Source organism: Notamacropus eugenii, chromosome 3 (genome assembly GCF_028372415.1).
Source record: "Notamacropus eugenii isolate mMacEug1 chromosome 3, mMacEug1.pri_v2, whole genome shotgun sequence".
In the NCBI taxonomy this organism is placed as follows: Eukaryota; Metazoa; Chordata; class Mammalia; order Diprotodontia; family Macropodidae; genus Notamacropus; species Notamacropus eugenii.
Window position 1 is genome coordinate 336399772 of NC_092874.1, and position 72089 is coordinate 336471860.

General features: G+C 37.8%; 1 protein-coding gene across 2 annotated transcripts; it reads left to right on the forward strand.

Annotated features, from left to right (window-relative positions):
- The first annotated feature begins 3518 nt into the window (after positions 1-3518).
- On the forward strand, positions 3519-59244 carry LVRN (laeverin). Of its 2 annotated transcripts, XM_072597111.1 has the most exons (20): positions 3524-4801; positions 14934-15076; positions 16027-16163; positions 19070-19196; positions 21625-21776; positions 24041-24154; positions 32111-32260; positions 33097-33162; positions 33258-33323; positions 33849-34021; positions 35582-35658; positions 35986-36125; positions 39492-39547; positions 44475-44628; positions 45789-45877; positions 47970-48080; positions 50578-50745; positions 50990-51127; positions 54759-54834; positions 58632-59244. In XM_072597111.1, the coding sequence occupies exons 1-20, from the start codon at positions 3564-3566 to the stop codon at positions 58776-58778; spliced, it is 3522 nt and encodes a 1173-aa protein (XP_072453212.1). In that variant the 5' UTR covers positions 3524-3563; the 3' UTR covers positions 58779-59244. The 2 variants fall into 2 exon arrangements, with proteins under 2 accessions (XP_072453213.1, XP_072453212.1); XM_072597112.1 differs by lacking the exons at positions 47970-48080; positions 50578-50745; positions 50990-51127; positions 54759-54834; positions 58632-59244 and adding an exon at positions 46876-47697 and having other exon boundaries at positions 3519-4801.
- The last annotated feature ends 12845 nt before the right edge of the window (positions 59245-72089 follow it).

A 72089-nucleotide genomic window follows, 5' to 3' on the forward strand; every position in this document is an offset into this window, starting at 1 on the left:
TAAAACAACTTTATATTTAGTTCTGTAGGTAATAGAAAACCTGACCGAAAGAGTTTAAAACAAAGCTCTGAACCTCTTTCAATTCCATAAATGCCTATTTTTTATAAATGTCCGAATATATAAACTTCGATTATATGCTAGTAATTGTATATACATTCTCAAGTTGGCTTGAGTCTTTTACATCGAGATTGCCTGAACAGTTATCAAGAAACATTATAATTTTCCTCCTTGAGAGCTCTTTCTGATAATATCAACGAACAGGTCAGAAACTCTTTGTCTAACCTATAGACAGAAATCCATATCATCTACAGAGATTAGGCAATATGGAAAGAACTTGGTCTGTGAATGTTGAAACCCAAAACTTGTCAATTGTAGGTACCTAGTTGGATTTTCCTATGGATTTGGTATTTATAAGGTTAACTCCATAAGGTTTGCACTGGCTTTTACCCTGTAAACTAATTACTAGTAGGCCAATGTAAATAGGTTTTGTCAGGCATTGCTAAGTTATACTAAGCCCTATTACTGGTGGGCTTGAATAGCATCAAACAGGGAATATCCACAAGTGCCACTGCATGACTTGGAACCTGGAAAGTGGATTTATTAGGAAAAATGTACCCTAGAAACAAGATGCAAATGCTATCCCTTTGGTCTATGACCAGACCAAGATGGAAAATGTGGGAAAGTGGTCTAGATTGTGACCCCTTTTCACTTAGAATTTCCAGGGAAAATGTATTTCTGAAGTAAATGACTTCGATGAACTAAAGAACTAAACCCAAGATGGAACAAGAAACTTGTCCATCTGGTTATTTGTTATTGTTAAGTAATTTTTCAGTCATGTCTGACTCTGTGACGCCAGTTAGGATTTTCTTGGCTGAGATACTATGGTAGTTAGCCATTTCCTTCTCCAGCTCATTTTATAGATGAGGAACTGAGGCAAACAGGGTTAGGTGACTTGCTTAGGGTCATACAACCAGTAAGTGTCCAAAGCTGAACACAGCAAGATGAGTCTTCCTGCTCCATCCACTGCACCACCTAATTGTCCCCAAATGTCTGACTATACACATTTATTGTCCATTATCTTTTAGAGCATCTTAACCTTTTTGAATGGTTAACATCTAGGTTGCTTAAATTGTTTATTCCTTTCCAGATGTGTTGCAGTATAATTGATCTATTAATATTTGTTAGAGATAATATTCTGGATTTTGTATGATTTGTTCTCTACATTTTTGTTTCATCACCACCATAACTCTTTGGATTCTAAGCTTCCTATGTTGCTGACTTACTGTATTATGAACCTATAAATTGGGTAGTCCCGATTTGATGATACTTCTAATGGAGTATCAAAGAAGGGAATGATGGAGGAAGTGGACAAAACCTGCTTGTTGTGAGTTTTGGGGAAAATATTTCCACAGAACCAGCACCCTCAGAAGTAAAAGAATGCTGTGCTGATTTTATCTCAAACTGTAATCCATGCCTCCAAAGCATTTTGATGAGATTAACTACAGACCTCCTACCCTCCTAAAATAGTCTCATGAGATTAACTACAGGGAAACACCCCTACCAGAACAAACCAGATCTTGGTTTACTCCAAGGTTATTCCAAAGTTAAGACATTCTCTCCAAAATTGCCTAACATCCTATCTTGTTTACTCAACCTTCCAAATAAGTGGCTGAGTAGCCTTACTTTCTTGAAAGATTTCCGCTGCCACCTGTCGTAAAACAGTGTAAAATACTGAGAATGCCCCTCTGTATTTTTGCAGAATTGTTAGCCACATGGCAACTGCCCATCCCCTGATGTGAATTCAACTTTCTATCTTCTAGCTTTGCATCTTGATATATTCACTTCATTTATTTTGAGAGGAATTATTGTCCAGGAAGATCTCAGGACCTCGGAGCTGAGGAATTCCTCAACAAGATCAAAGCCGACTGTTTTTTTGACTGGGGAGCTCAGGGAAGAGACCAGATTCCGGCAGGTCTTTATGTGCGAGGCGTTTCTCTTACTTGCTTTTACCAAACAGGGCAGCTTTAAATGTTACCAGGACACCATCTGCCGCCCAAAACTTTTATTCCGCTTTGTCTCATTTCTCCACTTCACTGCCTATATTTCATCCTGTACACACACACACACACACACACACACACACACACACACACTTACTCGTTGTGTGACTTTGGTCAGGTCAATTTCTCAATCCTTCTAGGTAACTCTCTACCAGAAGAAGGTTAGTAGGTACCGGAGAGTTCCCTGTATCAGTGAAATCACAGTTTCCAGTTCACTATCTCTATATATTCCCATAGAACTTTAGGATTTAGTTTTGCGTGGTGACACACTCGACTTTCCGAATTATTAATGGTGAGAAAAAAAAAAGTCTCTTTCAGCTCTAATCCTGAAATACTTGAACGCTACCGAACCTCCTCTTCTAGGAAAAACACCCCCCCTAACGCAGAAAGAAAACAGGCTTCTGAAAGAAGTTGAAGATTGAACTCAGCTGCTGGGCGTGTTTGACTAATATATTTTCTTGGATTTCTCATCTCCGTATATCCCTAGGCTCACTGCATAGAAGACACAGCAGTCCCTAAACACCAGCTTGAAAAAAGTCTGCGGAGGTCCAGGAAAAGGGAGGTTACATCCCTTCCCGCAGGAATGCACGCCCTCTCTTCTGAACCCTAAAAACTAGGGTGGGGGTCATCTCTAGTTGTTCTGATCTATATCTTTGCCAGTGGACCCTGATAGCTCTGGGGCAGAAAGTGAGACTGGCGACTTTGCACAGCCCTCCCTCACTTTAAATCCAAGTCACTTGCATGTCATGGCCTCTTCCGGAAGGACAGACAACAACAAGAAACTGGTGACCAGATGTCTCCCCACCCAACTAGGAGCTGGGAAAAATCTCAGGTCTGGTTAGAGACAACCAGGAAAACCTACGCATCTCAGCACACCTCTGTACTACAGCGTCTGAAGCCAGTGTTGGCTTAAAGAAGATCCATACCCCACACTATAAGATTTCACTCCCCTTGCGCTCCTAGGCGCTCCCTTCCATTACTTCCCCTCCCCTCCCTGCCCCCTCTTTCCCCCAACAACTAAACACCCTCATATTTCTCTTTTCTTTTTAAATTGGGCTAGGACAGAGGAGGTAGAACTCAGCCCCGCCTCCGGTGCTTCTCGCCTGCCTCCTCCTCCCTGGAAGGAGGTCAGAGATGGGAGAGGTAGGCAAGAACTTGGATCCAGCCACTGGGCAAGCAGCTGCTTTCCGCCTGCCCCGTTCCCTTTCGCTAGTCTGAGGGGCTAAATTAGCATTTCATTCCCTCTTCATCTCTTGTACCTTCCTTGGAGGTGGGAAGGGAGAATGGGGGAAATAAAAAGAGAAAGAGAGAGGGAGAGAGGGAGGGAGGGAGAGGGAGGGAGGGGGAGGGGGAGAGAGGGAGAGAGAAGGGTGTGGATTAGAAAGGATGAGTGGGAGGGGCGGGGGGGACCGCCCAGACTGGGGTGGGGCGGTGGGCGTTTAGGGGTTTCCCCAGGTTTTAGGTTCTGCTCGTCTCACCACTCTGGACAATACCGTCAGTGACATGGGGGTCACTGGCTACTCAGTCAACACCACGAGAATCAAGTCCAACTCCGGCTTCTACCTGAGCCGCAAGGTGGTCGTCCTTAATATGGTGGTAATGGGTGCGCTACTGCTGGCGGTGGCGGTGCTTGGTTCCTCCTACGCCCGCTGCAGTCAGACATCTTCGCAGCCGTCGGAGAAGTCCAGGACGGTGACTAGAGCCGCACCGGCTTTCCAGGTGGCGGGCCTCCAACAGCAAGCCGAGGAAGAGAAAAAGGCGAGTAAGATTAGCATCCTCCACGCCCCTGGGACCCGGCCGAGCTCCACGAGACCCTCCTGGTCCTGGGACCACCCGAGCCCGTCCACCGCCGGGCCCCTGGACCACTCGACCCCGTCCACCTCCGCGCCCCTGGACCACCCGAGCCCGTCCACCGCCGGGCCCCTGGACCACTCGACCCCGTCCACCTCCGCGCCCCTGGACCACCCGAGCCCGTCCACCGCCGGGCCCCTGGACCACCCGAGCCCGTCCACCGCCGGGCCCCTGGACCACCCGAGCCCGTCCACCGCCGGGCCCCTGGACCACCCGAGCCCGTCCACCGCCGGGCCCCTGGACCACCCGACCCCGTCCACCGCCGGGCCCCTGGACCACCCGAGCCCGTCCACCGCCGGGCCCCTGGACCACCCGAGCCCGTCCACCGCCGGGCCCCTGGACCACCCGAGCCCGTCCACCGCCGGGCCCCTGGACCACCCGAGCCTGTCCACCGCCGGGCCTCTGGACCACTCGACCCCGTCCACCTTCGAGCCCCAGCTGCAGCCCTCCTCCGAACCCTGGAAGCATCCGCGCCTGCCCTCCGACGTGGTGCCACTGCACTATGACCTGGAGCTCTGGGTTCACCTGCAGCCGAACCAGGTCCAACAGTCCTCGAAGGTTTTCTGCGGGCAGGTCAACATCACTGTGAAATGCGTCTCCCCGACCACCCGGGTGCTGATCCACAGCGTCAGCCTAAACTACAAGGGCGCCAAGGTTCTGGGTCCCTTGCCCGAAGGCCTCGGGGCTGACCGGGAGCAAGGGCCAGTGGGCCAGGTGGCGGTGAACAACTTGTGGAAGTTCCCGGAGATGGAGTACCTGGTGATGGAACTGAAGGAAACTTTGAAGCCCGGCCGCCACTACGTACTGCAGTTGAACTTCTCCGGCTTCGTGAACCAGACCCACAGGGATGGGTTGTTCCGCAATTTGTATTCCGACCAGGGAAGGCTTAGGTAAGCGATAGTATCCTCATCCTCAGAGTTACCGATCCTCATCCTCTTCGCTGCTCCTCCTGGTTCCTTTCTATGTCCACTTTGTTTTTCTCCCTTTTCCAATACCCCTTCCCTACCTATCTTCACTCTCACCATGCAAGATTTTCCCTTCACTTCTGACATCTTAAGTATTCAGTATTCAGGACTACCCCCTCTGGTCCTCTTCGCCAGCCTTTCTTTCCCCATCTCTCCAATCCAAGAGCTGAAGTTCTTTTCTTTCAGAGGAGTCTTCTCATCTCTCCCAATCCCTCTCGAGCAGGATTGCCATTCTCACCTTTGATAAATCTGACTTCATTCCTTCCCATTTTCCAAAAGGATACAGTTTATCTTGTTCCTTCCTCTTCGTTCCCCCTAATTGTCCTTAGTTCAATCCTGGGCAGCAGTTTGTCCTCCCTTTTCGAGGTTCCATCTCAGTTAAATCTGTTCCTTTTTACATCAGTTTCTTTCTGCTCTTCATAGGGCACAGGACTCTCTAAAGCATTGCAGATTTGTCTTAGTTTGTCATACCTAGTCATCTAAGGGCACTCAGTTTCTACTTTCACCCCATAGCTGCACTTTACTTCCCTCTCTAACTTTCTGACCCAACAGGCTTTTTCCTTTAGAAATGGAAAGTAATAGCAAGAGTATGTATTCTGAGTTCGTGTGTGTGCGTGTATAAAATCAACTTTTCTTTGTATTCCATTTGGGAAAGCTCAATTATGGCATCTTCTTAATTTAGACAGGAGGAATTCCTATCCATTTATTTCTTGTTGAGCTTTCTGACTGCATCAATTAATTATACAAAGCACTTGGGGATGCAGTTTATATATGTAAAATGCCAAATAAATATTCCCCCTTTCACACATGCCCTCCAATTCCGTTTCTTCCTGTCTGTTAGGCTTCTATTCTCTAAACTCAAGACATTTCTAATTAAATCTGATCTTTTGTGGGTTCACAAGTCACACCCTTTTGTTTTATAGCAGGTGTGTATTTTCCTTCTATATGGTATTATTGGTATTAAGGTTTTCAAAAAAATTTCTTGTACAAGTTTCTGGATCTGAATGAATTCTTTTTTAAAAAATTAGTCCTTGCATTGCAATGAAGTTCCAAGTCTATCAGAAAAAACTCTGGTATGCTGTGGTCGTTGCTGTGCACAAAGTTTTTCTGGTTCTGCTCCTTTCGCTCAGCATCAGATCATATAAGTCTTTCAAGGATTCTCTGAAGTCTTCCTGTTTCTTATAGCACCTGTTTATTATTTCTTATAGCACCATCATATTCCATTACATCTGAATGAATTCTTGATGAATTTTTGGGCATGAGACTCTCACTAAAATTGTGATTAGCGTGGACTACAGCCTCTTTAGTGCAAAAAAAAAAGCCTTTCTCTTCACACTTAATTTCTATCACTCTTTTTTACTATGCCCTTTTCTTTCATCTATCTGAATCTGAAGTTTTGAGTTAGAAGGGACTTTTGAGATCATCTAATCAAACTTTCTCATTTTACAGGTGAGAAAAACAAGAACCAGAGAAATAAATTAATAAATTCCCTTTCAGAAAGGGAATCTTAAGTTCAGGTTCTCTGACTCCAAATCTAGTATTCATTGCGTTATAACATCTCCTTTCAGAAAAATGACAATCTGAGATTCAACTCCTATACGTAGTTTACATTGTATATGTTTGTCTGCATATTGTCTCTCCACTAAGATCGTAAAATCCTTAAGGGTAGAAACATCTTTTGAAACTTTTTGTGTCCTCAGCGCTTTGCACAGTATCTGGCACAGAAAAGGAGATATTAAGTGTTTGTTGATTGATTGATTTTGAGAGGTGAAGTAATTTCCAATTAGGTGTCTGAGCACAGATTCTATCTTATTTCCAGATTGCAAAGTAAATAGGCAGTCTATTGTACCTGTTTTCTTACTTAGTTTTGTATAGCCTAAAAATATTGTACAACAATGTGAAGAGAAATACTCAGTACTTTTGTACTGAGTACTCAGTACCTTTTAGTTTCAAGGATTCTACATAGTGAGGCTTAAAGTCAGTCACTTCACTTCTTCAAATATTGAGTTTCCTCATTTCTAAGATGAGGAGCTTGGACTAAAGTTCCTTTCTGTTCCAAAATTTATACTTCAGGGAATGTTTGCAAATTAATAGGTCCCCAAGGGAACAAACTTGGAAATCTGAGTACAAATCATATATTAAGAGTAAGATGAGACTTTCAATTACCTCTACTCTCCTTTCATTTTATTGAAGAAGAAGAAAAAAACCTAGAGATTTACTGCAAACTGATTGACTTTGGCAAGTAGTAAAAAGAGTCAGAATCTGAGCCTGTCTTCTGGCTTCAAATCCAGATTTCTTAGTAGCCATCCACCCATTCTTAAAAAGTTCTGCTAAACCTGGAAGTGTTATTAACAACATTATTGTCAAGGATTGCAAAAACTCTAAGCACTGTATATGCACAGTGATCTCAATAACTTCACCTTCTAAATTTGTAGGAAGTGTTCACTTAAGCACTCAATAGTTATCAAAAGTAACTCCCTGAAGTCCGGCTTCTGTCCTTGCCACTCTAAACAACTCCCTCTAAGTTCACTAATAATCTTATTCATTGCTAAATATCATTCTTTTTGAACTCTCAGTAGCATTTGACAATGTCCAACACCTCCTCCTTCTGGGTATTACCTCTTCCCAGTGTTTTTGAGACATTTCCATATAGTAATTCTCTTCCAGTCTGATAGATGTGTTTTTACTTTTTTACAGGCTCACCAACCTCATCCATATCTTGCTCCATATATATGAGTGTATCCCAAGGCTCTATCTTGGCCTCTTTTCTCTTTTCTTTCTGTGTGTTCTTGGTGATTTCATCAGCTTCTCTGAATTCTAGGTATTCTATACGGATGACTCCAAAATCTATAATCTCGCCTTTATCTTTCCGTTTGCTGGACACCTCCAGCTGAATATTCCCTTGGCATCTGTAACTCAACAGGCCAAATGAGAATTCATCTTTCTCTATTAACCTCCCCCCCAGAGAGAGAGAGAGAGAGAGAGAGAGAGAGAGAGAGAGAGAGAGAGAGATCTATAAACCTTTTAACAACCCCATTTCTATCTTTCTTCCAGTCACTCAGGTTAAAGACTTAGGAATCATCTTCAACTCTTCTTCTTCACCACCACTACCCATTCCATCCAATCAATAGCTAAGTCTTTGTGGGTCAGTCTCCTCCCAGATTTATCCTCTTCTCTTTACTCATACTGAACTGACACTGGTTTAAGGAGAAGGCACTTACGTTAGTAGGAACCACACTGACCTTGAAGTGGAAAGTGCTCCATTCAAATGTCACCTGATGCTTATTATTTGTGACATTGGAAGAATCACTTTACTTCCCTGAGCCTCAATTTCCTCTTCTGTAAAATGAGGGGTTTGGACAAAATGGTCTCTGAGGTTGATTCCAGTTCTAATTCTGTGGTCTATGGTCCTATGGTTCTTATCATACACATCTTTACTAGACTACTGCAAGTTTCCTAATTGGCCCCTCCCCTCCCAGATCCATTTTCATAGGCTGCCAAGTTGCAATTCCCAAAGCACAGGTGTGACCATGTCATTCTCTTTCTCAAGGAGATTCAGTGATTACCAATTACCTCTAGGATTAAAATACAGTCTCCTCTGTGAGGAAATTGAGACCCTGTGACTTACTTAAGTAGGACTAGACTCCAGGTCTTCAAACTCTCTGATCCAGTAATCTTTCCAGTTTTGCAAAAGACAGAAGATAAGGGGAGCCTTTCCTGAAAATGTTTCCTAGGAGCCTAAAATGTCAAGGCTAGTTGGGATTACAGTGCCTAGAACAGTGATTGACCATACTGCTACAGTATACCTAGCATGTGGAATGTGAGTGACTTTTCATCTGTGCATGATGTACACAAGGAAAGAGAGACACTGTGGATCTCTTTCATTGTCTGCCACATGGCATTGTTACTTGATAAGGAAGCAGATCAAACCTTAGGTTCCAGGTTCAGTAATTAATATTTATCAAGATCGTGATTAGAAAAGTAATCAATCTCCTGTAACAGTTGCATATGTTCAAATTTGTACTCTTTGAAGTTATAATTATGTCTAATATGGTGATTAACTCCAGCCTGATGAAAATATTTCATATGAATTCAAATAGCATGACTATTTCAGGGAGATTATTTACATTAATTGGGACCTAGTCATATAGGGAGAAATTCAAAATGCTGAAGAATTAATAACGATTAGTAAAATTAATAAGGATTAGCAAGTAGGACTACTCCCTTTCTTTGTATGCTACATGGATGAAAGAGTTTGGAGATGGAAACCTTCAAGCTCCCCAATGAAAGTAACTTACCTTCCTTTATTTTGGAAAATCTGAATTGTAGTTACATCCCTCCCTAGACGAAATAACTCCATTACTTGTAAATGAATGTTTTTACTGTTCAGATATTTTGTCTTAAACTATTTTTAGTATTTATTTTATATTCAAATAAACATAATTTATTTATAAATTGTATTTCTGAATCTAAAAATAATAAAAACAGCTTTATAGTATTTAAACCTAACTACAGGATTTATTGATAACATGCAAGCCCTTATATCCATGGTATACTCAAAGTATGCAAAGATAGATGTATCTGTGAACTCCACCAGCAATCCCGTGCTACTCTGGTTCTTAAAGGCATAGCAGCATATGTGGTAATGTGATCTTATACAGAAATAGAGGCTAGGACCCGTGGGCAACTGCCACCAAGTAGAACGATCATTGGCATCATTTGACTTAGGTAAGGATACACATGGGGATTGGGAAAGTTCCTCTGAAGAATGTGTATGTAGAGGGGGAGGACAATAGTGTGTATCTGTTAGTCATTCTAGCTGTTTCTAGATACCTGTTCCTCCTTTCCTTTGTGGGTAGGGGAGGGCAACTAGGTGATGCAGTGGACTCCTGCATCAGTGCAGGAGTCAGGAGGATCTGAGTTCAAATCTCACCTCAGACACTTGACACTCACTCGCTGTGTGACCTTGGGCAAGTCACCTAACCCCAACTGTCTTATCCTTGGTCATCTCCAGTCATCTTGATGAATATCTGGTCACTGGATTCAGATGGCTCTGGAGGAGAAGTTAGGCTGGTGACCTTGCACAGCCCTCCCTCACTCAAAACAAAGTCAAGTGTAAGTCATGTCATTATTTCTCTGATGGCATGGTCTTTTGGCAACAAAGGATGAACATACAATATGAGTGGAGGCACAGGCTAGGCAGGCTGAATTAATTAACTTCAAATTTTATGAAGTCATTAAGAAGCTATGATCAATCAACTAGCATTATTAAATACCTATTATGTACCAGGCAGTGTGTTAGGTGCTGGGGATACAAAGGGTGAAAAAAATCACAAAAGAGTTTACATTCCAATGAAGGAAAATTTTATATTTATTTGGTGTTTGCACACACATATTGTATTTAAGATATATAGATATATATATATATTTACACAGATATGTACATGTATATGTGTGTGAGGTTCAATTAGCCTCAGTGAAGCTTATTACCATAGAGGGAGAACAGTGGAGCTGATGAACTTTGTTCTGTATTCCAGCCGCAATAGCAAAACTCACCTCCATTATAACATTATAACTAGCTGGCAGCTAGTGTTAGTCTTTGAAAGCCCAAGACATAATCACAGAAAAAGGGACCAGTAAAGAGGCACTAAACAAACTGTAAAAAATATGGCCACACCAGGTGATCCCTTTTTGAGGGACAAACAAGTCTCTTGAGTAAATTAGAAAGGAAGCAATTGATGGAAGCAATGATAAACTATACCCATTGTGAACAAGGCTCCTGGAGCTGGAATTACAGGCAAAGGCAGCCATCTTTAAGAAAGAGGGGTTCTGTATTGAAGTCATAGCTATTTGAACTGATTAGATATGAGGAATATTGGGATATATGTTGTATAGCTCAAACCCTCCTGGCCTACTAAGCCCTAAGTGGTAATCTTATATCACCTTTCCTGCCTTGAGTTATCTCAGAAAATCCCTCTGGACATGAGGAAAGTGTTTTAACTTTGTTTTAGAATAAAATCAGAAAATATATTTTTATCTATAATAAATCATATAATATAAATTTTATCTTTATAAATAGCACTAGCCACAAGCTTTTACTAGTCTAGATATACTTAAAAGAAATGCAGTTGGGAAGAGGCTTTTGAGGGAAGCAGAGAGATAACTCTTAACACTGAAGTGTTTTTCCAGAGCATCTAACTGGGGTCCTGGAGCTTAAAGGAGAAGAGGAGGAGAGAGAAAGGAAGAGAGAGATTCTTTGCTACAACTTCCTAGAGCAGGGGAGTGTTTATACTAAGAAACCCATCTAGGCAAGAATCAGTGAAAGGGGTAGTAGGGCAAGTACAAAAAGGGGTGGTTAAACAATTCTCACAACATTATCCTACTACTATTATGCTAATGATGAAAGACTAAGAAAATAGGGATTCTTTTTGGAAACAAGAAAAATTGAGAAAGTTATGATTATAATCTGAGGTTAGTAAAGGTATAAATAGAGTGAGCATGGATATAGAATCCCTGAATCACTGAATGTCAGAAATGGAAGAAATCTCAGAGATCATATAGTCTAACCCTCTTATTTTAGATATTAGGAAACTGAAGGCAAGAAGTGATGATTCCAAGGTCACATAATCTGTATCAGAGGTTCTTTTGATGTATTTAAGATTTTAGTTTGGCCTACCAATTTGGATGTGCTCTTAGAGGAAGACTGGAAATATTAAGGACAAATTTGGAACCATCGAGATGAAATCAATGAACTCCGCTGAAGTACTTGTCCATAGTCCTATCACCAGACTGTGACCATGGTGGTAATCAATATAGAGCCATTATTTGTGTGATGCTTTGAAGTTGGCAGAATGCTTTACATACATTTGAGCCTCTCAATAATGCTATGAAATAGTTACTGCTAGTATCATTATCACTATTTTTCAGCTGAGGGAATGGAGGGTCACGTGACTTGACCATTAGCTTAATGATAGTAAATGTGTGAGATTGAAAGTGAAGTCATCCTGAGTACTATCCAATATGCCATGTTGCCTCTTAGTAGACTGTATACATTTTGAGTGGTTGAGAAAATTAAGTGGCATGGAGGGGAGTGTGTTGCACTTGGAGTCAAGCTGCCTCAGATATCTATTGTAGCTATATGTAAGGGCAACTAGATGGCAGTGGATAGACTCGACCTGGAATCAGGAAGACTCATTTTCCCAAGTTCAAATCTGGCCTCAGACATTTATTAGCTATGTGACCCTGGGCAAATCATTTAACCCTCCTTGCCTCAGTTTCTCATCTGTAAAATCAGGTGGAGAAGGAAATGGCAAACCACACCACTGTCTTTGCTGAGAAAACCCCAAATGGGGTCGCAAAGGGTCAGACTGAAAAAATGACTGAACAACCAAGCCATATGTAAATTTGACCTTCATTGCCATTGTAAAATGAAAATAATAGAGCCTGTGTCTCAGCATGATTGTCAGGATTAAATGCTATATGTAAAGAACTTTGCAAACCTTTAGAAAAGCTATATAAATATTAGCTGTTATTCTCTGAAACATGATTTGTTCAACAAAGGATCAGGTCCAGAATCTTTTGAAAACAAATGACAAACAAACATGACTCATCATTGGGTGAAACATCTGGCTATATTAAGCATTTTGATTTTGGAGTGTATTGGAATTTTTTTTGACAACTTACTGAAAAGTCTTATTTACTCCTTTGCCAACAATGTTGTTTAGACCTTGCTAGACAAGATCTTTAGGTAACTGAGTTCATAACATATTTGAACTCATACTTTAATTTGTACTCATTTTCATGGGGTGGGAGAATGATCCCTAAGGCTTTCTTGTTATTGGATCAGATGAGCCCTGTGATTCTTTCCAACTCTGACAGTCTATGATTTTATCATTTTCTGGCTTCCATCGCAAGGAGGGGAGACCATAATGAGAGAACTTGACAATGTAGCACTAAACTTATGGGGGAGAGCTCTTTCTGCATTAAGTTATCCAGATTTCATAGGACTGAGATCTAGAAAGGACCTGAGAGACTACTAATTGGAATCTAGGCTGTCTCATTTATAAAGGAGGAAATTGAGGCCTCTCTATGGAAGTGAAATGAGATGCTTAAAAAGTTCCATAGGTAATATGTAGCCAACCCCAAATTCAAATTCAGATTCTAAATCCTATTGATAATTATAGCTCTATATTCACTGTTTTTGTTGTTCAGTCATATGAGTCATGTCCAACTCTTTGTGACCCCATTTGGGGCTTTCTTGACAAAGGTACTGAAATGGTTTGCCATTTCCATCTCCAGCTCATTTTACAGATAAGGAAATTGAGGCAAACAGGGTAAAGTGCCTTGCCCAGGATAACACAGCTATTAAGTATCTGAGGGCTGATTTGAACTCAGATTTTCCCGATTCCAGTCCTGGCACTCTCCATTGCCTATATTCGTCTGCTCAGGTCAGACCTAATGCAGGTTGGTCTGGTGCTTTAAGTTCAGAATTGAAATGAGACACTCATAAACCATCTGTGTGTTCATCCTTCATTGCTGAAGAAGACCATGCCATCAGAGAAATAATGACATGACTTGCACTTGACTTTGTTTTGAGTGAGGGAGGGCTGTGCAGGTCAGCAGCCTCACTTCTCCTCCAGAGTCATCTGAATCCAGTGACCAGATATTCATCAGGATGACTGGAGATGACCCAGGATGAGGCAGTTGGGGTTAAGTGACTTGCCCAAGGTCATACAGCTAGTGAGTGTCAACTGTCTGAGGTGAGATTTGAATTCAGGTCCTCTTGACTCCTGCACTGGTGCTGTATCCACTGCACCACCTAGCTGCCCCTGCAAACCATCTAATTGTTAAGAAAGGGAGGTTTGTTTAGTCATAAAATGGAAGGGATGCTCACTAAGGTATAACACTGATTCATTTGAGCACAGTTTCCCTATCTGCTTTGGCCAGCTGTGACAGTGTATTGGTCAGAAGGCTGAGGGAACTGCTGTGTAGTGGATTTTTGTACTTATGCCACCTGGCAGCTATGTTAGTGGTTCAAGTCTTAGTCTAGTCCACCTAAAACAAGAACTGTGGCTGGTTTTTACAGATTATGTAACTACAAAGGGTGTAACATACTTATTACATGTAACAAATATTACATTCTATGTATTTTATAGTTTGTTTCTTCTTTAGGTTTTGTTTCATCTGGAGCCATCTCCAGTTTTCCTGATCTAGATGTGGCCTCTGGACCCAGATGGCTCTGGAGGAAAGAATGATGCTGGTGACTTTGCACAGCCCTCCCCTGCTTAAATCCAATGCCATGGCATTACCTCTCTGATGTCATGGTCCTTTTCAAGAATGATGGACAAACAACAGGTTTCATTTACAGGAACATTATATAAAATTCAGGATGGTCAGCCTTGAAGTATGTTTGCATAGATGTGTGTCTTGGCATTCCCAACCCTTGACTGCAAAATGACAATAATGTCTTATATTTGAATAGCACTTTAGAATTTATAGGACACTCACACATATTATCCAGTTTCATCCTATTACCCTAAATATTTTTAGTCCCAGTTTTACAAATAAGGGGATTTAGGCTCTAAGAGATTTTTATGGCTTCCCCAAAGATATATGAGTATTAAATGCTGGACACGGGACTAGAATCTGAGGCTTCTAACTCTTAAGCCCGTACTTCCTATTCTGCTAAGGCCACTCCTAAGAAAGATAAATATCTTCTAAATATAGTATCTCTCCAATATATTTGCTTATAATAATGATAATTTTAGCTAATAACAATTAGCTTGATAATATATAATAGTAATGATAGATTATACTGATTTAGAATTTTAAGTTTTACAAAAACCTTTGTATCCATCCTCCCCTTTCATCCTCATAACAACCCTTCAAGATAGGCACATTGGCTATTAATATCCTCATTTATGCATAAGGAAACTGAGGCTCAGAAGGCACAACTTGTCCAGTGTCCCAAGCTAGTAAGTATCTGTTTTAAGCCAAGTCTCTTCTAACTCCAAGATAGCAGAAGATAAATATTTCCTACCAATATGTTTTAATCCAGGGCTCTGATTGCTTCTCAACTGGAACCAACATTTGCCAGGAGAATTTTCCCCTGTTTTGATGAGCCAGCTATGAAGGCAACCTTCAGTATCACAATTGTGCATCATCCTGCTTATGTGGCTCTTTCCAACATGCCAGTCCTAGGTAAGGAATGCTTCTTTATGATTTGGGTTTTTTATTTTGTAAGAACATTTATGATCATTTCCCTGGAGAGTGTACATTTCTAATAATTCACCATGGCCTCATAACCAGTGAGCTACTAAACAAAACTTCAATGAATCCAAAGATGGATTAACAAACACTAGCATAAAGTGATGGGTAAGTAAATGTACATGTATGAAAGTTTTAAAATGATTCAGTTGTGCAACTCAATTGTTGCCTACTTTTTGTAGATATCCATCAGGTGGACCTAGGAAATGTAGGTAACCACATAGTGGGTATCCCTTAGCACAGTCTTCATTGATGCCATATTTATGGTCAGAGTTTAGTTCTAGGTTTACCTAAAACTGGGAAAAGGTATACTGTACTGTCCATATCCCTTTCTGCCATGAAATGGACCTTGGTTTGGGTCTTTCACTAGATTTCCACTAAGACAGAAGCAGCTGAGCCACACCAATGGTGGAGCTGTTCCTTAACTATATCTTTTAGGCACTGACAATATTTCAAACACCATTAGAAAGTGGCTAGTCTAGAAACCAGCAGAGTTGTATGTGTATCTGAAGATCATAGATTGAGAGCAACTATGAACCTTAAAACCTCTAGTTCAACCCCTGTTTGTTTTAATTTTAGTTTCCAGAGACCTGAGAAAGTTAAGTGACTTGCCTAAAGAGGCTCTGACCCAAGCCTTGAATCCAGCGTCAGCACTCATTTCACTGTACCATGTTATTCTAATTTTTAGCTTTTGTTGGTCTATGATTAACATCTGTCAACCCATACTGGTGAAGAGGGAAACTTGATGAACCATTGAGATAGATTGAGAAGTGGTCAGGTAAATATTAGCATGGGCAAGTGAGAAAGGTGAAATTACATCTCATGGCTGATATATATTTTATGATTTGTGTTGTCAGTGTGCTAAAATCAATGACTTTCTTTAGTGATGTCTGAAAGAGATGCAAAGGGAAGCAAATGGACGGTTACCGCCTTTGAAACAACTCCCCTAATGTCAACATATATAACTGCATTCGTTGTGTGTGACTACAGTTATGTCAACGGAACTGAAAGGGGCAAAGAGGTAAATAAGTTTTTCAAGAAATAGTAACAATGCATATTGACTGTAGGTATGTCAAGTCATTCTTGGTGCTCAGGGCAGCCAACATACCCTGAGTGTATTTCTAATACCCTCTTCCCTTGTGTATTTCCTAGTTCTTGTCAGATATAGAATCCAGGGTTGGTCTTCCTCTTTGGTTTGGGAGTGGGCGGAGTGGTAAGGAAAGGATTAAGGGCATTAAAGAGTTGGCTACTCACCTTTTAACTTCAGGTCAGCACTGACAGTAGTAGTATTGCAGTTTCATGATGTGTTATGGTGGAACTATCTCAGAGAATTCAGTCAGACCACTTCTAATCCAAGCATTTATTGAGATTGAGGTGCCAGGCCTAGAGGCCTGTGTGGGCTACCCGAGTCTTCTTACCTCACCTCCGAGGTCTTCGGCTGGCCAAAACCGGATGCTTATATGAGAGAAAGGACGTTCCAGAGTCGAACAAGGGTTGAGCTTTATTTCAGGGTCTAGTTACAAGTGCAGGGTGGTCTTCCTTAGGAGGAAGAGGGAGAGATTTCCTAAGGAGGCTAAGATCTTAAGGGATTGGAAGTAGAAGTACAAGCGGGGAGAGAGGGGGAGGGGAGAGAGGAAAGAAGAGAAGCGGAGCCTACTGTCCTCCTGTCCTCTTGGCTCCTCACGTGCTAAGAGAGCTTTCAGGCTTCCTCAATCCTACTTAACCTTCAGCCACACAGTTTGCATCTAAATACCGTGCTGTTAGATAACAATAGTGTGCCCAGATCCAGGATGACCTCGAGGGCAGGGAGACTCCACCCATCACGTATCTCCAGGGGAGAGGCGGAAATACCCGAGCTAGCCGAGCTAGCTCAGTCTGACCTTCTCGAATCCCTGCTGTTCATGGAGGGCCTCGTAAGACTCTAAGATTTAGAAGTCCCACTTTTACCCGCCCGAGACCGTCCACACGGAATTGAGCTTCCAATCCTCACATTGAGGCCTCTCTTGAAGCAAGCTAAGTTCCAAGAGGAATCAGCAGTTTTAGAGAAAGCAGGAAGGATTTTTATAGGGTAAAGATGCAATTACGTAACAAAAATTATGAATATTAAAAAAGCAGGAGAGGTTTGTTAAGGGATTAGGTAATGGGGAGGGGTCCCTTCTATGGTTCGGTGGTTAAACATTCTTGTCATGCTGCCCTCCAGTTGGCTAGCCATTGTGGTCCTGTCTGGTCAAGTTGGATAGTTAGGTATTGTGGTCCTGTCTTGGGCTAAATGGATGATGTGATCATGTTGAGGTGAGTTCAGAAATGTGTTGAATCTGAGGACAGTGGTTAGCTAGGGTTAGTTAGTTAGATCTGCTGTTCAATGAGACCTATAAGGAGGTTAGAATGTAGGGGCTGAGGGCAGCTTTATTAGGATTCCATCATTTCCCCCCCTCAAAGAGCTGGGGCCCAAATTCACTTGGGAAAAGGGATGAAAGCCTCAACTTCGGTAGCTTCTTTAGGCTGAAAAGGACCCTCAAAGAGTCTTGGGCAGGAGGTTGACTATAATGGAGGATAGTCACATCCAGGGAAAGATGGGTGAGTATGAACTGGAATCCACTGTTTGCTGCCAACTGTAGGTAAATTTGCCTATATTCTGGGAGATACAAATCTGATAAAGAAGTTCAATATGCAGGGCACCAGATAAAAACAAGAAAGACAGATATATCTAGTAACAGGGAGTTGACTAGGCCAAGCACCCATTTAGGGGAGGGGTCCCTGACTCAGTGAAACTGCACATGTGATTACCCACAGTGAGGGGCAGTGGACCTGCTGTTCAATGAGACCTATAAGGAAGTTAGACTACTGAGGCTGGGGGCAGCTTTATTACAATTCCAACATACTAAGGTACTTTTAAAATGTACCATACAAGAATTTTCAAGTGAGCCGCTAGAAATGCAGTTACAAATTTAGGGGCTAGTTAGTCCAAATGAAAAACGAGATCAAGGACTTAAGTTTAATCTCATGCAATGGAATTGTTGGGGAGAAGGAATGGAAGGAGATGTGCTGGTGACCTTTCCCTAGCTTCCAATGAACATAAATTGGTTTACTAAATTTGCTAATTGTCACCTTGGGGTAAAGCAGAGAGCCTGGACTTGCATAATGACATTCAAGATAGTTAAGTGTCAGTGGTTGAGGTGACCTAAAAGAATCAGGAAATGAGTATGGCAATGACAAGCCCAAGACAGCTAGGGATCAGAAGGAGGGTCCCAAGCCAAGGTTTGGCAGACAAGAAACGATGACCTGCCCAGATTGGGGAGGTCTAGCATTAGCTAGAAAGAGAATGGTTAAAAGACCGGGCCACCAAAGACAAACAGTCTGTCACAATTTTGCCTAGAATTAGCCTTTACTCTAGGAATAGATTTTCTTAAGGAGATTAATACAATTATAAGAATAAGACTTTCATAAAATAAGAGGAAGCCTGGTAGAAAGGATAAGTTCAGAGGCAGGAAGAACCTAGGTTCAAGTCCTGACTGATACATGCTTGGCTTTTTTACTGGACAAATTACTGAAGCTGTCAATGCTTTAGGCAGGTTTATAAAGCTTGTATTTCCAAGGAAGATGCCAACGTGAATTGGTAGAAGGAGTTTTCTTGCTCTGGAATTCTCTCTACCAATGAAACCACAGGTCTATTCCTTAATCTCCTTTCTCTGGCATGGAAAGAGAGATCACATACATGTATAGGTGCTCTTGGATTTTATGCATATATTTAAATGCATCTATTTAAGTATTTTGCTATTTTTTTTCCTTAAGAAAGGGAGTAATGATATTCTCTCAAAGCAGTATCACAGAAAACAAGTTGTCATATCAAATCCAAACAGGTCCTTTGTCTTAATTTCTGCTTTTGATGGATCTTTTTTTTGGTTTGGTTTGGTTTGGTTTTTTTAGGTACGGGTTTGGGCTCGGAAAGATGCAGTTGCTCAAGGTGGAGTAGACTTTGCTTTATCTATTGCAGGCCCTATCTTCTCAAGGCTGGAAGATTTACTTAATGTCAGTTATCCTCTTTCAAAAACAGGTGAGCGAATCTTTCTCTTCTAAGTTGTTTTTGGAGTACTGATACACATTGGTCAAAGGCCAAAGAGTAGTACCAAGGAATCTTCTGTGGCTCATTACCACAGTTTCCCATTTATTTCAGTGCTGATCTCCATGGAGCTCCCACCCTCAGAACCTTCAGAAAACCGCTCAATCGTAGGGATCACATATATAATTGTTGGAGGCATCATGGTTTAGTGGAAAGGGCCCTGCAAAGGGAGTCAGAAGCCCGGAATTCCACTCTTGTCTCTCCATGTGGCCTTGGGCAAGTCATTTTATAGATCTGTAGGGGCCTTGACTTTCCTATCTGTAAATTGAAGTTAGATTTTATGATCTCTAAAGTTCATACCGGTTTAAAAACTCTGTGTTCTATGATTGTCAATCAGTAAGTAAACATTTCTTAAACACCTAGCATGTGGGAAGTACTGTTCTAAGTGCTAGAGACACAATGAAAGGCAAAAGGCAATCCCTTCTCTTGAGCTCACAGACTAACGGGGAGATATTGCAAAACAACTAAGTAGAAATAAAATATATACAGGGTAACTTGGAGGTGATTAGTGGAGAGAAGGCATTAGCATTGAGATACCAGGAAAGACTTCCTGTAGAAGGTGGGATTTTTGTTGTGACTTGAAGGAAGCCAAGGAGGCCAGGAGGTAGAGATGAGGAGGCCTAGTAAAACTTCCTACTTTCTATAAATACTCATTTCTTAGACCTTCTCTCACATTCTTAATTGTCAGCCTGACTTATTACATTAGCTTTTCCCTGTCTCATTCTAATAACCTTCTTTCCAACTGTTTTTTCCATGGTGCTCAGGCTAGATGCTAATGTTCCAGTTTTGGGTAGAGCATAGAATTTAAAGCAAGATCTAACCCTTCTTTCGTGGATCAGGATGCTGATGCCTAGAGAAGTGACCTGCCCAGTCACACAAATAGTATTAGAGCCAGATTTGAATCCAGATCTTAAGACTCCAAATTCAGATCTATTTCCTTCTACAGTGTGAAAGTAGAATCATGTGTTTCCATTAATTTCTACAAAAATTTTTATGGAATATTTTCAGGTTGTATGGCACAGGATTAGAAATTACAGGGTCCATTTCTCTGTTCTCATGATTTAAAAGAAAAGTAAAGATGGTAAATATTTCATGTTCCACATAATATTTGAATAAAGCCATAATTAAACATTTTTTTCTTCCACAGGATGTTACACTTTTGAAATTGTGCTTGAAATATAGTTTGTTAAATTCATTGTAATGCATTTCAGAGGCAATTGGGAGACTTTGAATAGGGAAACATTTCCCAAATTAATTGATTTGCATGGTACAATAGGGAACAAATAAGAAAATTGTATCTTGTTATTTTATTAGGTAAAAATAATGAACATTAAACAAACAAAATGATGAACATGAAATTCTTATAATGTATGTGCAAGAACAAAATTTTGTATTTTTTTTGTTAATTTTATTTATTTTCAGTACTCCACAATCACTACCATATAACTTAGATTTCTTTTTCCCTCCCTCCCCGCTACCTTCTCCCTCCTTCCCCGAGACGGCATACAATTTTACATAGCTTCTACACGTACATTCCTATTAAATACATTTTCACCACAGTATAGAAGAATTGAAATGAATGGAAGAAATCATATAACAAACTAAAGCGTAATGCAAAAGAAAATAATCTGCTACATTCTGCAATTGAATTCCATAGTTGTGGAAAGCATTTTGCCTTAAAAAACCGTTGGGAATTTTTTTTTTATTGTTAGTTTTTATTAAATCAAGGGCTCATGCAAGCTCCTTAGAGACAGTAGAGATATGATCACAGATATAGAGAACTTGTAAATGAAACATAAATAAAAATATATAAAGGTAAAGGGGTACTTTCTGACTGATGGTCATGAAACTCCTTTTCTCCCTTTGTGGAGTCTTCTGAAGTTTCTCTTCTGGTCCAAACTCTCGGTCATTCAGTGCTGGGCCAGGCCTCTCAGATGTTGGATCATTTCACATAGCTGCTACTAACAGGGAATTTTTTTTTTTTTTAAGTCCTTGCATTACAGTGAAGTTCCAAGTCTACCAGAAAAAACTCTCGCATACTGTGGTCGTGGCTGTGCACAAAGTTCTCCTGGTTGTGCTCCTTTCGCTCAGCATCAGTTCATATAAGTCCTTCCAGGCCTCTCTGAAGTCTTCCTGTTCATCATTTCTTATAGCACAATAGTATTCCATTACATTCATATACTACAATTTATTCAGCCATTCCCCAATTGATGAGCATCCCCTTGATTTCCAGTTCTTGGCCACCACAAAGAGGGCTGCTATAAATATTTTTGTACATGTGTCCCATTTTTGTGATCCCTAAAATTTTGTATTTTTTTAAGAGGCAATGCTTTAATTTTTCCTTCAATGTAAATCCATTTAGATCTCATCGGGTTTCCTATTTTTAACACACAAGCAATGGAAAATTGGGGACTAATAACTTTTGATGATTTTGTGTTGATACAAGAGGAGGATGACTACCCAGAGAGAAAAACCATCATTTTGTCCACTGTCACACATGAAATTGCCCATCAGGTATGTGATAAAATGCTCCTTTAAAATGTAATCTGAAAGTGTTCTAAAGCTGCTTTACAAAGAAAAAAGTTGCTATGTATGTAACAGTTAAAGATGTTGGAATATAATCAGTGCTTTTATTTGAAAGTGAATAAGGCAATGCCATTGACAGGACCTTATAATCCAATTAAATGTATATTTATTTCTGAACTCCCAACTGACCCCACAAATTTTGGTTAAGGAAATATAACTTAGTAACTTAAGCAAAAAATATGTTTATTCTTTTAAACTCTATTTTTATAAGAAAGTACATTCAGGATGGCTATTGACATGGTGAAAGATGAGGAGAATCTTGTCATGCCTCGTGGTGGTTTTAGAAATTTAGTCGTTTCTCTTTTTTATTTTTTGGTGGTGGGGGGTGTACCAGCTCAGATTTCCACCTACACCTTTGCTCAGAGAGCATTAAGAACAGTCCAATTATGAACTCCTTAAGAGGGTGTAAAAAGTAGTATGTGAATGAAATTCCAGATGACACAACTTTCAATAAGGTGGCAATATGAAGTCTAATCAATATCCCCAAATTGTCACGGATGTGGTTATGGAACCCAGACTGCCAGATATTAGTACATCACATCTGTTTTAGGAATTTGATTGTATGTCACAAGATGAACTGGCAGGTTGGAAAAACTGTTTTATTCTCTCCCTAGTTCTATCATCTGTTGACATTTTCTTTTTGTTAAGTGCAAGAAGAAAATAATTATAGGTAAGCCCCTAATATTGATAATGGATGGCTAGGTGTTGGCAGTGGGTAGAGCACTAGGCCTCGAGTCAGGAAGATCTGAGTTCACATCTGGCCTCAGACACTTACTAGCTGTGTGACCCTGGGCAAGTCACTCAACCCTTATTTACCTCAGTTCCTCATCTGTAAAATGACGACACACTGGAGAAGAAAATGATAAGCCACTCCAGTATCTTTGCCAAGAAAATCCATGGGGTCTCATAGAGTCAGACATGACTGAACAACACGGGTTATACAAGTTTGCATATCAACTTATGTCTCTTGAAACATAATACATACAATAAAATGGCCTGATTTATATCATAAAGTTTGTATGGTTCCCCAACATCAGTTGTATAAAGGGATTCCATTGTACTTAACTTAAAGAATTGCTCTTAAATACAATGGAGCGATATCTTGGTATAGAGAAGAAAAGGCTGACCCAAGAGTGAGCAAGAGCTGGGTTCAATACCTGCTTTTGACACATACTGTCCATGTGACTACGGGCAGGCATTTAACCTCAGTGCCTCAGACAACTCTCTAACTTGTCTGCAAATTATAGATGAGTTGCTGATATTCACCAGTGAAGGAAGTCTCTGTAGCAGAAGATCTCTACATCTAGGAAATCAGATTCGAACAAAGAAAAGTTTAAAAGACAGAGATGGAGGGGAGAGAGAGGGGAGTAGATAACTGAGAAAGGATGTACTTCAAGAATATTTGATTTAAAATTGATCATTTTTAGATAAAAGTAAATGTCATTGGACATGCTTTTAAAAATGTCCAGATCTCAAGGGAGTCTTTTTTTTTTTTTTAAGAAATAATCGCTACAAAGTTGCTCATTGCTGGCATCCTTGTGTAGTTGTTGTGTTTGTCCTTTCTCAATGAGGACCATGACATCAAGATGATGACATGACTTGCGGTTGACTTTGATTTGAGTGAGGGAGGGCTGTGCAAGGTCACCAACCTCACCTTCTTCTCCTGAGCCATCTGGATCTAGTGGCCTGATATTCATCATGACCTGGAGATGGCCCCGAATGCAGTGGGAGACCTTTGCCCTTTCAGGCTAACGTCTTATAGCATTCTCACTTTGAGTGAGATACAGCCATTCAATGAACAGGCTTCTAGTTGATCAAGGGATAGCCCATTTAATAAAAAAAAAAAAAAAAAATCAAACTCGGAGAAGACCCTCAGGGTTCCTGGGTAAAAGAGAAACGATTAGTATTTAAATCTACCTGTGCTAGGTGGATGGGGACTTATTGTCCAGTCTATGAGCTCCAGAGTGAATTGGGATTGAGGCTTTGATCTTTGAGCAAGAGATGCAGGCTGGCATCTTTAAAACACTGAAAACATAAGAGGATTTTAAATTGCAGTTTTAGGTTCTTTGTACATACCAACTAAAGCAAAAATATTTCTTAATGTTATATACATATTGAATGTAAGAAAATACAAAGAGACTTGAATATGAATGACATGTAAAAGTCCTTTTTCTTTGTCTCTGTATCTGAAGTGGTTTGGAAACTTAGTTACCGCGAAGTGGTGGAATGATATTTGGCTCAATGAAGGATTTGCAAGTTATTTTGAATATTATATTTCTAAAGACTTTGATCCTCAAATATTCAAAGTAAGTATTCAATTGAATTTCTGTTTGTTGAAGTTACCAATCTATGTTTATTAAAATCTTGACTTTTTGTCACATCTATATTACTTGAGTATATATGAATAGCCAATAATACTACATAAATTTTGAAATTTACCATATTGATTAAATGAAGAAATTCTCTTGATGATCTAAATCTAATTTGTTCAACATAGCTAACGTTTACATTACATTTTAATGTTTACAAAATGCTTTGCAAATATTATCTCAAATTCTCACAACAACCTGGGGAGGTAGGTGTTATTATTATCTCTTTTACAGAGGGAGAAACTGAGGTAGACAGAGGATAAGGAACTTTCCCAGGGTCACGTAGCTAATAAGTGTCTGAGGTCAAATCTGGCCTGGTAATGTATCCATTGTATTACCTAGCTACTTCAGTCCTACCTCTGACACACACTAGCTGTCACTTAACCTCTCATGGCTTGTAGGGAGCCTCTAAGAGAATAAGTGGTAGAAAAAGCCCCAACCTATAGGGAGAGTTCCACAAAGGAGCTCTCATTCTCAAGTCATAGGTTCATTAAAAAAAAAGAAAAACAAAATATTTTTTATATATCATTGTTGTATCTTAATATGAAATGGTTTTAGTGTATATGATGAAGCCAAATTGATTTATTTGAATTTCACTTGTAGAAAATATTATACTACACTAATATATTGTGAAACAGGATTAATGCCCTAATCTACAGCCTCTTCTCAGTTGTTGTCCTCAACCCTCTTGGACTTTTTTTTTTTTTGCCTCATTCCACTCCTCTTTTGGGCTGGGCCTAATTTAAGCCACTCACTCTCCTGATAGGTTAGCTACAGGAACAAATGAGACACTTATGGGTCATTCAACAATTAACAAAAGATTTACTTATCTGTGGCAGGAAAAGGATATTCATCATGAATAGGCATTGAGGGCACCTCCAGCTGATTCAGCTGAGAGAAGGACCTGGGCTGCCCATTTTCCTCTGGCCAAACACCAGAGAAAGCCCCTGGAGCTCCTCATGGATGTTTTGTATTCTAGTGACCAGGAAATGATGTCAACATCCTGAGCCTTTAGGCACTTGAGTCAACCAAGTTTTGAGGATTTCAGTACCCTTTAAGGAAAAACCAGCCTAACTTGCATGGAGGCAGGAGTTAGGATATTGCTCCTACTGTACCCTCCTTCCTTAGCTTCTTCAGCACTAACCACTCTGAATCTCTTACACTGACTTAAACTCTTTTTCTCTCTCCTTTTCTGGATCCTCTTCTGCCTCCTGCCTTCTTACTGTGGGAGCCTTCCAAGATTCAGTACTCGGCCCTCTGTTCTTTCCCTTTGCTGGATCCTCTTCCTTCTCTTCCTTGAAGATCTTTGGTAAGTTGCCTTGTCTTCTCCAGGTTACATAGTAATCCCGGGGGGAAAGATAATGAGGCCCTCAACTCACATGGTTGCTGTGTGAGTAGTTAAGAAAGGAATAGATATGAGATGTAGAGATAAAAGCAACAAGATTTGACAACAGAATGGGGTGAAAGAGAGTAAACAATCAAAGATATAATGCTTAGGTATGAAAAGTGGGAGACTTGTAAGAATAGTGGTGCCTTGAACTGAAATAAGAAAGCTGTAAAAAGTGGGGGAAGATAAATAAATTCTCTTTGGGATTGTTGAATCTAGAGACCAAGCTTGAAGTGTCCAATAGATAATTATGGTAAGGTGGGACTGGAACTCAAGATAGAAACTGGAGTTTGACATAAGATATGGGAATCATTTGCATAGAGATGATTTTTAGTGTTAGACCCAAATCATATTTTCCCATCCTTATTTGAGCCCACCTTAGCATCATCACAATTTCATCTACCCTAAGCCTATTTTCTGATTGGCAGGTCAGACTGCTCAAAGTTTATTAAAAAGTTCAGAAATTCCCTGCCCCCACATCTCACCCCTTAGAAAATGTGTGTGTTCATAGTACTTTAGTCAAAAAGAAAAAAAAATAGGAATATTCTGATCAGAGGGAAGGATGCTTGTGTTCCCTTTCCCCACCCACCTTAACTTCTATATACATAAGGTGGAACATCTTTACAGTTACTGAGATAAGGTAGACCAAAAAAAACGAACAAGTGTTAGCCTCTGCTCTCATGGTTGGTTATTACTGTGATCAGAGTTCTTGAGTCAAAGTTTTTATTTACAATGTCATTGTTATATGTTCTCCTGGTTCTGTCCACTTCATTCGGCATTATTTCATAGAAATCTCCTCGAGTTTTTCTTAAACTGACCCTTTCTTACAACATAAGAATGTTCCATTTCATTTATATGCCATAATTTGTTCATTTTCCATTTGATGAATATCCCCTTAGAGTCTGTCTCTTTGCTAAACAAAAGTGTTGGCTATAAATATCTTTGTACAGAAGGGACCCAATCTTTTTTTTTTATCTTCATGAGTAGTGGTATTACTGGTCAAAGGATATACACATTTTAGTAACTTTGGGGGCATGGTTCCAAATTTCTGGATTTCAGAATTGTTGGATCAGTCCACAGCTCTAACAACAGAGCATTAATGTGCCTATTTTCCTGCAGCTACTCCACCTTTTTTATCAACTTGACCAATCTGATAGGTGTGAGGCAGAACCTTTAATTTGGATTTCTCGAATTATTAGTGTTTTGGAGTAGTTTTACATGACTATTGATCACTTTTATTTTTTCCTTAGAAAACTGCCTGGTTATAGCCATGTACCATTTATCAGCTGGAGAATGGTTTTTATTCTTGTAAATTTGAAACAGTTTTTTATATATTTTGGGAATGAGACCCTTATCAGAGAAACTTTCTTGAAGAGAGTGCATTAGTGGGTATCCAGATAGTTAAAATTCCTTATCATTCTCCTACCATGCTTCTATGGCATATTTTTTTTTCTAAATTTTCTGTGTCCTGTCTCCTAAATTTTTCATCTATTTCCTCTTTTTGCCTAGGGAGTCTGAGGTATATCCCCCTGAAACCTATTGCTTCTTTTCTACCTGTTAATCCTTACACAAATGCTGTCCTTCATATTTCTCACCCTAAGGGAGAAGATACACTTAATGAGCATGTGATCTTAGTGTATGAAAGGCAGCATAGTAGGGGTTTTGAGTCAGAAGACCTGGTGTCTGAAACCTGCCTGATGACACCCAGCTAGCTTGTGTGATCATAGCACTTCACTTAATCATTCAAAGTCTCGGTTTCTTCCTCTGAAGGAGCATGATAATCTTCACATTTTCTCAAGATTGTTGTGAGGAAAAGTCTTTGCAAATCTTAAAGTACTATGTAAATTGAGCTAATAACAACAACGCACATTAACAATCCACACCTCCTTCTATCTGTCTTGTTCTTTTTATATTATATCCAGATCGAGACTCAAATTACAGTCCTGAGTCCTATCCTACCATATGTATCTTGAGGATATTTTTTGAGATCAGATTGGCATCCTTGTATAAAGATCTGCGGTTCCACATAATTTATTACCTCCCTCCAACTCCCACTCCCCACTTTGTGCATTTCTATGTAGACACCTGAGGTCATAAATTTTATTCACTTCTTTGATATTTTCTCTTATGAATCACTGGTTCATTCATTAGCTCTTTTTTCTATATTGTATCTAGTGATCTCTTTGTCTAGGTCTATATCTATATGCCTTCTATATATACATACATGTAGACGTGAGGCATGAACTTGGATGGGAAAAATTATTTTTTAAGTTTTGCTCTCTAACTGAAACTTAGCATTTCCTTCAATTATTGTATCCATAAACTTCACTAGACTGCTTTAAAGGGGGCCCATGACACAAAAAAGGTTAAGAACTCCTGTTTTAATGATATCATTTCTTCCTGTTCCCTCCCCTTCTTTCCCCTCTCCCCCTGATCACCAGAGGTGGATAGTGAGTTTGACAGGTCTTGGAAGAGTCTATCCCGTCTTGGATATATCACCCAAGTATACTGTTGACATCCTTGTTTATATTACAAATGGTTAATGAATAGTTGCCTCAATATCCCTTAGCATGGATTCATCAATCACTACTAAGCTCCAGTTGAAATATTATTGCATAATCTTTCACTTGATAGTACCTGTGGGTCCACGTCCTGTTTTGTCTAGAGATGATACAAAAGATTCATCTCTTTGCTATGGCTTCCAATGTTCAATGGCATCTTCCCCTTCTTTCTTGTTTCACATACTTTCTGAGAAAGGAATTCCTCCCTGCCTTTTTTCTCCTTTGTTTCCTGCTTGAAATACTTCATCTCTTGTTTCAGGGAATACTTCATTCTTCCTGATAATCTGAAACATAGAGAAGGCATTCTTCTCTCCCTTTTGCCTTCTCCTAGTATAGAGATCATTTCACATACATAACTTTTAGATGCTATTGCCAAAACAGTCAATCAGTAAGGGCTTACTATGTACCAGCATTGTGCTAAGTGCTAGAGTTGCAAAGAAAGACCAAAAATGACTGTCCCTGTTTTCAAGGAGCTCACAGTCTTAATGGGGGCAGGGGAGACAATATGAAAACAACTATGTAAAACAAAATATATATGGAATAAATTAGAGAAAATCATCAGAGGGAAGGCACTAAATAATAAGCTGGTTCGAGAAAGACTTCTCATACAAGTTGGGATTTTAGCTGGGACTTGAAGGAAGCCAGGCATACTCTTTGCCAGTCACAGCCCTCTATATTTTCCAGAAGTAAGTTCCATGGTTCTCTCTCTTTCTTTCTTTCTTTCTTTCTTTCTTTCTTTCTTTCTTTCTTTCTTTCTTTCTTTCTTTCTTTCTTTCTTTCTTTCTTTCTTTCTTTCTTTCTTTCTTTCTTTCTTTCTTTCTCTCTCTCTCTCTCTTTCTCTCTTTCTTTCTTTTTCTTTCTTCCTTTATTTAACTTTTAACATTCATTTTCACAAAATTTTGGGTTCCAAATTTTCTCCCCTTTTGTCCCCTCCCCCCACCCCCAAACACCGAGCGTTCTAATTGCCCCTGTCTGCCAGTCTGCCCTCCCTCCCTCCCCACCCCTTCCCTTTGGAAGGCAAGCAATTCAATATAGGCCAAATCTGTGTAGTTTTGCAAATGACTTCCATAATAGTAATGTTGTGTAAGAACTAATTATATTTCCCTCCATCCTATCCTGTCCCCCATTACTTCTGTTCTCTCTTTTGATCCTGTCCCTCCCCATGAGTGTTGACCTCAAATTGCTCCCTCCTCCCCATGTTCTCCCTTCCATCATCCCCCCCACCCTGCTTATCCCCTTATCCCCCACTTTCCTGTATTGTAAAATAGGTTTTCATACCAAAATGAGTGTGCGTTTTATTCCTTCCTTTAGTGGAATGTGATGAGAGTAAACTTCATGTTTTTCTCTCACCTCCCCTCTTTATCCCTCCACTAATGAGTCTTTTGCTTGCCTCTTTTATGAGAGATAATTTGCCCCATTCCATTTCTCCCTTTCTCCTCCCAATATATTTCTCTCTCAGTGCTTGATTTCGTTTTTTTAAGATATGATCCCATCCTCTTCAATTCACTCTGTGCACTCTGTCTCTATGTGTGTGTGCATGTGCGTGTGCATGTGTGTATGTGTAATCCCACCCAGTACCCAGATACTGAATAGTTTCAAGAGTTACAAATATTGTCTTTCCATGTAGGAATGTAAACAGCTCAACTTTAGTAAAGTCCCTTATGACTTCTCTTTGCTATTTACTTTTTCATGCTTCTCTTCATTCTTGTGTTTGAAAGTCAAATTTTCTTTTCAGCTCTGGTCTTTTCATCAAGAATGCTTGAAAGTCCTCTATTTCATTGAAAGACCAATTTTTCCCCTGAAGTATTATACTCAGTTTTGCTGGGTAGGTGATTCTTGGTTTTAGTCCTAGTTCCTTTGACTTCTGGAATATCCTATTCCATGCCCTTTGATCCCTTAATGTGGAAGCTGCTAGATCTTGTGTTATCCTGATTGTATTTCCACAATACTTGAATTGTTTCTTTCTAGCTGCTTGCAATATTTTCTCCTTGACCTGGGAACTCTGGAATTTGGCCACAATGTTCCTAGGAGTTTCTCTTTTTGGATCTCTTTCAGGAGGTGTTCTGTGGATTCCTTGAATATTTATTTTGCCCTCTGGTTCTAGAATCTCAGGGCAGTTTTCCTTGATAATTTCATGAAAGATGATGTCTAGGCTCTTTTTTTGATCATGGCTTTCAGGTAGGCCCATAATTTTTAAATTGTCTCTCCTGGATCTATTTTCCAGATCAGTTGTTTTTCCAGTGAGATATTTCACATGATCTTCCATTTTTTCATTCTTTTGGTTTTGTTTTGTGATTTCTTGGTTTCTTATAAAGTCATTAGCCTCCATCTGTTCCATTCTAATTTTGAAAGAACTATTTTCTTCAGTGAGCTTTTGAATCTCCTTTTCCATTTGGCTAATTCTGCTTTTGAAAGCATTCTTCTCCTCATTGGCTTCTTGAACCTCCTTTGCCAGTTGAGTTAGCCTATTTTTCAAGGTGCTATTTTCTTCAGCATTTTTGGGGGTCTCCTTTAGCAGGGTGTTTACTTGTTTTTCATGCTTTGCTTGCATGTCACTCAATTCTCTTCCCAGTTTTTCCTTCACCTCTCTAACTTGATTTTCAAAATCCTTTTTGAGCTCTTCCATGGCCTGAGCCCATTGGGTGGGCTGGGATACAGAAGCCTTGACTTCTGCGTTTTTTTCCTGATGGTAAGCATTGTTCTTCCTCATCAGAAAGGAAGGGAGGAAATACCTGTTCACCAAGAAAGTAACCCTCTATAGTCTTGGTTTTTTCCCCTTTTCTGGGCATTTTCCCCGCCAGTGACTTGACTTCTGAGTGTCCTCTCCACCCCCACCTCGCCTCCAGATCCTCCCAGCCAGCACTTGGGGTCTGAGATTCAAATGCTGCTTCCCAGCCTCAGGGCTTTGGGCGGGGGCAGGGCTGCTGTTCAGTGTGAGATTAAGTTCAGGTGCTCAGGTCAGGGCAGGGCTGCCTCACGGGCTCTGTTCCCTCAGGGGATTTATGCAGAGACCTTCAACAATGTATCCAGGGTCCTGCCTGCTTGGGAAGCCCTGGTCTGCTCCTACCTCCGCTGCTGCCTCCCGAGGGGGCCTGAGTTATGGGGGCACCCCACTCCCCTCTCGACCTGCCAAACAGACCCTCTCACCGACCCTTGTCACCTGTGGGTGGAGGGACCCGCACGGCTGCTGGAGATTCTGTCCCTGAAGCCTGCTCGGATCTGCTCCTTTCGGCCCTGCGCCGCTGAGGCTGGGTTGGGCTCTGCTCCAGATCCGGGGCACGAGGGACCTTTTGCGAGAGGTTTTCAGGCTCTCTGGAGCAGAAATCTCGTCCGCTCCGTTCTGTGGCTTCTGCTGCTCCAGAATTCACCGGTGGTTCTTTTTTTTTTACAGGTATTTTATGGGCAGTGGGTTTGGAGGTAGTGTATGTGCGTCTTTCTACTCCGCCATCTTGGCTCCGCCCCCTCCATGGTTCTTACATTACTTTTTTGGCTACCTACTGTGCAAAACTACCTATTTACTAGATATAAGATGTAAAGACGATGAGGTCCATTTGCCTTGTTTCACTTTGCTCATTGTTTCTAGGTATTTCTTGGCCCTGTTGGGGCATCACCCTTAATTTATGTAGGTGATAGATGCATAGAAGACATAAGGACCCATGATAAAATTGAATTACTTAATGAGATCTATGAACCGTTGTTCACTTTGCTACTGCTCTTTAGAACCTTCCTTTTCCTTCCTTTGATGTTGATATTTCTGGCCCATTTAGGAAGAGAGGAGATTATATTTAAGTGGTTTACTAGAATTTATGTCAGAAACATTTATATATAATACTCTTACTTAACATGTGGAGTATTATTCCCCTCCAATGATCTCACTTTAAGGCTATACTTCAGAAACTTTGACTCTCATGTTTCTTGGAACTAACTCGTTTTTTACTTTTCAAGTTTCAGAATGAGTTCTTTTATTATTATTTCATGAAAGATGTTTTCAGTGATGACCATGCAAAGAAACACCGAACTGTATCCACAGAAGTCAAAAATTACACAGCAACAAGAGAAATAAATAACCTTTTTGACCCATATATTTATAAAAAGGTAAATGAAATCATTTATCTCATTTTGTGATGTACCTTTTAAGAAGACCAGTTAAAGGATGGCTTTGATAGTTTATAGAACAAATTGGTTATTGTAAAATTTTCATTACAGAGGATGTACCTCATGTTATGCAATAGATGACCTTGACAAAGTTAGGAACAAACTGATTTTTTTTTGCAAATATAATCAAGAATAAAAACTAGTATTTTATAGTGCTTTAAAAGATAAAAAGCCCTTTATGTGTGATATCTCATTGGATCCTTACAACAACAGTGTGTGAGATAGGTGCTGTCTTTATCCTTTTTTTTACATATTAGGGAAAGGGGTTAAAAGTAGTTAGGGGACTGGTCCATGTGCACACAGCTAATAACTGTTTTAAGCAGCATTTGAACTCATCATCTGAACTCCAAGTTCAATTCTTTGTGCACTGTACCATATAGCCCTCTTACAGAGCACCTACTCAATATGTACCCAGCACTAATTGTAAATTCTAAAGCAGCAAGGAAATGTATGAGGAATCTTTTTGTAAGGTAGAGAATCTCTTTATCATGTAAACAGTTAGCTACTACTTTGCCACTTAAACTTCTTTTGTGCTAGGATTTTTTAAAGTATAGGATACTTGAAGTTTAAACTTCAACTCACGGATAGCTTTAGGTCACTCTCATAGCTTTTTAAAAGATAATATGGACACTATGAGGGAAAATAGGATTCATTTTTAGCATATGCTGAGTATGTTGAATACTCAGGCATTTGATTATATTTACAAAATGACTGTTGTTGGCCATAAGTCCTTAAATTTTATTCAAATAATATGTCCTGATTTTCTTGTGCTTCAGGGAAGTTGTGTAATCCGGATGATGTCAAATTTTCTCGGTGAGAATCTGTTCTTTAGAGGACTTGAAGTAAGTCTGGAAAAACTGAAGTTTCCTGAAGAGTGAATGCTATTTTGGGGGAGTATCTGTTATCATTCATTTAATCATAATTTCTGTTTTTCCAGTCATATTTGAAAACATTTGCATTCTCAAATTCTGATCAAGATGATCTGTGGAATCATATGCAAATGGTAATTTTTCTTTTTTACTTATATAATCTTTAATATGTCCAGTGATTGGAGTGAAATAAAAAAACACATTAATTAAGCTCTTACTATGTGCAATGCTCTATGTACTGGGTGGGGGCATAAAAAGAAAAAAATAGGACAGCCTCTACTCTCTAGGAGCTCATTCTAATGGGAAAGATAACATATGTATGGCTTTAGCTGTAAGTCAGATAGAAAATTCTTATGGTCCTTTGGGTGGTAATTTGGTATGGTGCAGTAACTGAACATCCAAAAGGTGTCTGTGGAGTTTTACTCATACCAGAAGACTATAGGAGAACACTATCAAGATGTATATAAGGAAAGACAGACTACCCAGCATTGACCAAAAAACCCAAGGACTAAATCCAGTTGTAGGATTTCGCAGGGAACCTAACTTGTTGATCTGCGGTGAATGTTGGGTAGGACAGGAAAGAAAGTTCTTAAAGAGGATTCTTTGCTAAAGGTTATTATTACATCATATTTGTGTGATTTTGTGTTTTTAAAAAACAGGTTCTAGACAACCAGACTGAAGTTCTCTTGCCAGCATCGGTAAAAAGCATAATGGAGAAATGGACACACCAGAGTGGATTTCCAATTATAACGTTAGATGTGTCTACTGGCATGGTCAACCAGAAACCATTTTTCCACTCTCATGATAAAAACCAGATGACTCCCTCCCACAAGTATATTAGCTTGACCTTCTTTATTTTATCTTTTTTTGGGATTGAGTTGTGCTCAGATGGATACTTCAGCTGGTGCTAAAGATGAGAAAAGATTACCCTTATTACTCTCTTGGGTTTGGAGCAGTTGTTTGTCGCTCTGTAGGCCATGGACCAGGACCGTCTTCCTGCAGGGCTGAACATGGTCAGCATGGGTATAGGGGGGAGATGTAATTCTTCCCTTGGGGGTCAATGCAAAGTGAAGCTAGAGGCACATCAATCAGCTTAGAACTTTACTGGTATCTCTCCCTCTTCAGACAGCAATAATTCATCACATGGGGGTAGAGGCAGCAGTATAGAGAGATTTAAGAGTGACCATAGTTTACTTTTTCTGAGAGACAAAATATTCTCTTTCAAAGGAGGTGTATAGGAAACTAGTCTTTCTTCCCCTGACCACTAGGAGTAACAATGAGGCTGCAGTAGACAAATGTAAAAGAAGACACAGATGATTGGAATTTGTGAAAGTTCATTACCATTTCTTGAGCTGGTTTTGTTTTTCAGTTCCAATTGTTATAAAACAGTGACACTAATGAATACATTTCAATTAAATTTCATTGGGGATTGTCCCCATTCTCATCAGTGCCCAAGAAAGAGTTGCCTTATGTGCATCCCATGGAATATGAAATAGGCAGATATTATTACCTGTATTGTTTCTTCAAGACCTCTCTGTAAAGGAACAGTAATATCTTAGAGAATAAGTGGAAACCTTAATTATACTCATGCAAATTAGCTGAGTCCCACAGAAAGCTGGAGAGTAAGAATTTTGATAAGAAGGCAAAATCTATAAAATACGATTAGTGTGTGTCTTGTCTTCAGAAGACTGGTATTTATTTGCCATTGGAGAAATTATTCTGTTCATATAAATGAATATGGGAAGGCCTATTAAACATTTTTCAGGCTGATAAATATTTTGAAGCTAGGGTGAGACTGATTTGTTTTTTTCCTAACTAGCTTGCCCTTCCCCCCCCCCTTTTTTTTTTTTTTTTTTTGGTGATGGTGGGGAAATCTAATTCAATTCCATTCTACAAATATCTGGGAGAACCCATTGCAAACAAAGTACTATAAAGGGATACGGTGATGAATAAGATAAATTCCCATCTTCAATTATCTTACAATCTAGTTGTCATGGGTATTTTTGTGTATGTCTGCAGTCAACTGGCATCCTTCACAGAAGCCAGCTAGGTGAATATGTAGCATAAACCCCATTTGGAGATTAACCAGCAAAAATCCTATGTAAATAGCTCTCCTAACAGTGTCCTTGGTGACCTTTTTGCTTATAACTAAGTATGACAAAGTATAAAGTTAAGAGAAGAATGCAGAATGGAATGAGAGGGAAGAAGGAAATACAAATAGAAGGCAGGATGCTTTCTCAGAAAGGTAGGAACATCATGATGGCAAAAAGGAGACAAGGAGAGCAAAAATTTGGTGACCTATCTTCTCTTTTAACATTTCATTTTCTATTGATTTGAAATGTATTTTATTTTATTTGAAAATTAACCAAATATTCATTTTTCCTCCAATAAGTAAAACATGGACTGTTCCCATTACTTGGATGAAAAGTGGAATTGTACAACCATTAGTCTGGTTAGATAACAGCAGCAGTAAGTATCTTTTCCCCACTTTTTTTTTTAAATAGTTCATATATATGTGTGTGTGTGTGTGTGTGTGTGTATAAATGAAATGAAAATAGCATGTAAATCTGTAATGGGAATATAACTTTCATTGAAAAGTACTGTGTATGCAACAACAAAAAAGATAATTGAATGGGGAGTTTTCCATTTTAATCAAGAAGTCATTGAGTTACCACCTGTACTCTCTTTGCTTTGGTACATCTGTGATTCAAAACTGACAATGTGTAAATGTTAGTATGTACATTAAATACTGTTGAGAAAGTATGTTTAAAAACAATATTAAAAAATCTTTTGCAGAAATATTTCCTGAAATGCAACTGTCAGATTCAGAACATGACTGGTTGACTTTAAATTTGAATACAACTGGATATTATATGGTTAATTATGATCAATTGGGTTGGAAGAAAATAAGCTTATTGCTTGAAAAAGAACCAAAGGTAAGAAAACAACTTTACATTTGTACAACTTTTTGTACAACCTTTACATTTGTACATTTTAATTATTTACATAAACAATGTATTGTGTTCTTTTACCTGTTGGAGGCTAGGTAGGAGTTCTTACCCTGGGGTCTGTAAACTTAAAAAAAATTCCGATAACTATATTCATTAATTTTTTTCCTTTGAAATTCTATGTATTTTATTTTTGCAATTTAAAACATTATTCTAAGAGGGAATCTATCAACTTCACCAGGCTGCCAGTGGCATAATGCCATGACACAGTTGGGAACTCCTACTATATAGGAATATATCTACCGGGGATATTGTTGGGAGAGTAGAATTTGTTTTGGTCCCCTGACAGTTGATTTCCTCTTGACCTTGTGAAATGGTGCTTGCATTTTTTTCCTTCAAAATTTATTGACATTTTAGTTGTTTTTGGATATGATTTCAGTAGTTTGGAATGAGGCAGCTAGGTGGAGCTAGGAAGACCAAAAAGTTCAGATTCAGCCTCAGATACTAGCCAGTCACTGAACCTTTGATTTCCTCAGTTTCCTTATCTGTAAAATGGAGATTATAATAGCACCTACCTCCCAGGGTTGAATAAAGTAAGAGAATATTTGTAAAACTACAAAGTTTTGTAAATTTCTAGAAATAAATGCAAACCTTACAGCGCTACATAAAATTGTAAGTATTATTCTTTGTATTTAGTCAGGATCAGACTCCTAAAGGCTAACAAAGGAGCTTTATTACTCTAACTCTTCAAAGTTAGTATGATAGAATTTCCTGATGGGGAGGGATAATGTGACAATTATTTGAACAGATGTAGGACATGGATTTACACTTAGCCTCTAGCATGATCTAAGTGCCCCCCGTTTGGTGATGGTTCATGATATAATAGACCCACACCATGGTTTTGTTTCTACACAAAAACAATGGAGATGAGAGATTCTTTTCTCACCTGCCTCATTTCCTGAGACTTATTCCACCCCTCTACCCCCACAAAGATAATAATTGCTACTCACAGTGCTTTCCCCATTTAAAAACCCTTGTGAGGGAGATAATGTGCCTATCATTTTATGTGGCAGAACACCTCAAGTGTGAACCCAAGTTTCTTGCCTCTATAGCTGATCTTTTCACTTGACTCTGTTATATAGAAGTATTCCAAGAGCTCCATTTCAGAAAACAAAACAAGCTTCTTTTTTCTAAAATACTCTCATATTAAATCTTTTAAAAAATCTATTTATTTTGAGTTTACAACCAAATTCAAAATTCCTTCTCCAGTTCATTGAAAAATATTAATTTTTTTTACTGAATTTGAAAAAGAAAGCATATAAAAACCTCGTTAGTTTTCCAAGCACTCATCAAAATTGTCAAACATGTATTAATTTGTAAAAACATTCTTCTCCATAAAAAACTGGTCATTACGTTACTGGCTTCTCCCCTTCAATCGTCAGTTTATTCGTTAAAGAACTTCAGTGAAATAATTTATTTGAAAAACACAATTGGTTGAATAAATAAGATGGAGAGAAATCTGCTTAAGGGTTTCCATAATTCTTCTAAATATTGAATGTAAGAGGTAGCATAGTGGTTGGATCATTGTGCCTGGAGTTAGGAAGACCTGAGTTCAAATCTGGCCTCAGACAACTTACTAGTTTTGTGACCCTGGTCAAGTCACTTAAGCCAAGTTTCCTTGTCTGTAAAATGAACTGGAGAAGGAAATAGCAAAGCACTCTAGTATCTTTTCCAAGAGAACCCTAAATGGGCTCATGAAGAGTCAGATATGACTCAAACAGACTAAACAATAACAGATTGAATATAAGAAAAGTATGAAAAGTCTTTAAGCTGTAGTAGATCATCTAACCAGAAAAACCAAGAGTTATTTGCTATCCTTTCCAAGTTAGTTCAACTCATCAAATATTTACCTGATTATTCACAATTTAACCTAGCACTGCCCTGAGGCTTAGGAAGAAACAGACAAGAAAGAAGCAAGGCTTCTCTCCCGGAGACTGCAATTGTATACAAGATAAAACGAAGGAAAATGTTTATTACAAATGCAAATAAAGTACAATGAGGACTTTGGAGAGAGAAACTTAAAAGGATATTATGAAGGGAAACCCGTTAGTATCGTGCTAGGTTATTTGGAGAAAACTGATGGGTGACACTGAGTATTCCAGGTTATTAAAGAAGGACATCTCCACTCCTCCAACCCCACAGTGACACAGAAGCACCAACTGACATGAGAAACTGACCATCTAGAGGCTAACTCCTCTACTGCTTCCCCATGTGGTAGATGCTTAATGCTCACATTTCAATAGGACTTCCAAGTTGTTATTTGGTGGTTAGGTTGTGTTGGATTCTCATGGACTATATCCATGGGGTTTCCCTTGGCAAAGATACTGGAGTGTCTTGCAATTTCTTCTCCAGTGTGTCTCCATTTTACAGATGAGGAACTGAGGGGTTACGTGACTTGCCCAGGGTCACACAGCTAGTAAGTTTCTCAGTCCAAGTTTGAACTCAGATCCTCTTGACTCCAGGCCCAGTGCTCTATCCACAGTGCCATTTATTTGCGCCATTTCCAAGTTGACAAATCTCTATAAAAAGTAACCCAGTGAGAAAGTGCAAGTACTATCTTTATTTATAGTTGAGAAGTATGTGTAGGATGCTTTCTTTGCAAACTGTAAAGTACTATGCAAATATGAGCTGAGACAGATAAAGATTAAAAGACTTTCACAGAGCTAGATAGAGCCCAGCCTGGGGTTCAGAGCCAGGTCTCCTTACCCAGGTTCACTTACTCAGGTCCAACACTCTTCCTATTGCGTAACATTATTATCCTACTCCCCCATAATATATATTGGTCAAATACCTTGGAAATAAGCACCCTAAAAATAATTGCATGATCCAACTAATGGGACAATTATTTCAAGTACCATTTGGTATAATTAATCAAGAAGTATTTATTGTGCATCCCTTAAATTGAATAACCCATTGGATTTCATTGTAATAATTCACATTTTGTAGAGTACTTAAAAGTTTTTCAAAGCATTTTTCTCACAACCCTTTGATGCAGATACCTACCATGGAAGTCTCAAAAAATAGATTTATTGATTTATTTTTCAATAAGATATGCAAGGTACATATTATTACCCTCTTTTACAGATGAGGGAAACTGAGATCCAAATATCACCTACCTTATAAATGGTAGGACTAGGACTTTTAAGGCCAGTTTACTTTAGATGATACCATGTTAATGATGCAACCACTTATTAAAAGCAAACACAATAAATGTTTATCAAGTATTAATTGACATTTTAAAAAATTGATTTTTTTCATCCTGAAGTTTTGTTCTAACTTGCAATTTTTATACAGGCTATTCCAGTCACTGACAGAATAAAGCTATTTGATGATGCCTTTAGATTGTCTCAGTGAGTATGTTTTTCCTAATGACCTTGTTTAAAAAAAGATTTATCACTTTTCATGTCTATGTCTTTAGCTCTTATCCTATTTCAGTGAAGATGGCATTTTTGGTTATATTGTCATTTTGTTGTATGAAAAATTGCTTGAAATAGGAGAAATTCACTTGTGGCTAAGAAAAAGAATTATTAATGAGACCGTTGTCATAATGACATTTATTTATGGAATTTAACTTATATTTCTCAAAACATTACAGAATGATACTGGTTTTGTTTAGAGAATTTGGTAGAGATGAACTACTCAGTATTTTACATGAAACCACCCTGCTTATCATTTATTATACCATAATAGTATTCCATCCCAATCATATGCTACAACTTGTTTAGCCATTTCCTAATTGATGAGCATCAATTTCCAGTTCTTTGCCAACACAAGAAGAGCTGCTGTAAATATTTTTGTACAAATAGCTTTTCTTGATCTCTTTGGGATAAAGACCTAGTAGTGGTATTGTTGGGTCAAAGGCTATGCAAAGTTTTATAGCCTTTTGGGTATCATTTCAAATTGTCCTCCAGAATGGTTGGACTAGTTCATAGCTTCACCACCAGTGCATCAGTGCCCCAATTTTTCCACAACCCCTCCAGCATCTGTCATTTTTCTTTTCTGTCAGCCAATTTGATGGGTTTAAGGTATGTATCTTTCAGACAATATTCACAGCACTGAAGATGGCTATGAATATGCTGGCATCGTTATGAATTATGAAGTATAAAAGACTCTCCATATAGGAGGCAGAAAAAAACATTTATTCTGACACCAGAAAGCCAAATCCCTCATAGTAGCCAAGAAGTCAATGTGTAGGAGATACACACTAGCACTGCTGGGGACAAAGGCATTCCCAAGCCTTCCCCCTCGCCCTGCCAGGGACTTCCCACAAACAAACATGAGCCTTGCTATGCCTGCTGGCCTGTGTCCACTCTCCTTTCCCTAACAGCTCTATTCCACCTTTCCTGTTCTTCTTCAGCCAGCTCCTCCCACCACATGTGGTTTAGGCTTCCAGGTGATTTAAGCAGGTCCCATGGGCCTTCTAATGAATGGTAAGGGTCTTCCCTTTTAAATTGCCATTACAAGGTGGTATCTCAGAGTTGTTTTAATTTGCATATCTAATCAGTAGTGATTTAGAGCATTTTTATGGGACTGTTGATAGCTTTGATTTTTCTTCTGAAAACTGCCTGTTCATATCCTTTTACAATTTATCAACTAGGTAATGGCCCTTATTTTTATAAATTTGGCTCAGTTTCCTGATATTTGAGAAATGAGGTCTTTTTTCAGAGAAATTTGCAATAAAATCCTCCCTCCCCCTCCCTTTCTTGTTTTCCTTCTATTTTGGCTGCATTAGTTTTGTTTAGGCAAAAACTTTATAGTTTCAAGCAATCAAAATTATCTGTTTTTGCTTCCTGCAATCCTTTTTAATCTCTTGTTTGGGCATAATCATCCAGCTTCTTTTTGAAGATCTATAATGAAAGGGATTCACTAATTCCTCAGGGATATCATTCCACTTTGGTTTAGCTATAAACTCTAGGAAGTTTTTCTTACTTTGATTCAAAATCTGCCTTTCCCATCTGCTTCTAGTTTTCTTTTCCAGCAGTAAGCAGAAAACATCTTTTCCAATACGTCAACTCAAGATTATTATCACTTTCCCCCCCCTTTAGGGCTTCTCTTCTTTCTCTTCTCCTTCCTCTTCTCTCTAATACCCTAGTTCTTGCAGTTAGTCCTTGTTTGGGATAGTTTCCTAACTAACAACCCTCCAGGTTGTCAGTGTTCCTTCTGAAATGTGCCAACTCAAACTAGATGCAATATCCCAGATATGTCTCTCCCTAATAGAATATAATCTCCTAGAGGGAAGGCACTGTCTTTGCTTTTGTGTTTGCATCTGTAGTATGGTGCCCAACACATAGCAAGCACTCAATTCCTTTTTGCTTATTCATGTTTTCTAAGTGAAGCAAAGTACAGTGGAAACATCTCCTTGTACCTCTGGAAGCCGCTGCCCAAGCATTGGTTTTTTTGACTGAGTCAAGCTGCGCCTATAGTCCACTAAAATCCATGGACTTTTTTTCATACAAACTTCTTTCTATCTATCCTGTTATTAGATGTTTTTTTTTTTTAACCTAAATTAAGGACTTTATATTTTTATCATGATTGAACTTCTTGTTAGCCTCAGTCTACTATTCCTTTCTGTTAAGATCTCTTAGGATTCAAATTATGCAATTCACCGTGTTTCAAAGCAGCTAGATGGCTCACTGGATAGAGAGCTGGCCCCGGAGTGATAAAGACCTAAGTTCAAATCATTCTTCAGAAACTTACTAGCTGTGTGATCCTGAACAAGTCACTTATCTTCTGGATTCCTTAGTTTCCTCAGGTGTAAAATGGATATTATAATAGCACCTACCTCCAATAGTTGTGAGGATAAAAGGACATTATATTTCTCAAGTGCTTAGCACAGTGCCTGCCATATAGAACTGGTGCTTAATAGGTGATTATTTTTCTTTCCTATTGTATGATCAGTCCTTTCATCCCTTTTTCTATGAGTACTGTTTTTCTTCCTCTTCCTTTGTGTGATCCCAAGGCTGATTCCTTGGTTCTCTGACCTACTCTCTCTATGCTCCCTCCTTTGCAGATTTTGTTTTTATGACCTTAGCTATTTCTAGGACATACAGTGCCCAGAATAGTGCCTTGCACATAATAGCTTGCAATAGATACTTGTTGATTGGCTACTATGATGACTCCTAACTTTTCTCTATTTCTAATGGAAAACAAGTTCTATATTATACAGTAAAGAGGAAAAGCACTGAATCAGGAGTAAGTAGACCTGGTTCCCAGTTCTGCCAATTACTACCTATGTGACCTTGGATTAGTCATATCAACTCTCTCAATCCCAGTTTCCTCATCTGTAAGGAACTGGACAAAATAGTCTCTAAAGGTCCTTTCCTGCTTTAGCAATCTGAATCTATTTATCTAGGGAAAAGTTTTAAGATGTTCGAGTGAAGTGACTGATTGGACTAAACAGCTTTCTGTGTGTCCACAAAACAGTACATACATGTAAAATTAATCGAGAGATTCGTTGACACCATCTATGCAAAGAGGCACTTTTCACTGGGAGGAAGGCTAAAAATTATAGTTTGGGAGATTTAACATATGCATGTGTCCCCTATATTTTCACCTTTAGCCCAATTCAAAAGAAAAGGGAAGAAAAAAATCAAATTAATAACACAAAAATGTAAAACCATAACAGAGAAGGGATAAAAAGAATGACATTGAAAATTTACTAAAAAGATAATTATCTACAAAAATATAAAATCCCAATCTAACAGAACATCAAATGGAGATCTTTTAGCAATGTAATTTCAGAAAAGGAAATTGAACTAGGTATAAGAAACTACCAGGACCAATAATCTTGGATGTATAGGTGAATTCAATCATACTTTTAAAGAATAATGAATATATTTAGATGAATCACTTTCAAAAATTAAGAAAACTCTCCACTAAATTCCTTTTAAGAGACAAACATAGTCCTGATGCTTAAATCGTAGAGGGATAAAGCAAAAAACAAATAAAGCAAAACAAAAAAATAAAAAAAACCCTCCAAAAACTATGGATTAATATCACTGTTGAATATCAATTCAAAAATTTTAAAATCCTAGCAAAAAGATTGTAGCAATATATCCAAAAAAGTATCCATTATGATCAAGTTTCATTTTTACTAGGGTTCATCTATACTAATTTTATTTATACTAATATTATGCAAAGATGATTCAATTCTATATGTTCACAAATTGAATTCATCACTTTTTTTCTCAATGTGTAATAATTTTCCTATTTTCCTTGGTAGCACCACTATTCTTTTAATCATCCACACTGGATTTGGATGATGAGTTAATTTTTTTGTTCACTCAAAAGAACAGAAATAAGAGCTATGGGTAGATATTTCATTAAGGAAGATTTCAGTTCAGTGTAAGATATCCTCAAGTGCACAGAGTGCTAAACTTGAAGTCAGAAAGACTCGAGTTCAAATCCAACCTCAAACTTCTTACTGGCTGTGTGTTCCTGGGCAAGTCATTTATCCTCTCTCTGCCTCAATTCCCTCAACTGCAGAATGGGAATAATACCACCTACCCACCAGTGTTGTTGTAGGGATCAAATGAGAGAATATTTGCTTACTTAAATGATAGCTATCATCATCATTATTCCTGATGAAATTATTAAAATACAGAATGAACCATTTGGAATCCAGATGACAGGGATGTTGTAGACGGTCATCCTGCTCAGATGTGAATTGCACCAGATGACAAAATCCAAAGTCAACTTGTAAGATTTAGTAATTCTTTAAAATGGAAACCTTCACTTTCAGGCCCAACAAGGGGCTACTTGTCTGTCAACAGAGAACAAATCTAGTTAAGTTCAGGGAGGTTCATTCTCCAGAATTTTGCCTACGAACAAACAATTTATGCAACCTCTGCTATTGTACAAAGGAGTTGTGATCTGTGTGGTGAAGGGATCACTCATGGAAGTGTTAAAATTTGGAAGTACTACAATGGTTGTTGAGGGTTCAGAAGAAATCATGTACATAAATGTGTTTTGAAAACCTTAAAGGTATATGTGATTTCCATCTGTAACTATTAAGGAAAATATAATTAGTTCAGGAATAAGGAGGTTCCTTTTGATTAATGTCATTGGGCTGAGATTTTCTGCATTTCTAAAAATTTTGAGATAGAAAAATTGTCAACAATATTTGTGGAGTTATATTTTGCCCATAATTTCTTATATAATAATCTAAGGTTCGTAAAGTTCTTTACCTATTTTATCTCACTTGATAGAAGCATTGACAAAATGTGGGTGGAAAATATTTAACTCAACAAGTTGCTTTTTTTTTCCTAAACAAAACAGGCATGGTTACATTGAAATTGAAACTGCCCTTGATTTAACCAAGTACCTTGCTAAAGAAGAAGAAATCGCAGTGTGGGATACAGTTTTGCACAACTTACTAACTCCTAAGATCTTTGCCAATTTGAACAACCATAATATATATCCCTTATTTAAGGTAACAGTTCTTTGATACACGTTAAGGGTTTTCTTCCCCTATTCCAGCTGTCATGTTTGTGGCAGGTCATTCTCAAGGTGACTTTTTGGTTCAGTATTCCTCGATACTAAGACTAGATAGTCCACCAACACCCATCCCCACCCTCCCAACCCTTCAAAAATAAAAGCTTTGGTAGAGGACTAATATGAGTGGAAAATATGAGAGGGCTATCATTGAAAGGTGACAATTCTGGGAACTTAGTGTCCTGACATGTCTTAGACTACACCAGTTAGAGCCGTACATGTAGTAGGGTATCATTTCCCTTAGAGCTAGATGTAGAGTACTTAAAGTTCCTGTCTCTTAAAACTAAAATCCAAGATTATCTACTATATTTTCTAACAAGAGAATTACAATTAGTTATTTCATCAGCAGTTCTTAACTTTTTGCTTTTCTTGGGAAAAGCATGTAGCTTTCTTTTAAGAATTAGGCACATAGATCAAAGTGTCTAAACTGTGAACAAAGAACAGTAAGCCCAACAGTTGTAAAAAAAATTTTGTTTCTCTTGTCTCAAGATGACTTCTAGACTGTTTGCTTAAGTATAAGCTTCTTAACTGGCTTTATCCATAATCAATAAGGAAGAGCTTCTATTTAGTGGAAAATTTAACAGGGATGGATCAGTCAATGCCAGTCAGAGTCAGTAAATATATTTTAAGCACTTATTATGTGCCAAGCACTGTGTTAGACACAAAGGAAGGCAAGACAGTCTCTACTCTTAAGGGGTCAGAATCTAAATGGAGAGATAATATGCAAACAATTATGTATAAACAGTTAATACACAGGATACATAGGACATAATCCCCAAAGGGAAAGCACTAGAAGAATTAAGAGATTAGGAAAAGCTTACTGTAGAAGATAGGAGTTTAGCTGGAACTTGGCCCTTGTAGAAACAATTCCCTTTTTAGAGTATCTCAGACAGTTAATAAGTTTAGTCTCCTTAGCATGGAAGTATCATGATTGGAAACATTTGAATGATTTTGACTACTTAACACATTAAATAGAAATTTCAGAAGAAAAAAATCAGACCTTTAATATTCTGGCCATCACTTTTTTGGTAAAAAGGTAATTTTAGGCAAATTCTATATTGGTTGTTAGTAGTAATATGTTTTCTTCTGTCATTTTAGAAATATTTATTAAAGAGACTTACCCCAATGTGGCATATTTATTCAACTAAAATTCGTGAAAATAACTTACAAGATGACATTATGGTTATGTAAGTATTATTTTAAATATAGATGACTAAAAGAAATGATTGATGTGAATTGGTAGCCTATACCATACATACATTTATTGACTTGAATGAGTGTCACATATATATGTAATTAATGGAGAGATTCGTTGACATCCATCCACAGAAGCACTGTTATTGGGGGGAAGCCTGAAAATTTATAGTTCTGGAGATAAACATACACACATAAAAGTATGTTCTTAACATATAAATAAACCTTGTACTATTGAACCACAGCCAGGAAGTATATACACTCCAAGTTGTTTTGTGGAGCAGGATATCTCTCTCTAGTGTGATTTGGAATGCCAAATCCCTTGCTTATCATTGATTCTTAAAATTCCGTTCTTATAAAAATAACTCTAGGAAGTTAATACACATTGCATTTATATTTTAATGTAAATTTATCTGTTCTTTTGAAAGGTATTTGGATAGGACAAAGCAAAAAAAAAGGATAGAACCCGAAGGTATCAGTAGCCTGGAAAAATAGTATTATGGGGGTCACCATGTATGAAGATAGATACTGAAGGGGCAGGCCAAAAGGAGCTATTGAAGACAAACTTCACCTAATTCCCTCCTTTTTGCCCTGTTAAGCCACTCACATTCTTTTTCTCTGGCCTTCCATGACCAGTATCCTACATGTGTGAAATTTGTTGCTTGCATTTATGGATAGGATTAGGGAATGGAATTTGTAGGTATGAAAGACTCCCTTTCTCACAGAAGTGTGTGCATGTGTATGTGTATTTATATCTACATCCTACAGGTGAGGGATATCCATATATCTATATGGATCAATATATAATGTAATATAATATAGATCTATAGCTCTGTTGATCTATATGGGTATTTGAGGGATACCAATATCAATATCCATATAGATGCACATACACATATCTACATATAATCTGGTTAGCACCATGCTCTAAATTTTCTGCTTAGACATTTTGTTTTGCCTTCGTCTCTCTCTGTCTTAAATGTGATATTAGAGTATGGCTCATGGCAAAGTGATACAGTGGATGAAAGGACAAGTTGGTAGAAGGCAAGACCTGTATGTGAGAGAGTATGTAGGTAAGTGATTTTGTAGGGGAAATGGCAAGAAGTAAGCAAAGATTATAGGACTGTAGACTTAGAAGTTAAAGGGATTTTGAAAATCATTTAGTATAACCCTATCATGTTACAGATGACAAAAACTTAGGTCTTTTTGTGACTCCCTCAAGGTCTTAGTAATAAGTACCCAAGCTGGGATGTGAACTGTTCCTCTGACTCCAAATTTAGCACTATTTCCACTGTTAGTTGAAATCCATGTTGTTTAAATGAACTGAAATGGTCCATTTTTACAACGCTGATTCTTTGCCCCCTCTCTCTTACCCTCCCAAAAAGAACTGGGATGTCGGCTACATATTCTACATTGGTCATCCATTATGGATAGGGGATGAGAGGGATCGGAAAAGGAGACTGGATTCAATCTCTTGTGCATACTCAGGCAGACAGAAGAGCTCTGTACATAGCTCTGAACATGCACTTATTTGCATTGAATAGACTTCAGAAGGAATGAATCATGTCAAGCAAGCCAAGGCAGGCTCTAGAGAAGAGTATTAGTGACTTTGCTGAGCACTCATTTTTAGGTTCCCTTTTCTTTCTCTCTTCTCCTTAACACCTTAAGCTTGGTGGAAAAAAAATAAAACTCAGTTTTAAGTAAAGTATGAAGGGATTTTAGTTTTTAGAATATTGTCTAGATACTTAATATATATTTTATATATAATTCATTTTTAAGGGGAAAGAAACTGAACTAACAAAGGATATGGACTGTCTGGGAAGGGAAAGAGAGGATCAGTGGTTCATTGTTAACTTCCAAAAAATACTAGTCTTACAGTTTTTTGTTTTTGGTGTCCCAGAGTCTCTCAACAAATGTTAGCCCAAACCTGCTCCATGTTTCTTATTCATAAGTCTGTTTCTTTTTTTCTTGATGTTATTAGAAGGCTATTTTGAATTGCTCATCCTTTTAACAAATTGTATTCTTAGTTGAAAGAAGGACTTAGTAATGCAAAATAAACTGTTTTTCTTGGGTTTTTCTTTCAAGACCAACTCTGAGAAGTGTATTTGAAACAGCATGTTGGTTGGGACTTGAAGACTGTCTACAGCTGTCTACAGAAATGTTCTCTAAGTGGATGAATCATTCAGAGACCATTAAGTAAGAGTAATATTATAATTTCTCCTAAATCTTTGTGCTACTTTGACACATTCCATTATACTTATTTCTTGATTCCTCAGCTCTGTAATTTAGTTTTTCTCTTTTCATTTGGCTAACCCTTATTGCTGTTTCTCTGAAACTCCATTTTAAACTAGTTACAAGATATGGAAGTTTGGAAATGAGCCAATAAATTAATTATCCATCTCTTTTCTAGTATTCTCCCTTGTCTCCTACTAGTATTTTACGTGTTCATTTGTATGCTGATTGACCAAAATTGGTTTGATCCCAGTGCTTTTGCAGCCTGCTTTACTATCCACTTGCATCAATGTTTTGGTCTGTGATTATAATCTTGCAAAGGGCAATGATTCCATCTATGTTAATTTCCTTCTTCGGGATTTAACACTGTACCATGAGCTATTAGACGCAAAAAATGCTATAAATATATAAATACTACAAATAATCAACCTTCATAAATAAATATTTGTATTTATTTTTACAGGCAATCCTTGGATTTTGTTTTGTTTACCTAGATTACCTTTTCATGCTTCTCTTCATTCTTGTGTTTGAAAGTCAAATTTTCTTTTCAGCTCTGATCATTTCATCAAGAATGCTTGAAAGTCCTCTATTTCATTGAAAGACAATTTTTTCCCCTGAAGTATTATACTCAGTTTTGCTGGGGTAGGTGATTCTTGGTTTTAGTCCTAGTTCCTTTGACTTCTGGAATATCCTATTCCATGCCCTTCGATCCCTTAATGTAGAAGCTGCTAGATCTTGTGTTATCCTGATTGTATTTCCACAATACTTGAATTGTTTCTTTCTAGCTGCTTGCAATATTTTCTCCTTGTCCTGGGAACTCTGGAATTTGGCCACAATATTCCTAGGAGTTTCTCTTTTTGGATCTTTTTCAGGTGGTGATTGGTGGATTCTTTCAATATTTATTTTGCCCTCTGGTTCTAGAATATTAGGGCAGTTTTCCTTGAAAAATTTCATGAAAGATGATGTCTAGGCTCTTTTTTTGATCATGGCTTTCAGGTAGTCCCATAATTTTTAAATTGTCTTTCCTGGATCTATTTTCCAGGTCAGTTGTTTTTCCAATGAGATATTTCACATGATCTTCCATTTTTTCATTCTTTTGGTTTTGTTTTGTGATTTCTTGGTTTCTCATAAAGTCATTAGCCTCCATCTGTTCCATTCTAATTTTGAAAGAACTATTTTCTTCAGTGAGCTTTTGAATCTCCTTTTCCATTTGGCTAATTCTGCTTTTGAAAGCATTCTTCTCCTCATTGGCTTCTTGAACCTCCTTTGCCAGTTGAGTTAGCCTGTTTTTCAAGGTGTTATTTTCTTCAGCATTTTTTGGGGTCTCCTTTAGCAGGGTGTTTACTTGTTTTTCATACTTTGCTTGCATGTCTTTCATTGCTCTTCCCAGTTTTTCCTCCACCTCTCTAACATAATTTTCAAAATTTTCTGAGCTCTTTTTGAGCTTTTCCATGGTCTGATCCCATTGAGTGGGCTGGGATACAGAAGCCCTGACTTCTGTATCTTTCCCTGATGGTGAGCACCCCTCTTCCTCATCAGAAAGGAGGGGAGGAGAAACCTGTTCACCAAGAAAGTCACCCTCTATAGTCTTGTTTTTTTTCCCTTTTCTGGGCATTTTCCCAGCCAGTGACTTGACCTCTGAATATTCTCCTCACACTCACCTCGCCTCCTGATCCTCCCAGCCAGTGCTTGGGGTCTGAGACTCAAATGCTGCTTCCCAGCCTCAGGGCTTTGGGTGGGGGCAGGGCTGCTATTCAGTGTGAGATCAAGTTCAGCTGCCCAGGTGGGGGCAGGGCCACCTCACAGGCTCAGTTCCCTCAGGGGATTTATGCAGAGACCTTCAACAATGTATCCAGGGTCCTGCCTGCTTGGGGAGCCCTGGTCTGCTCCCACCTCCACTGGTGCCTCCCAAGGGGGCCTGAGTCATGGGGGCTCCCCACTCCCCTCTCGACCTGCCGAAGAGACCCTCTCACCGACCCTTGTCACCTGTGGGTGGAGGGACCCGCGTGGCTGCTGGAGATTCTGTCCCCGAAGCCTGCTCAGATCGGCTCCTCTCGGTGCTGGGCGGCCAACGCAGGGCTGGGCTCTGCTCCAGGTCCGGGGCGCGAGGGACCTTTTGCGAGAGGTTTTCAGGCTCTCTGGAACAGAAATCTTGTCCGCTCCGCTGTTTTGTGGCTTCTCCTGCTCCCGAATTTATTGGCAGCTCTTTTCTACAGATATTTCATGGGCTGTGGGTTTGGAGCTAGTGTATTTGTGTGTTTCTACTCCGCCATCTTGGCTCCGCCCCTATCTCTTATTTTCAACTTAATGATAATTCTAAACCTTCTCTAGACCCTGTGCTTTCTAACTTTATCAAATAGCATGCCTCTAAATTACTTTTTTCATCTCACTGTAATATCAACCTCTTGACAACTTCTAAGAACAAATAATTATGAGGTGTATTGTGTATTATATTTTACAGAAACTCTAATCTCATTAAATATGAAGTTATGTGTTATGCTATTGCCATGGGAAGTGATGAAGAATGGGACTTTTTGTTGAATGCTTATGAAAATGGTGAATTTAAAGCCTATAGGGATGAAATAATAAATTCATTGAGCTGCAGCAAATATCCATGGATACTTTACAGGTGATTTTTGTCAGTTTATTTCATTTCAAGTGTCTTGACTGAAAAATTATGTTAGTAACGTCATCCCACTTCTCAAAAAGGGAAAATAAAATGAACCTACAAAATCTGTGGTAAAACGAATATGTGAGTTTGGGCACTATAAGATGCAGTACATTTTGGAATTTTAAAATTCCACAACAAATTCCATTAATTTAAACAAAATACTTAGGACTTGTTTTGAATTTTTTACGTGAATTCTTGACAGGTATATGGAATATGCTTTGGATTCAGACTTGTTTGCTTCTGAGTCATCAAAGATCATTGAAAGTGTGTCAGCAACTGAAATTGGTCGACTTGTAGCAAAGGAATTTTTAATCGACAAGTGGCAAGCTGTAATGAAAAAGTAAGTTTGGAATTAGTGGATACTACGTTGTTTCGGTCATTGGTTTCATGTGGGAAGCTCTGCTGTGCTGTAGAGTGGCCCCAGAAATCCTTTGAAATGATTAGAGAAAAATTTGCGACTCTTATCCTGTCACACCACAATTTAGCAGCATGAAAAGGGGAAAGCCTTCTTTTTACACCTGACTCAGTTTCATTCTTTGTGACATGGACTTAACATGCTCTGTACCATAGTTTGGGGGCTTAGCAAGTACTTGTCAGTGGATTTTTTCAGGTCTGGATCGTTGTGAAGAGAAAAGATGTTCTTTGTTAAGTGCTTGTAAAAGCAAATGCATTGCTTTGTAAATTATACTTGTTAGAAAATTTTTATTTTTAAGTTGAAAAATTTTAGAAAAGAGAATATAATTATGTTAAACATAATATGTATTAAATCTATTTTAGTATACACATTTAGTAAGGAGTGGTATTTTAGGATAGATTGTGCAGCTATGCTGTGTGCAAGGCAAAAGTTAGTATAGGGGATAGAGAGTTGGGCCTTATACAACATTCCATATTGTTTTGGTAGAAACTGCTAGAGCTTGTGCTCCGTTGACATAAGTTTTCGATAATCCTAGATCACAATTGGGTCACCATTAAGACATTGACTCAGTGGAGAAAAGTACTGTGTACAGTTGTATAAGTGAGTGTTTGGAAACATAATGGAATGTCTGTGAGCGTCTAGTAAAAGGGATAAAAATGCAATTCATGATTTTGTGAGCTTTGTTGAATTGTTGAATTTTTCAGCAGAGAATTAGAGCTTATGGGAAATCCTAGTTTCATCTGAACATAGGATTTGTAAAGAAACGTTTTTCTTTAGACAGGTTGTCGAAGTCTTATTTCCCGCTTCTAGATTGTGGAGTAAATTAGGGTGCTTATTTTAAGGACCTGATATATTTGGCATTCAACATTCTTTATGGCAACCCTTTTTTCTGTTCTATGCCTTTGGGACCCCCTTTAGTGACCAGCATTTTAGAAAGTACCCATCACCTCAATCAGGTTCTGCTTTTAACTCTGGACTTTTCCAGCTCTACCAGAAAGGTCCCCTCCTTCAATTGGTTAGTTCCTACCCAGAACCTCTATTTGAGGAAATCCTGAAGTCTGCCATGCTCACTTCAGACCTGGCTCTACCCCTGACTATTTGGTCTTTGGACTTTCCTCACACGGTTTTATGAGTTATCGTCTCTTATTAAATATAGGTCCTTAAGGATAGAAACTATCTTTTGCTTGTATCTATATTCTCAGCACTTAGCAAAATGCCTGAAACATAGTAAATTTTTAATAAATGCCTTTTCTATCTGTCTAGCTAGTTAGTCGTCATCAAAGAGCCACAGAGCTCCCCCACTGCCACCTTGGTTGTGTGATTCAGTCTTTTTTCAATCCCTGGCCTATAGTTATAGAGGCCCTATGCTCTGAACAAGGCCCTGTATAACACAGATGTGAACTTTGCCAGTGCTTCAAAACACTGTAGGGCCAGGCATGGTTGGGGGCTAGATGTGATTGGCTTTCAGGGGTCTGTTATTAAGTATTACTTAGGTCCAGGCAGAGGAATTTAGGAACATTGCTAGAGTCTCATATCTTATTTGGCGTAGTCATCATATCATAACAACTTTTATTTACTTTAAAATATTGACATGTTCAGTAACATTCAGATATCTCATTTTCCCTCAGCCAAACTGACAAAACATGTCAAGTTTACTAATGAAAATGTTGAGTCATTCTTTCTTATCTGGGAGAAAATATTGCTGTTCAAGGCTTCCAAATTCCTTCTTCAAAGAATATTACTTGTTTTCCTTGTTGGCAGTTTTACCAATGTGTTCCAATTCGTATTGTTGGAGTAAAATGGAGAACTGTGAAATTATTTGGGGGTTTTAATTAAAAACAAGGGTGAACCAGATTAATTAGAGCCCCCAAATAATCCCTTTTCCTTCAGAACAGGTTTATTTGTCCTTAATTATGCAGATAATTAAGAGAAGCCACGTGAGATGGTGGATAGAGGTCTGGCCTTGGAGATGGGAAGATGGTTGTGGCACCCTGGCAGGGTCATTCAGCCTCTCCTTGTCCCAGGCAATTCTCTAAGACTATGTTCCTCCAGAGTAGCAGAAGCTTCAGTGTAGTGCCCCACACTGACGAAATAAAAGTTTTGGAACCACATGTATTTTGGAAACACAAAATTATCCAGGTAATTTTACCAGTTCTTCACTTCATCTGGGGGTATTTAGGCAGAAGTTTAGAGTTTTGTTCATCTGATTGACAATTTTAAAAAGTGACTACATTTTGATCTGTTTTCTTTTATACATAATGTCCTAACAATTTAATTTTTGATATCAGATATCTATTTCTGAAGTAAAGCAGTTGTACTGAGTTGTGGGATGGACCGACTAGAGACTTTAGTATTATATTAATCTCATTCTGATTTCTCTTTTTTAATGCATCTCAAAGTCCTGTGTTTGTTTTTTAAGCTATAGTAACACTTCTGGCAAGTGTTAACTATGGCTGCTAATGTTTTTTCTTCCGAAAATTCAGAGATGTTAGTCTGTGTGAGCCAGTTCATTTAGGTGTGTCTTTTTCACTTCTATGAAATTAGTTGCTTTCCATGAAGTTTATTCTTCTGTAGGGAGGTGTTGAAATTTGACTTGAATGATATACCAGGAGTCCAGAGTCTCTGACACTTGGAAACCTGTATAGAACTTGGCTGTGGTAAACTGAGTCTACCACTCCTTTGGGGCATAAATCCTACTGCTGAACTTTACATAGAAATACCCACTAATTGGCATGATGTTTGTGACACTTCCTGACACTGATTCTGAGAACTTATTCTAAAATGATTCTGGTAGTAAGCTCCCAGATAGAGTGTACAAAATTACGACCTAAAGTTTCATTAATGATTTGAATATTGTTTGAGTATACACTGTCTTTGACGCTATTTGAATGCCTCTATACTATTTACCAGCTTTGTCAGTTTTCTGAACAGGAAGCACAAGGCAGTATTACAACCACTGTATTTAGAAAGAAAATGAGAGTCTGAAAACATGATGATGAAACATGCCATTCATGCCCAGGTAGAGAGGTGATGAATTTAGAATGAAGAAAGAGACCTACATTTTCAAATGTGGCTAATTTGAGAATTTCTTTTGCCAAACTATAGAGCTATGTGTTGAGGGTTTTTTTTTATTATTTTTGAACATTTGGGGGGAGTATAAGTGGGAGAGACAGATTAATTTTAAAAAAAACTTGTTCCTGGAAAAATTAAAAAGAGAAGAGGGAAACCAGAATTTCAAATGAAAAGGAAAATTAATTTTTAAGTAAATTTTTTTCTCATAAATTATGTTTATAATTTATATTATATTTATAATATAATTATATATAATTATAATATATTATTATAATTATTATAATATATTATTATAATATAAAAACCCTAGAAGATCACATGTAAATAGGACTTCATTTAGAGGGAAGTGTTAAGGGATATACTTCTTTGGAGTTGGAAGACGAGGATGAATTGAAGATTCACTTACCACACACATGCTATGTAAAATGTCATTTTGTCCTGCATAACTTTCCCTGTTACTGATTGAAATCTCGTTGCTTTGTAGGTATGGACAAGATTATTTATTCATTCTAGCAGGGAGTATTGCAGAATCTATATCCACAGATTCACAGGTCAAAGAAGTAAGTATCTTGAATAATACTAAACATGGTAATATTAATAATGTTTATAGAGCAATTAAATGTTTGCAAAGCTGTGTGTGTGTGTGTATGTGTATACCATATATAATACCTCATTTTCTCCTCCTAATGGTCTTGGGAGGTAGGTGCCATTATTATCTCTATCCATAGGTGAAAAAACTGAGTCTCAGAGAAGTCAGGTAATTTGGTTAGGATCACACAGTGGTGTGATGTGAACCTGAGTCTTCCTGACTCCACATCCAGTACTTGATTCACCTAGGCCATCTCGCTGTCTGAGGAATATGTGAACTGTGAAATATGATGTGGAAGGGGAAAGAAGGAAATAAGCATTTATTAAGCACCTACTATGTGCCAGGCACTGTGCTAAGTACTTAACAAATATTATCTCATTTGATGGTTATTTGGAGACTTAATTTTACATTTTTGAAAATAGTATAACTTGCATATTATAAGATGTAACACTTTACATATATTATTATATCATTTGATCTTGCACCAATCTTATGAGGTAAATAATGTAGGTGTATTTATCTCCATTTTACAGATAGGGAAACTGAGCCTAAGAAGTTGTTACTTGGTCATAATCACAGCTATGTGTTGGAAGCAAAATTCAAACTCAAATCTCTCCTGGCTCTAAATCTAGAACTCTTTCTAGAACATTATACTGACTCTCAATAACATGAATGTTGTGATATTCCAAAATGTTTGTGACCTCAGTAGCACTATTATCCCTATCAGGAAAATGATTATAATTATTTATTATTCCTTAGTTCTAAATAAAATAAGGGCTTCTTTCTGTTATTCTGAAAGCTTTGGCTGTAGTTCCAACTTGAATATATTCACATTTCCTGGGAACAGAAAAGAGAACCAGCTCTGCGATTTCATTGGCTCATTGATGAGGAAATTCTCTAAATGCTTAGGTTAGCACTTGCCTTTCTAGACTGAAGATAATGATCCTTGCTAGGGAAAACTGAAGCAAAAGTAGTTCTATATTTATATTAAAATGGAACATTTTTGTTTAGTCATGCCAACCTCATAGACACTTACTAGTCCTGCGACCCTGAGCAAGACAGTTTGCTCATAATTAAATGGGGATAATAACTGCACCTAACTCACAAGTTGGTGTTTAGGCTCAAAGGAGACAACAGATATAAAGTGCTTTGCAAATCTTAAAATATGATATAAATGTTCGCTATTCTCAAAAAGCAAAATGCTCTTAATAAAATTTCAATGTAAGGCACATTTATTACAACAGGCAAAGAATAAAAATGAGATTTGCATCTAAGCCTTAGTTAGGAAAAGAATGGTTATATTTCAGTGAGTCCCTTACTTCCCTGACCATTCGTTTCCTTTCCCAAATAAACATTGATGGGGAAAGTCCCAGTAGCATGAATGGAATGGTGAACTTTGAAAGTAGGGTCTTCCATCTTCTTATAATTGCTTTCTGTGGAGATGGAGTTTACTTGCTTCCTTCAGGCATCATCATGCCCAGTTTTTGCCCTTAGCACAAGATGGTCAGATAGCAGATAGCTCCCGCACTCTTCTGTTTGTTTCAAGTCCATTTTACCACTTAGCCAACAACTGATTGGTCTTCAGTGACTGGTTCATCCATCCACTGAGTCACTGTAACTCATACGCTATTGTTATGCCAGGCCATTGTTGCATTCCCTCTGTTCTCAAAAAAGGCCAATGACCTCATGAGGATGATACCTTGACTTGCTAATCAATTGGATTTAAGTGAGGCAGAGTTCAACAAACTCGTCAAGTTTCACTCTCTCCTCCATGTTGTCCTTCTTCTGCCCAACTTTGCCTACCCCACTCTATGACCCAATGGTGTCTACTCATACTCAGGCCTATTGCATTCTGTGAAACTAAGTCCTTTAGCAGAGGGCTCTGTCCCCTTTCAGCATCTTGAAAGGGAGAAGAAAGAGGAAAGAATACTCAGTAGTTTACAAGAAACATACTTAAAATACAGAGATTCACAGTTTATCATACCTATGCACGTGATTCTTAGGTCTACTTATCTAGTCCTAACATATTTCTTGACCTCCAGTCTCAGCTGCCTATTGGATATTTTGGGCTGGATGTCCCATAGACATCTTAAACTCAATATGTTTGAACTCATTATCTTTTCCCCCAAAGTCTCCCCTCTTCCTAACTGCATTGTTGAGGGTACTACCATCCTCCCAGGCTGGCAACCTAGGTGTCGTCTTCAGCTGTATTATCTCTCACTCACTATATCATTATTTCCCAAGTCTCATCTACCTCCACAACAACTGCCTTCTATGCCTCCTTCTCTTCTCTGGCATTACCATTACCTGGTACAGGCCATCATCACCTCATGCCTGGATTGTTGTAGCAGCATTTATCTCTCTGCCTTATCTCTCCTCACATGAATCCATCTTACACTCAACTAGCAAGGTCATCTTCCTAAAGTGTAGGTCTCACCCTGTCATCCCGCATTCAATAAACTCCAGTGGCTCCTAGATACCTCTGGCATGAAACACAAAATCCTGCTTTGATTTTTAATGCCCCTTCCTATCTTTCCAGTCTTATTTATATATTACCTCCCTCTCCTGGATACTAATGCTAGAGTCATTAACTTCCTTGCTGTTCCTTGCACATGAAATTCCATTTTCTGATTCTACATTTTCACTGGCTATCTCTCCTGTCTGGACTTCTCTGCCTCTTCACATTTATCTTCTGCTTTCTCTGGCTTCCTTCAGGTCTCAGCTGAGAGGTCTTCAGTCCCACCTTCAGCAGTAAGCCATTCCTGGTCCCCTATAATGTTCTTTCCTTCTGAGGTTGCCTCTAAATTATCCTGTACATATTTTGTGTGGTACATCACTGTTTGAGCGTGAGAATTCCCTACTAAATTCATTAGAATTTCCATTAGAACATGAGCTCCTTGAGGAGAGTTTGCTTTATTTTTTGTGTCGAATTTTTTTGTGTGTAGAATATTTATTATATATATGTATATATATATATATATACATATATATATATTTGTGTGAATATATTTTGTGTAGAATAATATCTGGCACATAGTAGTCATTTAACAAATGCATTTTTATTTCTTAAAAGTCTGTTAATTTGTTTTATTTTTTCCAATGTTTTGTTCATTATTTTGATATAACTGGTTTCCTTTGTAATCTTACATATTTTATTTAATGCATTTAAAAACATTTTTCTGATAAATGGTCCATAGGTTTTATCAGACTGCTAAAGGGGTCCATGACAAAAAAAGATTAAGGAGCCATAGCATAGAATTTCAGTCTATGGATCCTATCTAGCTTTTCCCTAGCTCATTAAAATCTGTGCACCTCAAAAGACATGACAAATCTATGCTCACCCTTACCATATTTCTACCCTATGGTATGTGGACATGCACATTAAGTATGGCTGTCTGAGGTTCCTGATCCTTTTCTGAATTTTGTGCACTTTGAATTAATGAGCAACACCTCCACTGGTATTCCTCTTTAAAATTACATTACAGAACAATGTGCTATATGAGATTTAATTTTGGAATTGTGGGTCTCCGAGCACATTTAACTCTGATCCTTTTCTCACAGCCCTTTCCTTTCTCTAGCTACTCAGGGATTTGGCATCTACCTCCTAAGGTTGTTGAGGGATTAAATGATATCATAATTAATAATTTAAAACATTTAGCACAGTTCTTGGCATAAGTAACAGGTGCTTCATAAATACTCATTTCCTTCCTTCTATGCCAAGTGGGAAATTAGATTGAGATTATTAATTGATTGTATTTTCTCTTCTAGTTAGAGCAGTTTTTTGGTAACATGCTAGGAGAGGATGACAGCATTACACTTCGTACTGGCTTACAAGAAATAATGAAGAAGAATCAGCAAAATAGCAGCAAGATTGCTCAGATCGCTAACTGGTTGAAGGAAAATATGGCTGATTAATCCTTTGTAATCCACAAAGTGGTTTGCTCCATTTTTTTACTCTGCAATGTTCTGTGATTAAAGCGTGACTACTCCTCATATTGAGTGTTGGAAAAGTCCACCTTTCCTGCTCTCAACCAAAGAATCCTGCTTTGGATTTGGCATCCTCTAATGATGTTTATCAACCAAGAAGATGGGAAAGACCATTGTTTTGTTCCATGCTGATTTCAAGGAATAAACTTGCAATAAACTTGGAGAATTTTTTTTAAAGATTTTTAAAAAAAATGAATCATAGACTTTAAAGAGTCCACCTTTCCTGCTTCCAATCAAAGAAGCCTGTTTTGGATTTGGCATCCTCTAGCTCAGGTACACTAATGATTTTATTAATGAAAAGGATAAGAAAATCCATTTCATTCAGTGGTGATTTCAGGGAAGATTTTCATTTGCAATAAACTTATAGAATGTTTTTAAAAGATTATTTTTAAAATGAATCTGACAGTCTGTTTTTTTCTGTTTTTAGTTTCACAGGAATTTTAAAACATTGGATTTGCACTAATGAAAAGAACATTTATTTTGTATAGGGAAATAAATGTCTACAGTCTTCTGGGGGGGTGATCTAGATGTCTCTCAGGAACACTGGTAGAAGTAATAACATGATAATGTTGTGCAACATTCACTCCTAGTCAAAGATGCCAGAAGGAAAAGGGAAGCAAAACAGGAAAGAGATTGAGGGTGCGTGTGTGTGTGCGCGTGCGCGCCATATTTAATTTAGCTTCTTTGAAGGTAGGAATGGAAGTTGTTTGGCTCATCAGTATCCTCCCCACCTTCACCCTAGTAGAGTGAATGTAGTGAGTGCTTAATTAGCTTCAAGGGTTTAAAATTTTTTTCAAAGATCACATCTCTAACCTTCCAGTAGGTCTACACTCCATCTCATTACAGAATTCTTGGTATCTCTAGAGATAACCTCAGAAAAGCTGTTTTCAAGAATTACACTAAATAGGACCATGGGGCACTGGATCATTATTTGTGTATTCAACAGTAGGGAGAAACTTTCAAGAAAGATTTATGGACAATAGAAATCACTGAAGGATGAAAAGATTTGGGCCTGTCTCCAGGATAAAGCAATATATTAAAGTAGTGAAAAATCCCTTAATACATGTATTTAATAAATGTATAAATAGCAATATAAAGCAGTGTGATGTAGTGGATGAGGGGTTGCCTGTTGAGTCAAGAAGTTCTAGATCTAAGTCCAGTCTTTGCCACATCCTCGTTGTTTGACTCTGGGCAAACTGCTTAACCTATCGGTTACCTAGGCAAATTCGCTTTTGAAGAAGATATGTAATCAGAAAGCAGTTTTAAATGGTTATTTTTTACCTGGCCAAATTGAATACAAATAGGTAAAAAAAGATGTAAGTTTCAGAAGGGCCTTTAGAGGCCATCTAGTCCAGCTCTCTCATTTTACAAGTGAAGGAACTGAGCCTTCAAAATGTTAATGATTTAAACCTAGCTCACACAGCTCAAAAGTGTCAGAGGTAGGATATGAAATTAGGTCTTTCTGGATCCAAGTCCCTCCATCTATGCACTGCCATGCTGCTTCCCATAATTCAAATGATCTTGTATTGTTCATTTTGCTTTAAGTACAGATAATCACTGTAGTTCATCAGTTACCCAATAAAAATAGGATAGTGAATAAAAAGGTAATTACTATATTATAACTCTCACTCACTCTTCTCTCTCACTGATACAAGGATACTCTCAAGGATACTGTCAAGGTGTCTTTACAATTGATTCTGTGATATGGGAGACACTGGCATATGACCTCTCAGCTTGCCATACCTACATCACAGAAGGTGCTGTGCACTTTGAACAGAGCACAATTGAAACAGTTCAAAGGAAATGCTCAGATTTTGAGTATCCATCCCAAATGTTCACATGGACTATTTGTGCTCAACATGTGGTAAAACACTCCAAACTCAAGTCTGATCAGTCACAGTTGGACATAGTGAAACTTGACTCCAACAATGTGATGTCCTTTTGGTCCTCTTCCAGAACAAAGGACAACAATCACCAAACAATTACATGTAGTGTTCCTACATGTACATAGGGATAAAACTGTCGTCTATCTCAGAGTAATGTTAGAAGAATTATTGAAATGTAATATCTATAAAATGCCTTTTAGGGAGTTTAGCAAAATGGCAGAGCAAGTAGTTACAAGTAAGTTCAATTTTCCTGTATCATTTCAAAACAAAAAATGACAAAGCAAAAAACAATCAAAAGAAGGGAAAGGAAATTAACCTCTAGGAAAAGACCTAAGAAATGAGTAAAGAAAAAATACCAGGCATAGTGGTGCATGCATCTAATCCGTGGTACTGGGAGAGGTTGAGGTTTGTGGATCGCTTAAACTGAACTGCAGTAGAACTGAAATCATTCTGGTGTCCAGACTACTTTTAGCATAGATATGGTAAGCCCCTGAAAGTGGGGAGGGAAACCAGGCTACCGGAGTGACCCAGTCCAGATTGGAAATGGAGTAGATCAAACTTCTGTGTTAGTCAGCAATGGGATTAGGTGTATGAGTAGCCTTTCCACTTCAAGCTTGGGAGAGATAGGAAAACTAGTGGGAAAGAGAGAAAGAGGGAAAAGAAAAAAAGGTTATAGTATGAAGAATTAATTGCTATGAGATAAAAGGAAGCACTCAAGTAATAACAATCATATCTATAAAAGAAAATTGCCATATGGAAACCTCCAAGAATGACTTAGAATTGTGGTAAACATAAAGGAAATTCTAGCACAATGATTGAGTGGAAATAAGATCTTTGAAGGAAGAATTTTAAAATGATCTACAATGTAGAAAAGATTATGGACAATCTTAATGAACCAGCGTACTCTGCCTTAGAACAACAGAACAAAATTTTTTAATATTTCACATCTTTACTAACAGGTCTAAAATTTGATGACACAATAGAGAATTGTTGATTTTCAAGAAACAGAAGAATGTGAATACCAAACACCAGGAAATCAGACAAGAAAATTACCCCAAGCTGTCAGAAATAGAAAGCAGAGTAAAAAACCAATCAAATCTATGGACTACTGATAGAAACTAAGTTTAAATTACCTAGAAATGTAGTCATTAAGTTCCAAAGTTTCAAGACTAAAGAAAAGTATTATAAGTAGCCAGGACAGAGTAATTCACATATTAAAAAGTCTCATCTTCAGTCCTATGAGACTACTCTTCACTGATGAGAAATCAATGCAATATATCAAAAAGCACGGAAAAATTGCCCTGTGTACTAAAATTCCCTATCTTGCAGAAATGAACATAGTCTGTCAAAATAAGGAAATTATTCTTCAGTGAAATTAAAAAACTTAATGCTATTCCTACAACAGGAAAAGGTCTTCAGCATTCAAAGTAACCAAGCTGCCTTGGTTGTGTTTGTCCTTCGTTCTTAAAGAGGACCATGACATCAAGATGATGATGTGACTTGCAGTTGACTTGGGCCATACAAGGTCACCAACCTCACTTTCTTCTCCTGAGCCATCTGAGTTCAGTGGCCTGATATTCATCAGGTTAACTGGAGATGGCCTGGATGCAGTGTGAGACCCTGGCCCTTTTAGGCTAAGGTCTTATCAGATTCTCCCTTTGAGTGAGATACGCTCATTCAATGAATAGGCCTTTTTAAGTAGTTACTCAAGGGATGGCCCCAAAAGGGCTGCCTAGACTTGAATGTAATAATGTATAAAGAACAACACAATACTTACTGTGCTGAGGTGATTGGTAATACAGCAGCTTTCAAATCACACTTAACATAAAGGTCTTTGAAAATACAAAGGCAAGGGGGTAGAGCCATGATGGCAGAGTAGAAGAACGTACCTGCTCTGTCTCTCCCCACCACAGCCCGTAAAATACTTGTAAAAAATGACTCTAAAGAAATTCTAGAACAGCAGAAGCCACAAAATAACAGAATGAAACAGATTACCAGCCCAGCACAGCCTGGAAGGCTGACTGGAAAGGTCTTATCATACCAAGCTCAGAGCAGAGTGCAACACAATCCAGTGTGGGCTGGGCAGCACAGAAAGGACTGGAGCAGGCTTCAGGGTGCAGAATCACAGGCAGCTGCGGTGGTTCCCAGATTTCTCAAACCACAAACGTCAAAGAAGTTCTAAAGGTCAGTTATAAAGCTCTTTCACCTGGGTTAGAGGGGAGCCACAGTGTGTGAGAGGTTTTTTTGGTTGACTTGGAACTTTATTGCAATGCAAGGACTTAAAAAAATTCCCAATGGTCTTTTAAGGCAAAATGCCTTCCACATCCAGAGAAAGAACTGTGGAATTCAGTCACAGAAAGTAGCAGAGCATTTGTGTGTGTGTGTGTGTGTATTACGTTTTGGTTTGTTATATGATTTCTCCCATTCATTTTAATTCTACACAGCATGACCACAGTGAAAATATATTTAATTGGAATGTATTTGTAGAACCTATATAAAATTGTATGCTGTCTTGGAGAGGGAGGGGGGATTTAGGGGGTAGGAAGGGGGAAAAAATCTAAGTTATATGGTAGTGATTGTAGAACACTGAAAATAAATAAAATTAATTTTAAAAAAGACAAAAAGAAAAAAGAAAAACTTTAAAAATAGACTAACCCAAATGGCAAAGGAGGTCCAAAAAGCCAATGAGGAGAAGAATGCTTTAAAAAGTAGAATTGGCCAAATGGAAAAGGAGGTTCAAAAGCTCACTGAAGTAAATAGTTCTTTAAAATTAGAATGGAGCAGATGGAAGCCAATGACTCTATGAGAAACCAAGAAATTATAAAAACAAAACCAAAAGAATGAAAAAAATGGAAGACAATGTGAAGTATCTCTTTGCAAAATAGATCCAAGGGAGAAAATTTTAAAATTATTGGTCTACCTGAAAACCATGATCAAAAAAGGAGTCTAAACATCATCTTCCAAGAAATTATCAAGGAAAACTGCCTTGATATTCTAGAACCAGAGGGTAAAATAGAAATAGAAAGAATTCAACAATTGCCTCCTGAAAGAGATACCAAAAGGAAAACTCCTAGGAATATTGTAGCCAAATTCCAGAGTTCCCAGGTGAAGGAGAAAATATTACAAGCAGCCAAAAAGAAACAGTTCAAATATTGTGGAAATGCAATCAGGATAACACAGGTTTTAGCAGCTTCTACACTAAGGGATCGAAGGGTTTGGAATATGCTATTCCAGAGGTCAAAGAACATAGGATTAAAACCAAGAATGATCTACACAGCAAAACTGAGTATAACACTTCAGGGAAAAAAATAGATATTTAATGAAATAGAGGACTTTCAAGCATTCTTGTTGAAAAAAATCAGAGCTGAATTGAAAATTTGACTTTCAAATACAAGAACCAAGGGAAACATGAAAAAGTAAACAGAAAAGAGAAGCCTTAAGGAACTCATTCATTAAAGTTGAACTGTTTACATTCCTACATGGAAACATTTGTAATTCATGAGACCTTTTCTTGTATGAGGGTAGTTACAGGGTATATACATATATATATATATATATATATTTGTGTGTGTGTTTATGTGGGTGTGTATGGGTACGTATAAATATTATATATATGTAGGTATGCATATGTACATGGGTATATGTGTGTGTATATGTTTATATATACATAGACAAAGGTCACAGGATGAGCTAAATATGAAGGGAGAATACCTAAAAAATAAAATTTACTGTTGAGTGGAATATACTAGAAGTAAGAGAAAGAGAGGTAGAATGTAGCAAATCATTTCACATAAAAGGGGCAAGAAAGAGGTTTTACAATGGAGGGGAAGAGGGGGGAATGAAAAGAAACAATTGAGCCTTACTCTCATTGGATTTGGCTTAAGCGGGGAATAACACACACTGAAATGGATATGGAAATCTATTTTACCCTGCAGGAAGGCAAGGGGGAAGGGGATAAGAGAGGGATAACTGGGGAAAGGAATAATCAGAAGCAAACATTATTTTGGGAGGACAGGTCAAGGGAGAAAATGAAATAAATGGAGGGCAGGATAGGACAGAGAGAAATGTGGTTAGTCTTTCATATCACAACTATTATGGAAGTGTTTGGCATTGTTACACATGTATGACCTATATTGAATTTCTTGTTTTCTCAATAAGGATATATGGGGAGGGAAGAAGTGACAGAATATGGAACTCAAAGCTTTAATAATGAATGTTAAAAAATGTTTTAGCATGCAACTGGAAAATAAGATACACAGGCAATGAGGTATAGAAATCTGTTTTGCCCTACAGGAAAATAGAGGGGCAGGGGATGAAAGAAGGGGGAGGTAACAGAAGGAAGAACAGACAGGAGGAAAGGGTGGGTGGGGTGCATACTGTCCTGGGGTGGGGGGGTGAGGAGAGATGGGAAGAAAATTTTGAATTCAAATTCTTGTGGAAGCGAATGTTGAGAACTGAAAAATAAATAAATTATGTATTTTTTTAAAAAAGAAAATACAAAGGCTAGGAATCTAAGAAAACAGATAGAACTAGATCATCTGGAGGATTAAATAACAGGGTTCAGTTGGGAATGGGGAAGGGGAAGAAGATTATTTCTTGAAATGGCATGCCAGAAATGAATAGTAATCAAAGAGGTAGGGGGTATAAAAGAGAGCGCATTTCCCAAATCATACTTTTATATAGACTACACTGGAAAAGGCAAAAAGGGAAAAAAGATGATAGTACAAATAGAATTTTAAGATCTATTTTTCACATGAAGAGAATGGGGTATATATCTAGGTATTGGTGCAATAAGAATAGACCACTAAACAAATAGTAGGGTTATTGTACTGATGAAAAGAAAAAAATCATATTAAAAGATCTAGTAAAGGGGGAAACATTTAACAATTATTACTTTGAATGTCAGTGTACTGAATTCACCAACAAAAGGAAGTAAATAGCAAAATGGATTTAAAATATAAAACAAAATCCAACAGTTTGTTTAGAAAAAGAAATATCAAAAACATAGGGACTCAGATTTGAAATTAAATACTAGAACAAAATTTATGCTTCCATTAAAGTTAGAAAACAAAAAACCCAGAATTTATGAACATGATTTTGGAGAAGACAATAGGAAACAAATACCATTAAGAGAGACATGCTGAAAAATGACATTCATAAAGGGACTATTGATAATGGAAACTGTTAACCTTATTTAATATTACACTGATTGGAACAGTCACCAAATTCTTAAAGGAAAAGCTAGCTAAAATAAATAAAGACCTCAACAGTAAGACACTAATCTCAGGTGACTTAGAAAATCCTCTGTGAAAGCATGATAATCCAAAAGAAAGATAAACAGGAAAGAATTAAAGAATAGATTTGCTAGACCTATGTGTACTTGTAAATAGGAATTTTGGAAAATATGCAATTTCTCAGGCTCCCATGAGACTTGGGCAAAAATTGTTCACATGCTAGGAAACAAAGGATTCATAAATAAATTCAGAGAGGCAGAAATTTTTAACATGCACTTAACATCATAATAAAATAAAGATTACATTCAATGAAGAGAAAATGTGATCAAAAGGAGTAGATTTAAAGAGTCTGAAAAATAACAAATTAAGGAATGAGTAGCTCAAAGTTTCACTAAGCAGTGAAACAAAAATTATGTTGAGAATTTTAGCAGTGAGACAACATACCAAAATAGAAGAGATTTTGCTAAAATAGTCATTAAATGAACACCTATATATATGAACACCTATATCAGTGAACACCTATATTAATGGGGGGGGGGGGGGAAGAGACTAACAAATTGGAGCATTCATTAAAAAAAAACCTGGGAAAAAATTAATGTTCCCAAGACAAGCACAAGAGATTTTCAAAATTAAAAACAGGATTGAGGATACTTTAAATTGAATTAATATTACAGCTTTTAATAAACAAAGTAACACAACTGATAAAAGTATTATTTGATTGGGAATTCACACTAGATAAAGAGAAAATTTTAAAAAGTTTTCTAAAACCATTGTGTGAAATAATATGACAAAAAATTGAAAACTTAGAAACAACTGTAAAAATTATAAAATTACAAAATTAATAAAACATAAAATAGTTGAAAACTTGATCTAAGAAAGAGAAATTGAACAAGATATAAATGAACTACCAGGACTTTCCCAGTCTAAAGAGATTTACAGGCTAATTCTATTTAACAGTTAAAGACAAATCCCTAAGGTATACAAACTGTTTTCCAAAACAAAGAAGAGAAGGCAATCTTTCAAACCCTTTCTATATCTTAGAGTGTGGTGGGGATGAGGACAGGAGAGGTGGTAAGCATATATAGCATGCTCAATTATCCATGAAGATGATGAGTATATTTCCAGGAAGGGTATATTGAACATGTAGTAGAAAAACATAGGGAGCAGGTCCATAGGGTAAGGTTTGCCTGCTAGCCTAGAAATTCCAAATTATCATGCATGTTCCAAAAGTATGTTCCCATTCTCTTTTGCGTGAAGATAGTATCAGAGAAGTTCTGCCTTCTGGAACCCCAGCAGAATGTGTCTAATTCCTTCCTAATTTTCTTAAAATACTTGTCAGTTATTGTGATACTATTACACTCTCTCTTCTGCAGGATAAATATCCCCAGTTCTTTAAAGCAGTTGTCATGGGACATGATCTTGGGGCCTTTCACATTTCTGGTCACTTTCCCATGGTGCTTCTCTTTTTAAGATGTGGTTCTCAGAACTGAAAGTTATACACTAGGTGTGGTATGACCAAGATAGAACATCATCTTCCTCATTCTGGACAGTATGCTTTCTTTTTCCTTAATGCAGGCTAATATCATAACTTCTTTTAGTTGCCATTATCAGTGTTGACTTGTATCAAACTTACGGTCTGATAAAATAATCACGGGCAGCTAGGTGGTGCAGCACATAGAGTTCTGGGCCTGGAGTCAAGAAAACTCATCTTCCTCAGCTCAAATTTGGCCTAAGATACTAATTAGCTATGTGACCTTGGGCAAATCCCTTAACCCTGTTTGTATCAGTTCTTCATCTTTAAAATGAGCCAGAGAAAGAAATGGCAAACCACTCCAGTATCTTTGCCAAGAAAATCCCATATGGAGTCACAAAGATTCAAACATGACTGAACCAACTGAAAAACAAAAAATAATCATGTCTTTTAAAGAAAAGTGCTATTTAGCTATATCTCAATTTTGTAAAAATTATTTTTTTGCTATTTAAAAAATTATTTTAATTTTTAGTTTCAAATTCTTTCCATCCTTCCACCCCCTGCCATATACATTGAGAAGTAAAGAAATACAAGACCCATTATTCATATATAGTCATGTGAAACATTTTTCACATTAGCTATGTTGCAAAAAATAAAGTGAAAAAAATGTTTCAATCTTCACTCAGAGTTCATCAGTTGTTTCTCTGGTAGTGGATAGTATTTTTCCATCAGAGGTTCTTCAGATATTCCATGGATCATTGTATTAATTAGAATAATTAAGTCTTTTTACCATTTATTATAATTACAATATTGCTATTGCTGTGTACAATGTTCTACTGTTTCTGCTTACTTCACTTTGCATCAGTTCATATAGGCCTTCCCAGATTTTTCCTGAAACCATCCCCTTCCTCATTTCTTTTAGCAGCATAATATTCCATTGTAATCATATACCACAACTTGTTCAGTCATTCCCTAATTGAAGAGTATCCCCTCAGTTTCTAATTCTTTACCACAATAAGAACTGATATAAATATTTTTGTACATATGGTATTTTTTCTTTTTCTTTATGGTATAGACCTAGTATTGCTGGGTGAAAGGATATGTACAGTTTTATAGTTTTTTAGGAAGCTAGGTGGTTCTATGAGTAGAGCACCAGACCTGAAGAAAATAACTCCTCAAAAATTAGAATGGAGCGAATAGAAGCTAATGACTTTGTAAGAAATCAGAAATTATATATTTATAAAAAAAAACAACAAAAGAATGAAAAATAGAAGACAATGTGAAATATCTCATTGGAAAAACAACTGACCTGGAAAATAGATCCAAAAGAGAGAATTTTAAAAATTATTGGACTACCTGAAGGCCATGATAAATAAAAAAGAGCCTAGACATCATCTTTTAAGAAATTATCATGGAATACTGCCCTGATATTCTAGAACTTGGGGATAAGATAGAAATTGAAAGAGTCCACTGATCACCTCCTGAAAGATATCCCAAAAGGAAAATTCCTAGGAATATTGTAGCCAAATCCCAGAGTTCCCAGGTCAAGGGGAAAACATTGCAAGCAGCCAGAAAAAAACAATTTGAATATTTTGTGGAAACACAATCTGGATAACATAAGATTTAGTAGTTTCTACATTAAGTGATTGGAAGGTTTAAAATATGATATTCCAGAGGTTAAAGGAGCTAGGATTAAAACCAAGAATCAACTACTCGGCAAAACTGAGTATAATCTTTCAGATGAAAAAAATAGATATTTAATGAAATAGAGGACTTTCAAACATTCTTGATGAAAAGACTAGAGCTGAATAGAAAACTGACTTTCAAATACAAGAATCAAGAGAAACATGAAAAGGCAAACAGAAAAGAGAAGCCTTAAGGAACTCATTCATTAAAGTTGAACTGTTTACATTCCTACATGGAAAGATATTATTTGTAACTCATAAGACCTTTTTGAGTATTAGGGTAGTTGTAGGGAATACATACATACATATATACACATACATATATATACATACACACACACACACACACACACACACACACACACACACACAGGGCACAGGATGAGTTGAATAGGAAAGGAGGATATCTAAAATCAAATTAAGGGGTGAGAGAGGAATGTCCTGGGAGGGGAAAGAGAAAGGTAGAATGGGGCAAATTATTTCACATAAATATTTCACAGGCAAGAAAAAGCTTTTTACATTGGAGGGGAAGAGGGGGGAGGTGAACCTTATGCTCATTAGATTTGGCTTAAGGAGGGAATAATATACACACTGAACTGGCTATGAAAATCTATCTTACCCTATAGGAAAGTAGGGAGGAAGGAGATGAGGGGGTATGATAGAAAGGAGGGTAGATTGGGGGAAGGAGAAATCAGAAGCAAACACTTTTGAGGAGATACAGGGTCAAACTAGAGAATAGAATGAATGGGGGGCAGGATAGGGTGAAGGGATATATTAGTCTTTCACATATATAGTTATATATAGGTATATAGTTAGTTAGTCTTTTACAACATGACTATTATGGAAGTGTTTTGCATGATTACACATGTATAACCTATATCAAATTGCTTGCCTTCTCAATGAGGGTAGGTGGGGGAGGGAGGAAGGGAGAGAATTTGGAACTCAAAGTTTAAAACTAATGTTTTGAACTAATATTAAAAATTAATGTTAAAAATTGTTTTTACATGCAACTGGTAAATAAGATATACAGGTAATGGGGTATAGAATTTGTCTTGCCCTATGGGAAAATGGAAGGGAAGGGATAAGAGAAGGGGTGGGCATGATATAAGAAAGGACAAATTAGGGGAAGAGATAGTCAGAATGCACACCATCTTGGGGTGGGGGGAGAGGAGAGATGGGAAAACAATTTGGAACTCAAAATCTTGTAGAAGTGAATGTTGAAAACTAAATATTAATTAATTAAAAGAAAAAAAGAATTTAGATGCTGTGCCACTTGTTCATTCTTGATATTAATTGATAATTATTTGATATTAATTCATTGCAGTAATTTTTGGTAAAATTTATTTTCCCAAAATATCTCTTTTAATTGGATCTATTTTTGCTTTTACTTTACCTAAGAGTATATAGGCTATCCCTGCCTTTTTTATTTCAGCTGCAGCATAATAGATTGTGTTCCCACCCCTTATTTTTAACTCTGTGTGTGTCTTTTTGCTTCAAGTGTGTCACTTGTAAAAAATATATCAACCTTTGTTGGCAAGGTGATATCTCTGCTTTTTAGTATGCTGTCCAGATTTGCTATGCTTTTCCTTCAAAGAAGCAAGTGTCTTTTAATTTTGTGGCTGCAATAACTGTCTGTAGTGATCTTTGAATATAATGTCTGACACTGCTTCCATTTCATCTCCCTTTATTTGTCTGAAAGTGATGGGAGTAGTTGCCATGATTTTAGTTTTTCTTTAATGTTAATCTTTAAGCCAACTTTTACACTGACTTCTTTCACCCTCCTCAAGAGGCTTCTTAATTCTTCTTCACTTTCTACAATCAGAGTGGGTGATATCGACTGCAAGGTTCAGATAGTTGATCTTTTTCCTGACAACATTAATTCCAGCTTTTGATTTATCCAGCCTGGCATTTTACTTGATATTCTCTATGTACAAGTTAAATAATTAAGGGGACAATATACAGCCTTGTCATATTCCTTTCCCAATCTTCAATCAGTTGTTCCAAATTCAATTTTAACTATTGCTTGTTGATCTGCATAAAGGCTCCATAGGAGACAAGTAAAATGATTTGTTACTCCCATCTCTTAGAGAACTTGTCACATTTTGTTGTGATTCACGTAGTCAAAGGCTTTAGTGTAGTCAGTGAAGGAGAAGTAGGGTTTTTCTTCTTTTCTGGAAGTTCCTTGCTTTCTCCACAATTCAGCAAATGATGATAATTTGGTCTCTAGTTCCTCTACCTCTTCAAATACCAGACTGCACTTCTCATAATTCATGGTTTGCTGAAGCCTAGCCTGCAGAATTTTAAGCATAATCTTGGTGGTATGTGAAATGAGTGCAATTGTTTGGTAATTTGAACATTCTTTGGCATTTCCCTTTTTTTAGGGTTGGGATATAACTTGATTTTTTTCCATTCCAGTGGCCACTGTTGAGTTTTCCAAATTTGCTGGCATTTTGCGTGCAACACTTTTACAGCATCATCTTTTAGGATTTTAAATAGCTCAGCTGGAATTCTATCACCTCCAGTAGCCTTATTGTTAGCAATGTGTTCTAAGGCCCACTTGACTGTATTCTTCATGATGTATGCCTGTAGATCAGTAACTACACCATTGTGGCTATAAAAGATGTTAAGATCTTTCTTGTACAGTTCTTCTGTATATTCTTGCCACCTCTTAATCTACTTTGCTTCTTTTAAGCCCCTCTCATTTTTGTCTTTTTGTCATGACCATTTTTGCATGAAACGTTCCCTTGATATCTCTAACTTTCTTGAAGAGATTTCATGTCTTTCCCTTTCCACTTTTTTTTCCTATTTCTTTGCATTCCTCTTTTAAGAAAACCTTTTTATCTTTCCTTGCTATTCTCTGGAATTCTGCTTCAGTTGAATGTATCTTTCCATTTCTCTTTTACGTTTTACATTTTTTCTTCCCTCAGCTACTTGTAAAGTTTCATCAGAAAGACATTTTGCTT

What these genes read in the sequence shown, in the direction of transcription:
- LVRN (XM_072597111.1), top strand. Translation starts at nt 3,564, where the DNA reads ATGGGGGTCACTGGCTACTCAGTCAACACCACGAGAATCAAGTCCAAC. An exon ending in TTCCAACATGCCAGTCCTAG is followed by an intron (nt 15,077 to 16,026) that starts GTAAGGAATGCT and finishes GACTTTCTTTAG; the next exon opens with TGATGTCTGAAAGAGATGCA. An exon ending in CACATGAAATTGCCCATCAG is followed by an intron (nt 21,777 to 24,040) that starts GTATGTGATAAA and finishes CTGTATCTGAAG; the next exon opens with TGGTTTGGAAACTTAGTTAC.